General features: G+C 43.6%; 6 protein-coding genes and 1 long non-coding RNA gene across 14 annotated transcripts in view; 5 read left to right on the top strand and 2 right to left on the bottom strand.

Moving 5' to 3' along the window:
• The window catches only part of LOC120673730 (ATP-citrate synthase beta chain protein 1-like), a 6,247-nt gene extending 5,765 nt beyond the window's left edge, over nt 1-482 (top strand). The window contains exon 17 of the mRNA XM_039954714.1: nt 95-482. Within this exon, the coding sequence (XP_039810648.1) occupies nt 95-170 (76 nt within the window). The 3' untranslated portion in view covers nt 171-482. The remainder of the gene's footprint in view (nt 1-94) is intronic.
• Nucleotides 483-564: 82 nt separating this feature from the next.
• On the bottom strand, nt 565-1,958 carry LOC120674627 (probable pectinesterase 55). The gene is made up of 4 exons (XM_039955778.1): nt 1,753-1,958; nt 1,392-1,563; nt 866-1,302; nt 565-772 (listed from the first exon to the last, which is right to left on the bottom strand). Exons 1-4 carry the CDS (start codon nt 1,956-1,958, stop codon nt 613-615), a joined length of 975 nt encoding a protein of 324 aa, XP_039811712.1. The 3' UTR covers nt 565-612.
• Nucleotides 1,959-21,233: 19,275 nt separating this feature from the next.
• LOC120673729 (Werner Syndrome-like exonuclease) lies at nt 21,234-22,177 on the top strand. The gene has a single exon (XM_039954713.1). The coding sequence runs from the start codon at nt 21,435-21,437 to the stop codon at nt 22,080-22,082; it is 648 nt and encodes a 215-aa protein (XP_039810647.1). The 5' UTR covers nt 21,234-21,434; the 3' UTR covers nt 22,083-22,177.
• A 1,081-nt stretch (nt 22,178-23,258) lies between these two features.
• On the bottom strand, nt 23,259-23,912 carry LOC120674626. Its single transcript, XM_039955777.1, has one exon. It carries the CDS (start codon nt 23,910-23,912, stop codon nt 23,259-23,261), a length of 654 nt encoding a protein of 217 aa, XP_039811711.1.
• A 16,627-nt stretch (nt 23,913-40,539) lies between these two features.
• Nucleotides 40,540-46,538, top strand: LOC120673728. Of its 8 annotated transcripts, none has more exons than XR_005674775.1 (6): nt 40,540-40,869; nt 42,283-42,885; nt 45,577-45,606; nt 45,689-45,832; nt 46,015-46,068; nt 46,173-46,538. XR_005674775.1 is itself a non-coding variant. In XM_039954711.1 (5 exons), exons 2-4 carry the CDS (start codon nt 42,357-42,359, stop codon nt 45,829-45,831), a joined length of 702 nt encoding a protein of 233 aa, XP_039810645.1. In that variant the 5' UTR covers nt 40,540-40,869; nt 42,283-42,356; the 3' UTR covers nt 45,832; nt 46,173-46,538. The 8 variants fall into 8 exon arrangements, 3 of the variants coding, with proteins under 3 accessions (XP_039810645.1, XP_039810646.1, XP_039810644.1); XR_005674776.1 differs by having other exon boundaries at nt 46,015-46,079; XR_005674773.1 differs by lacking the exon at nt 46,015-46,068 and having other exon boundaries at nt 45,689-45,976.
• Nucleotides 46,539-53,819: 7,281 nt separating this feature from the next.
• Nucleotides 53,820-55,968, top strand: LOC120673726 (2-oxoglutarate-dependent dioxygenase 11-like). The gene is made up of 3 exons (XM_039954709.1): nt 53,820-54,072; nt 54,227-54,482; nt 54,613-55,968. Exons 1-3 carry the CDS (start codon nt 53,967-53,969, stop codon nt 54,977-54,979), a joined length of 729 nt encoding a protein of 242 aa, XP_039810643.1. The 5' UTR covers nt 53,820-53,966; the 3' UTR covers nt 54,980-55,968.
• A 10,249-nt stretch (nt 55,969-66,217) lies between these two features.
• On the top strand, nt 66,218-69,723 carry LOC120673727. Its single transcript, XR_005674769.1, has 4 exons — nt 66,218-66,897; nt 66,988-68,964; nt 69,054-69,364; nt 69,488-69,723. It is a non-coding gene; the product is annotated as an uncharacterized LOC120673727 (long non-coding RNA).
• The last annotated feature ends 982 nt before the right edge of the window (nt 69,724-70,705 follow it).

The raw sequence follows: 70,705 nt of genomic DNA, 5'->3' as shown, positions 1-70,705 counted from the left end.
ATGATTGTGCATGTTGCAGTTAATTTTTCTATTTTGAGTTTTTGGTTTTGTAACCACTCACTTTTCTGAGCAAATATGTTTCTTGGATTCACAGGCACACTTTTGACCAGAAGAGGCTCAAGCAGCCACTCTACCGTCACCCATGGGAGGATGTCCTCTACACTAAGTGAGATAGAATCATTCTTTGTGCACGGAATTAATACTGTCACCTAGGGCTTCCAGCTGTCTGTACACTTGATAAACTCGAGCACAGTTGCATAAAAGTTGGAAGTTGTGATTGATGGTGAAACTAGGAGAGAGAGAGAGAGAGGACGTCACTAGTCAGCACTAGCTTGTGTGTTTTATGTGTTGCAAATTCAAGTCTCTAGTCCTGATTTTTGTCCAGCAAAATGAACCGTTGGGCCATATGATATTTCCGTTGTTTCACGACAAGGACTCAGCAAAGAAGTTTTCCCGCAAAATGGAGTCTGGTGCTAGCCTTCTGAGTTGTTTTGTTTATAAAATTCATTTTCGGGCAATAGAATTTGGCAATTTGCAATTGTCAAGCTCTCTGCTGCACTAGCTGACACAACCCGACCAGTAAATTTGTCATCGTTATTGCTGGCTGACTGACTACCGTGGCTGCGCGTCGAGCCAGCCGTCGCCGGAGATGTAGGAGAGGTCGACGAACTTTGCGAGCTCGCCGTCGCTCAACGCCTTGGTCCACGGCGCCCGCTCCGTCCGGTTGGACCCCTGCCCCGTGCACCCTGCCTCCACCATCGTCAGCGTGTCCCTGTTGCAAATCAAACGGCCAGACCAATCAGATTTGCGGCACACCGACCGATCCATTGAACGACACGCCGCCGGCGGCCGGGCCACTACTCACTCCATGCCCTTGTAGCTCCAGGCGTCCCATCCCTGGCCGACGACGACGCCGGACATGTCGGTCCGGTAGAAGATGACCCTGGCGTAGCGCCGCCAGGCGCGGCCCAGGTACGCCGGCGTGTCGCCCCGCACGGTGCAGCCCCTGAACACGAAGCCGCTCGTGTCCGCCTCGCTCTGCCGGCCCTGCGCCGTGATGAACCCGGGCGACACCGGCGTCGGGGCCGTCCGGATGTCGCAGCCCTGGAAGATGGACTGGCCGTCGCCGAAGATGAAGTCCATGGCGCCCAATATGTAGCAGCCCTCGTAGTAGTGCCGCCCGCCCATGTCGCCCAGCGTGTCCTGGACGCCCACGAAGCCGCACCGGTAGAACGACGACCGGTCGCCGGACACCAGCGCCGCCACCGCCGGCGACAACCCGCCGTCCCCGCCGTACAAGTTCTGCAGCAATCCCATCGCGTGAGCAGCAGCTCCGGCGCGTGATCGGCGGGGATGAGAGGTTTGATTAGTTGGAGATGACGACGACGGACCTTGAAGGTGATGTCGCGGGCCATGAAGTCGGCGGAGTACGCGGCGAACGTCGGCGAGGCGGCGGTGCTCGAGTCCCCGCCGGCGTGGTCCGCCCACTCGATCGACGTCTGCTGCCTCCCCTCGCCTTCCAGCAGGATGAAGCTCTTGTTCTGAGGTATGGTCACCTTCTCGCTTCGTGCATGCGCCATCATCAAAAACAGAGGCAAAATTAGCTTCATTACTACTTATAGACGAACAAATTAACTGAAAATTTGATATGAAAATGAAGCAAATCTGGGTTGAAAATACAAAAAATACTCTGAACGAAAACTACTACATTATTCAAACTAGAGCAACACAAGGGATGCGTGAATCACTTACTTGTAGACGCCAGCGGCGACGTGAACTCGGATCCACTGGTCGTTGCCGAACGGGACAGAGTCGACGGCGTGCTGGACGGACTCGAAGTCGGCGCTCCCGTTCCGATTGACGAAGATGGTCCGCACCACGGTGGCCGCGGCGTCTCTGCGGCCCCGAGGCACGGCGGCCATGGAAGCCAGCACGGCGAGCGCCACGGCCAGCGCCATCGTTCTGGCAGATGGCCCTAGCCGCCGGCGCTTCATGCTGCTGCCCTGATGATGACGATGAGAAGACTAACTGGCCAGGAGCAGAAGGGAGAGCAGAAGCGAGTAAATCCGGGGGGTGAGTTTGGAAACGTATCGATTCTCGCCATGGCTGGGCTTCTGCGATTTGGCAACTATTCGTTTCGGTTCCCATGTTTGCGTCTGTAATCTGTGCGCGAATGCGTATCTCACGTGATTTTTGCTTTTGTGTAGGCAACAGACACTGCCGCGGCTCCTTCGCATCCTTGCCTTCCACAAACTTCATGAAGGTTCAAAAATGTGTATGACTGTACAAGTAGTTTAGTACTAGCGTGCAAATTAGCGATTCTTAGGTGCACTTTAAACCCTCTTTAGTTCAAATTTTTTACTAACTTTTCAAAATGAGATCTGATTTTAGAAAAATAATATAAAATTTTGAACTAAAAAGAGTTGGAGGTGTATTTAAGAGTCGCTAATTGACATCCCTATTTAGTACCACGGCCAGCCAGCTCTCCTTGGGTGTCGATTAAAAAAAACTAAGTAATCGATGGACTTAATAATTTTTTTTGTCAAGTTTTCCTTGGGAGACGGCGGCTAATCTCAATAGAAGTGTCCTGAATATTAAATTTGCTAATGCGACAGAGTTATTAGACCAGTCTCAGTGGAATTGTCATCGACACAGTTACAAAAACATAAAGTGTTATAGTGATGATACACCTCTCATATTTCATAACACTTTTCATCCTCTTTTTCTTCATAAAAACATTGCTATATCAGAAAATTTAATGCTTATGACACTGCTATGACATTTCCACTGAGACTGGTTTTATAGAAAGAGAAGGAGGAGTTTGATAAAATGTGAAATGAGTATCATCAACATAACACTTCTCTGACTCAGTTACTTAATTCGCAATGTTGGTAAATGTACGATGACACTCCCTGGTGAGACGAGACTGATCTAATTACTGACTCATTCGGTACATTCAAAAGAACGACCAGCTGTTCAATTCGGTATCTGAAAACCGTTCTGTAGAAGTAATAATGAGGCCACTAGGGAGTTGCAAGGTAACGTCTAATCGCGTAGCCTCTCACGCATGCATGCTTCTAATTTACATTTGGTCCACTATTTTTGCAGCAGTGGTAAAAAATTGTTAAATGTTTATTTTTATAGTAGCAGTAGTAAATTTACTGCTCCCTCCCCCTAGAATATAGCTATATTTAGTTTCCTTTTAAGTTAACTTTTTAAACTTTAACCAATTCTCTAAAAACAAATTATTTCAAATAAGAAATTACATGTTATAATAGTTGGTTCTGCTAACATACTTTTTATATTATTAACCTCTACAATTATTTTTATTGATTTTGCAAAAAAAAAAACAAAATCTAAATGTAGGAATGGAGGGAGTAAGTTACGTGCCCCCTCACTATAGAAGCGTGCCTTTCTGTATGACTTATTGGACCCTCATTATCTCAAAATCTATATTCAGCCGTTTTTGTCACGAATAATGCACACGCTAATTATACTCCACTAATCCCGTTTGCATAATGTAGGACTAAAGTTTAGTCTGGACCAAATTTTAGGTGACTAAAGCATTAGATAACTAAATTTTAATCCATACCTATTTGGATCAATGGACTAAACATTAGGTGGCAAACCATTCGAAACACATAAATGGATGAAATTAAGGATCCGGCTAACGTACGGCCGGCCTTAATTTAGGCCGGCCATGCGGCCTATCTGTTTTTGGCAACAAAGACAATCAGATTTCCCCCCCTTTCCTTATTTAGATAAAACTGCCACTGTAACTCAAAAGCATTGTCAGAGGATAATTCAAAAAATTAAAAAACTGCATGAAACGAAGCTTGCATTTTTTCCGGAATGTGCATATGATTACAAGACAAGATTCTGAACTACAAAGATCATAAATCTAGCAATTTGATTATATAATATGCTATTTACACATAGATTTGCCTCCCATCCTCCCCTAAAATCAAAAGCATCACAGGGAAGGCTAGCTATTCATAAATGTATACAATCAGAAATACACGTTTCTGTGCTTCACACTTGCATAACTGGTGAGTACCTTTCATGACCTGCCATGCGACAACAAAATAAAGAGAACGAACTCAGTTAGCACGCAACACATAACAAATTAAAAAGAAAAACAAACAAAAATAATTCAGATGAGATAAACAACTAGCTTGTTTATCCTAATTTTCAGTAGAGACACACCAGAAATAAAAAGCTCATCAGAAATTGCCTATAGGCAAATGTACTGTTTTGCCCATTCTATAGCAAAAAGTTGCCTAACCAAAAATATTATTTTGCCTAACTAATAACAATGATTTGCTTAGACTCAATTGCCTAGAGCTTGAATTATTTTACCTTACTAATAACACATTGTTGTCTAATGGTAAAAATAAACAAAGAAAACTCATACAACATTTCGTGATTTTAAGCACAAGCCATTCATTAATCAAGAAGACACGTCAATGGCTTGAAGCTAAAACAAATCTTCAATCATCTTTGGACTGAAAATTTATCTTCACTGGGACAGATAATTGATCAGAAGTACAACATAAGGTCACAGCAAAAACATGGGTGAAAAACGTTCATCGCCTGTACGACCACAAGCAACTTGCTTCCCAGCAACTCATTACACAGCTAGAGAACATCGGGTGGGACAAACTGACTTGCTACTGGCGGATCTAGGACTGAGGGGAAGGGAAGAGGGAGGGATTAGATGGGAGAGTTACCATCTTCTTATGAGACTGGGCCACTGGGGACTGGGGAGTCGCCGAGCTCTTGTTTTCTATCCACCAGTACTTCCTTCTTTCCTGCTGGATACCTGCAAAATATTTAGAATGAATATGATTTGATTAGAGAACTTGTAGTATAGTGGAAAATAGTGAGGCATAACAGATAATTATCTAAGAGCTTGAATTATTCTTCCTTGCTAATAACACATTGTTGCCCAATGGTAAAAATAAACAAGGAAAACTCATATAACATGTCCTGAGTTTGCTTTTGTTCTAAAGCCTGAATATATGTATTGAGTTGCATATATGAAAATCAGAAGAAATGCCTAAATATATGCACTGAGTTAGCCTTGTTCTTAACATATTATTGCTTAGATTGATGCTTGGCTAGTATGATTAATTTGTTTGTTGGTTGAGCATAAGTTGCATATATGAAATCCAAAAAATGACCAGTAGGAAGATCGGGAAATTATAAGCAAATGCCTAAGTAAAGAAAAACATTATTCTGGAGTAGACAAATGGAACATTTCTGTTAATTAAACTACTGCCTAACTGAGAATCATGCTTGTGCCTAATTCAAGAATGGTATATAGTTACGCCTAGTTCAAGAAGACAGATCACTAACATGGGCATGCACTTCTTGTGGTCTTGGGAGCCCTCTAAGTTCACACTTGTATTATTGCTAATTTAGAACTATATTATTGCCTACAAAGTATATTGGTTTGCCTAATTTAGCAGCAGTTATTGCCTAATTTCTATCGCTGAGAGAATCAACGGAACAAAACTAACAAAGCACACACAGAAGGGAGATCTCATGGTGATGCCATAGAATTACTGAAAAGGATCAAAAGGCAGTGAGAAAACAAAAGAATGGTATCAATCTAAGAAATTATTTTGGAGGAAAAGACCTAAAACAAGCAGTTCATAATGTTTGCCCTGTAAGTTTTAGTAAAGACTTCATAGATATTGGAATTTCCTTGGAGTTACAAATAGAGACTTAACAGAGCAAACTAAAAATTAGGCCTAACAAATTTACTCCTTTTAATGTAAGAAAGCTGACCCATTGCTTGGTTGTATACTTGTATGGTGCACTAGAGACAACAAGATGTAAAACATAGGGGATGCGTCTAATGGCAACAGAAGCCAAGCATTCAAGTAATTGAGAAGAAAACAAAAGCTAAAAACAAAAGTGAGCAACACTTAAGTACCACCATAACACTATTTGCAAGTACTCTTTTGTAAGATATAATAATGCATAAATACATGAGATATTATTGCCTATCTAGAACAACATTGTTGCCTGATCCCTACCTATGTTATTGTCTAAAGAGTACTCTTGTCTAAGTCAGGTCCATGATATTTGCCTAATGGCATGATCCTTTAAGCCGAACATATAAAAAAGGCAGCAAAACTAAAAGATGCAATAAGGTGTCAACTGTATGTTGAAAAATCATACTACAAAAACTGAAAATCCAGATCGATAATTCCCTAGCCCTTGTCTTTGCCAGATCGTCAAAACACTATCAATAACATAAACCAGATTCTTATGTCCATGTACTATCAGCACACATCTTATAAAATAAATGTAACTAACAATGATGAGCTCTCAAACCCTAACCGAGCAGATCAGACCATTTAACGCCTTCCACACATGTTTTAGAATCAGAGCAAAACAGTTGAGGCAATGAGGCCCCCATCCCTACCCCCTGTTATCTCCAATTTCAACTTCGCTCACTCGCCAATTCAAAAAACAAACAAAAAAAAATCAAGTGATTCAGAGACCAGGGAGCTAGTGTGAACGAGAAATAATTGTCCACATCGCCGAAAGGAGAACTCACTTTCATATTGGTATGCTCCTACCATCAATTATCGATTTGTGCTTCAGTGTCCACTAAAAAATCCATAGAAAAAAGCATCTTCAATCAGTTAAATCGCTGAAGTGATTGCACAAGAAACCACATAAAACACAGCTACGGGAATACCACTAACTTTCATCTGCCTTCGTGCTGCGCCCTGCCGTTGACATGCTCCCGGGGATCCACGCCTTCGCCCGCGGCCCCCGGCTCCACGCCGCGGCCCTCACCACAGCCGCCAGCTATGCGCCGCGGCCCTTCATCTGCACCTTCGTGTCGCGTCCTTCCGTCCCCGTGGTCTCCAAGGATCCGCACCGCCGCCCGCGGCCCCTTGCTCCGCGCCGCTCGCCACGGTCGCCGGCTCCCGCACCATGACCCTGCATCCGCTCCTTCGTGCCGCATCGCGGATCCGTGACCCTTGCCCTGCCGCTGCCCCTCCGTTGGGATTGGGGGAGGGTCCCTCCGCCGCCCGCGGCCCCTCGGCACCGTGGCCTCGCGCCGCTGCGACCCCTCTCACCGAGGGTGGGGCATGGAAAAGGAGGGGACCGGAGGCGAGGAGAAGGATGGCTCCGCAGGGGAAAGAAGTTCGCGTGGGGAAGGGAGGTGGGGGAAGGGAGGGAGGAGATGCCGAGGGGAGGAGGGAGAGGGCTGTCAAGTAGAGAGATGCGAGATGTGTGGAGAAGAATGAGTTAGGCCAAATCAAATGGATAGAGCCGGCCGTGCAGATGCATTAACGTATGGCCGGCCGGTTTGAAGTCATTACCATTAAACTTTAGTCGTTTTTTTACTAATGGACTAAATTTTAGTTGGGATAAAACTAAATTTTAGCCTGTTCCCATTTGGATCACATAATGGACTAAACTTTATACCTAAAGTTTATTCCATAGATCCAAACAATAAGGTTCTTCGACTGTTTGAATCCACCCAACTAAAGTTTAGTCCACATATAGTCCTTTTTTTTAGTTCCTACCTAGGGAACCAAACAAGTAAAGACTTTAGTCCATTATCCCCTAGGGCAGTTAAAGAGGACTAAGAGCATCTCCAGCAGTCTCCCAATAATGACTTCCCAATAACTAGTATTGGGAGATCTCCCAATACCAAATTCAGGGCTATTGGGAGAGATACTTTTGCAGTTTCCCAATAAACTTTTCCCAATACTCAATATTCTTCTATTTTCTATATGCACATGTACATAAACACAGTGAATACTTCATTTTGATATCCAAATAACTGAAACCATTATGTCAACATCCTGTATAGGTCATCAAAATTTGAAATCCATAAATTTCAAATTTAAGTTTAAATTTAATTCAAACATAACATAGAGTCCAAATAAAGTATGAATAAAGTAAAACATTGAGCATCAAACACTCCCATTTCCACTACCACTACCACCGACACTCATCCTTGATGATAGAATTTGCGCACGCATTGACTCCACATACGCTCTTTGTTTCTCATCAAGCCCAGTAGTGTCCATGAACATGATCTTGTATTCTTGCTTCATCTTCTTTGTTTGCGCCTCGTCTCCAAGGACTCTCAACTTTTCCTCTTCAATTGCCACCTAGCGCTCCTCCATTGCCCTGATTTCAATCCACCTTGATTCCTTCTCGGACTTCCTGTTGGCCTCCATCTCCTTCTTTGTTGCAATCATCTCTTGAACTGCAGACTAGAACACAACACCGTCTCCTCATTTCTTTAGCCTCTCCTTCTCTTGCTTCCTCCCAGGAGATCTCCTTTTGTTGGTCCTCACTGAGCTTGGAATGCCATTCAACTCATCGTCATCCTCACTGTCATCTCCCTCATTCTCAAACTCTGGAGAGGACTTGCTTGCTTTCTTCTTAAGTGGATGACCATCATTATCCCTATTGATCCACTTCTCATTGTGTTCAAGCAATGTCCCCCAGTGCAACATCACAAAGGGTATGTGTTATTTCTCCTTGTCCTTGTACAACTTGTGAATGAGGTTAGTCTACCACATTGAACAAATGATTACTCAAATAAGGATGGATCATCTCATAAGAAACTAATATTAAAATATTTGACCATATGTTACATACCCTATCTTGTAATATCATTCCACTTGGATGCAAACGATCAACATGCACAATACAACCAACCCAACGGTTGCAGCATTCTTGGATTGTACTCCAGCGATGACTGAGCGAAATGATTGATCAGTTAGAGGGTTTGCTCACATTTTGATGGAAGTGTTCAGCGATACGCATCCAATATGTTTTCATGCTTTGATCCCTTCCTATGACTGGATCAAGACTCACATTTTCCCATGCCAGGACCAAAGCCTCATCCTCGTCAATAGAGTAGTTGGACGATCTAGCCCATCTCTTCTTTGCAGTAGGAGTAGGGTTCACTTCAACAACATCCTCATTACTTGCCACTGGAAACTGATTGGACAAGGAGATATCATCAATGTTGAAGGAATCAGCCATCATATTTGTCGGTACCCCAGGACTGGGGTACCCCCTCTTGCTGTGTCTAGGCAAGAAGAGCTTTGTAGTTATCCTTAACTACGTCCAGCAGCCGGACCCCTGCGGTCCGGAAGCCCTGTTCACCCGACAACGGTCCCGGACCCGTTCTCTGGTTGGGAAAGGTCCGGGAGCACCACGTGTTCCGGAAGAAGCAGGCGCTCATTCCGAACAGCCGGGGGCTCCGGACCTCCCGTGGAGGTCCAGATCCCCGCGGAATCCCGAACCCCCCTTTTTGGGGACTCGGACCCCCTGTATAGTGACCGGACCCCTCTCCAAGAGAAGGAATCGACACCCCGCCTCGGGGTGGTCCGGGGCCGCCACGTGTCTGCAAGCGCAGAACTCGTATATAAAGCTGCTTGGTCTCCATATTAAAGTTCACCTACCGCTGTATTCATTGCGATAGGAGGACGTCCACATTGATGTAGCAGAAGCCGAGGCGATTCTTTGACCAGGGGGCACTATTGATCGCGTATTACCAAGATGCATAGTGGGGCTGCTGGCGCCGCCCACGCCGCGCCTGTCAGTCTGCCATAACAGATGGATACGACGACTCGGCTTCACCCATTATGACGCCTACATAATAGCCTCAACAGGTCACGCCGCAAGCTACGTTCCCCCAACGGGCACCTTGCTGACGGGACAAGAGAAGACCACCCTTCGTCAGAGGGCTAGCAGGGCATGAAAGCGTATCAGAGGAAAGATTCGTAACCACTGTAGCCATTTGACTACTCTGCGCAGTATGCTGCACAGTCATGTTGGGCCCACTTGTCGGGGCCCCGACGTCCTATGTATCCGCACCCCTTGGTCTATAAAAGGGGGCGCCCGCTAGAAGAAAAACTCAGGCTGGGAGAAAGCCAAGACCCGGCAGAGGATAGGTTCATACACAACCAAGATCAAAACCTCTTCCAGTGGACGTAGGGTATTACGCTCCGGCGGCCCGAACCACTCTAGATCGTGTGTTCTTGTGTGCCTATCTCAGAGCAAGATCAGCCAATCGCCTAGTACCTTCCCGAGCACTCCCTCTTTGGGAATAGGCGGGTGCGTTCCGCCACCCGGCTGTGGGTACCCAAGAAATCCCGCGACAATATTGCTGTAGAAAGGGTCACTATATAAAAAAGTTTTTCATTAGTATGAATCTTATACCAGATTGTCAGCAGCTACCAAAAGCATCAGGTATTCAGGTTTATTTTACAACCAGTTCTCACAAGGTAAAATTCAAGTAGGAAACAATGCATTGGCCTATCCTTGCGTATTAAATTAAACTGTACAGTTTCATGCAGGTTAGATAAGGCAAGCAACCATCACTAGCTTGAATCAAAAGTATCCTCACGTAGATAGGAGTAACTATATTTTACCTATCCTTTCTCTGCACAAGCTGCTCAAGTGCTTGAACAATGCATTGGCTTGGACATTTTTAAGTGACAATAATAACCAAACATCCTAACAACAAATTGTTTTCTCATTCAGTATAGAGAGAGCTTCCTAAAGTAAATAGTTTGGATCACAACCTAACCATAATGTGGACGTGCATAGGTTAGAACATAGCAGCTTTGGTGTACAACATACCTTGGGGGCATTTCATCGAACACATTGAGCCCGTCATCTCTGTCGACATCTTCAGAGCCTTGGAAGGCCACGGTGGATGGGAGCAGGACGGTAGGACGGGCAGGAGGTGCTGTGGGCGCCGTGGAGGCTGTTCCACTTGCGTGCGAAATCGCCGGAGGGGCCATCCGCGTCGTCCCTATGGACCTCGCCATAGGGGCCATTGTGGTCGACCTAGGCGACGTCCGGTTCTGCCGGCCCCCGCGATGTGGAAGCCCTAATCCCTGGCAGCGCTGCCTCGCCGCCGAGGATGCTGGGGGTGTCTTTGCCGCGGGCTCGCGTGCAGGTGCTTGCGGAGCCGCGGGTACGGCTGTTGCCGGTGGCCGTCCATCAATCCGCCGCTTGGGGATGGCACTCCAGACCTTGGCGCATCTATTTGGCCCGTGGGCACCATCGGGGAGTGGCCGAGCGGCGACCAGGGGCGGCAGCGGTGGCGCGGAAGGAAGCGCGGGAAGGGAGGTCACGGGAAAAAAGAGGCGCGAATAGAACCGGTTGTTTTCTCGAGGATGGAACTCTCCCTCTATTTGAGGAGTGGTGGGAGAAGATATTGGGATGAGCCAAAAAAAATATCGCAATGATGAATCTGCGGGTGACCGTAAACTCACCAACTTACAGTCGACGACCGACCCATGTGATGGACCCCACTCGCTCTCTCTCCGCTGATCCGCTGAGCTCTCTCTCCTCCCCGCTCTCTTCTCTCTCTTCCTTTTTTCTCCTGGATCTCGGAGCTCCCCATGGCGACCGCGCCTCTCCCATCCCCTTCCCCTTCCCCCGCCCCCTTCCTTCCCCTTCCTCTCCTCCATGGCCGGCCGTCCTCCTCCCCATCCCTTTCCTCTGCCTCCCCCTTCCTCTCTCTCCCTCCCTTTCTCTGCTCCATGGCCGGCTGGCCTCCTCCCCCTCCCTTTTTTCTATGCTCCATGGCCGGCGGCGGGGGAGGGGAGGCGCGGCGGGCCTCTCTCTGCTCCATGGCCGGCGGCGGGGGAGGGGAGGCGCGGCGGGCCCCCTCTGCTCCATGGCCGGCGGTGGGGAGGGGGAGGCATAGCGGGCCTCTCTCTGCTCCATGGCCGGCGGCGGGGAGGGGAGGCGCGGCGGTCCGGCGGCAAGGAGGTGAGGGGTGGCGTGGCGTGGCGGCGGCAGGGACGGGTGGCGCGGCGCCGGGCCAGCGGCGTGGAGGGGAGGCGGCGGGGTGGGGAGGAGGCGCCGCCGCCCGCCGCCACGCCAGATCCAGTTTTTTTTTTCAAAAATTTTTCAACAATTGTTTTTGAATTCCTTTGATTTTTTTTCGGATGAATATTTTTTTAATGATACAAAAAAAATTTCTTGAATTTTTTCTGCTCTCCAATTTTTTTTCTTGAAATTTTTTTCTGCTCTCCTTTTTTTGCTTGAAATTTTTTTTGGTCTCCAAAATTTTTCGTCAAAAAATTTTCTCTCTCCAAAATTTCTCTTAATTTTTTTTTAAATCGGAAAACGACAAAAAAATTACTAAAAATAGAAAAAAACGGTCGGGAGATCGACCGTAGGGAGCCCCTCCCTACCGTCAACCGTAAATTAGCGAGACCCCAAAAATATTGGGGAAGGGGACATGTATTGGGAGACTGGTAGAGCAATTCCACTTCTAATATTAGTAGTTTGACATGTATTGGGAGCCTAGTAGAGCAATTCCACTTCCAATATTGGTAGTTTTTTTTGGAGAAAAGGAGACTGCTGGAGATGCTTTAAAAGCTCCACTTTTCCATCCTACTCCTTTGGACCAACCCTATCCACTCGAGGGAGGGGGTGGGGTGGGGGGGGGGGGCTGGGGCTAACATGGTCTTTGTGCGGCTGCATTAATGACTTTTAGTTTCTCCATTCAAACAGGGTCAACTAAAGTTTAGCTTGCTAAAGTTTGGAGATTTTTTTAGCAAACTAAAGCTTAGATTGCTAAACTTTTAGTAGCGTTGTGTGAATCTCCTTGCTAAACTCTTCTAAGTGATCATTTAATCCTCTGCACCAACCCCCACCTATGCTTTGTTTCCCAAGCCTGCCAGGTGGAGTTATTGCGGGGGTATTTTGAACTTTGCTCACTTTTAGCAAGTTTTAACAACTCTAGGCTGGCTAATGACTAAAACTCTTTCTGGGGTCCAACTAAAATTTAAGAGCATCTCCAGCAGTTTGGCAAATCGAGTTGTCATCTTTGATTTTTGGCAAAAACGTTAAAAATACTCCTCCAACAGTTTGGCAAAAGACTTGGCAATTTTTGGCAACTTGGAAAAACCAGCCTCCAGCGCGTAAATATACGCGCGCGGCGCACGGTTGGCATCGTGGTTTCTAGTCAGGTGGGAGGGTGAAAAAAGAAATAAATAACATAGAAGGGTTCCTGATTTATGTTTTCAAGAGGTGGAAGGACATAAATAAAATTTTGTTTCTCTCTCAGGGTTCCTGATGTAAGTTAGATCTGGATTTGGCAAGTGAATTATGCCAAACTGTTGGAGATAAGCTCTTTTTTTACTTGGCATATCTTTTTAGAAGTTGGCAAAACACAAGATATGCCAAGTAAAATATGGCAAACTCTTGGAGATGACAAGACTTATTTGGATCCAAAGTTGCTAAACTTTAGCAACTGAATTTTAGCAAGAGGATCCAAACTTGGTAGCCAAACAACTAATAAAAGTTTGAAACAAACATTCAATAAACATCAACTGTCTTCGTATTTCTTTTTGATAAACATATTCTGTAATCATTTTTTATATCCTTCGAATTGTAATAAGTTTGATGCTTCTGCTGGGAATTTTGGATATTAATTGGTTTTGGTTTGAATTTTCCGAAGGTATACTATCGTTTAATTTTTCAAGGGTATGCTATGGCATAATTTCAGCCAACAGATCAAGGCCCCCCTTTGGTTTGCCCACTGTCCATTTGCTCGGTCTTGTGTCCCTCTTCCAAAAAATAATTTGTAATCTAATAACAAGTATGATAATTGTCAAACAAAGAGGTCACCGAGTCTAACTCCTTCGTTAATAAGTTCATATCTTACAAATAACAGGTTCACATATGGATTTTGGTTGGCATGTAGATCCGCAAGCCCCATATCCATTGATGAAGTTTTAGGTCATTCAGACACTGTTTCACTACCCAAACTAATCATCTATCAAAATTACTTTGTGTTGAAGTGCACTCATCTGGACTGACAAAAACCCTCACAAATTTGATGCTTTTATGAAACCAACTGACCAAATTGAATTGCACTAATAATTGTATGACGTGTTCATCAGGTTTGGTGCTGATGAAGAACGTTGAGCCTTGGATCACTGACTTAGTGCGACCAATTCAGAGCCACTAAATCTAGACAAAAGTTACTTCTTATTATCCTTTCTCTTTTCTGTCATGTTGCAGTGGATGTTTGCTCCTGGCTGATGAAAAAGGAAGCTAGTGTTTTTACTTGCTACTCCCTCTCAAAAGCGATCCCAACCATTGTATCAAGCAACCAATCAGGGATGCACAAGCATGGGTTTATTGGGCTTGTGGGCTATTATATAGCTTTAAGTTTGTGAGCCACAAATTATCCTCCCTGTGGAGGAGAGAGACAGACAAACATATATGTTCAATATTGGGCTTGTCCTATTCAGTTCCTCCAGAAACAACAACAATGTTTTGTTGTTTTGAACTCATTTGCTAGCAGTCTCTATAGTGAAAGTGTAAAACAAAAAGTATTGTTTAGACTTTTCTCTTGATAAATCCAATCTGAAGCAAGATGAGTCTCCAAAACACCAAATGGCAATTCTCTTTCGCCTGAAAATAATGGCATTTTATTTTGTAGTTCTTAGTGACATTAGTCTTTTAGATACAAACAACACACTTTAATGAGTAGACGAGCATTATCGGATTCCGTTGCTTTGCCGAGTGCCCCAAACACTCGGCAAGGCCCATATTGCACTCGGCAAAGGCTTTGCCGAGTGCGGCACTCGGCAACGTTTACATGACGAAATATGTGACGGTGAAGAATGATTTGCCGAGTGTTATTTTTCGGGCACTCGGCAAAGCCTTTGCCAAGTGCCAAAAAAAAGCACTCGGCAAAATAAAGTAAGGGCATCGGTGAAACTGCCGTTAACGGCGATTTTGCGAAGTGCCAGACGGAAAGGCACTCGGCAAAGACCATTACTTTGTCGAGTGCCTTTTAGCTGACAATCGGCAAAGAATATTACTTTGCCGAGTGCCTTTCAGCTGGCACTCGGCAAACAACAATATTTTGCCGAGTGTATTTCAGCTGGGTATCGGCAAACCACAAATCTTTGCCGAGTGTTTTTGCCTAGGCACTCGGCAAAGTCCTTTCCCAGAAACCTTGCCGAGTGCCTAGGTAAATGCACTCGGCAAAGTTACATTTTCATTTTCTTTTTGATTGTTTTCTCGCGTTTATAAGCTCCACTCATTGGAACATCAAAAATAGCACTATATATATACACACACAAAAAGTTATTATATTATATACATATGACACATCCATCACAAACATCGCACGTATAGCACAAATATCACATAATGTTCAACTTTAGTCCACAATTGCGAGTCGAACATCCACAAGCACAAGTCTAACAGTCACAAGTCCAATATCGAGTCACAAGTCCAACATCCACAAGTCCAACATATAGTCCGTTGCCTAACAAGCACAAGTACGAAGTCGAACAATACCTATCACCTGTCAGATCCTCAAGTTCACCACTGTGTCGCCGGCGAGTGCTCGTCTGGAGGCTCATTCAATGCCGCCCCTCGATTGATTCTGCAAAAAGGAGAAGACACAAGATTACATTTCCGAGTCAATATTTATTGTATGCGCATGCAAACAAATTTCTTTTCAATTATTTCGAAATTTCGACCCACTTCCAATTCTAATTTGACTTCGACCGATAATTTTCCGTAAACAAAATAAAATAACAAAATATAGTAAATCAATTGATAAATGTATTATATATCACCAGGGAATAAGTTTTCAAGTTAGAGGAGGGAAGAAAAAAAAATTTGAAATTCAAAAAGGAAAAAAATATGTTTGCCGAGTGCTGGATTTCAGGCACTCGGCAAACAATGATTTGCTGAGTGCCACAGCCCGACACTCGGCAAAGCAAGTAGTTTGGCGAGTGCCATGGGTGCTGCACACGGAAATCTTAACGCCATCAGGCCTTCACGGCCGGCCGTGTGTGCACGGCCGGCGTGCATGGCGGCCACGTGAGCCGATTTTGCTGTGTGCCGACCCTAACGCACTCGGCAAAGATAGGCTACGACGTGTGCTTTGCCGAGTGCCGGCACTTGACAAACCGTGTATATATCGTGTACCCTGGTTTTGCTGAATACTTTAGATCTGTCTCTTTGCCGAGTGCCCGATATTTGACTCGTGGCAAAGGCCTTAGCATACGACATACTGCGGTTTTCCGGTAGTGGAGGGTATCTGATCTTCCATCAGGATAACCCGACCGGCTTTGATGGCCGGTAGCTATTTTGTGACCTTTTCCAAACATGCATTGGGTATCCAGCGGGCCGGCTACAAATGTGGTATTCGGTCAAATTTCGTCTCAGCAGAACCGATGAACGAATTAAACCAGTACAATCACACCACAATTTCCCGTAGTTCCTAATTAGTGCTTCAGTTCGCTCGGTAACTTAAAAGGAGAGGACGACTCTGTTATATTGTGATCCAAATTCTGATGGGAGAGTGTTGGAATTTGGGCTTGGCCCATTAAGGCCCATGTGGTGCAAACTTTTAATCCCACATTGCTAGTAGAAGTTGAGGAGACCACGTGACTCTCCTATATATCTAACCCATAGGCTTCACCGGAGAATATCAATCCTATTATTCCTCTTGTAAGCCGCCGCTAGGCGTTGTACACAAACACCCGATATAGTGAAGTTCTTGCTGGCTGGCGCCCGTGGTTTTTACCCTTCGCATTGGAGGGGTTTTCCACGTTAAATCTTCGTGTCTTTCTGCGGTTTGATCTTTCTATTTTTCATCGTTTTATTCGCCGTCGCTTCTAACAAGTGGTACCAGAGCCGTGGTTTCAAGTTTGGGTTTCGTGATGGCGTCGATGAAGTATGATCTACCGATGTTGGACTACAAGACAAGGTTCTCGCTGTGGCAAGTCAAGATGAGAGCTATTCTGGCGCAAACCAATGATCTTGATGAGGCGCTGAAAAAATTCGGGAAGAAAAAGAAGGATGAGTGGACCGATGAGGAGAAGTGCAAGGACCGTAAGGCTCTTTCTCTTATTCAGCTTCATCTATCTAATGATATTCTACAAGAAGTGCTGCAGGAAAAGACTGCTGCAGAATTGTGGCTAAAACTGGAATCGATCTGCATGTCGAAGGATCTTACCAGTAAATTGCATATGAAGTTGAAGCTGTACACGCTTAAGATGCAGGAGGGTGATTCGGTGATGGGTCACCTATCTGTCTTCAAGGAGATCGTTGCTGACCTAGGGTCGATGGAGGTTAAGTATGAAGATGAGGACTTAGGTCTTCTTTTATTATGCTCTTTGCCAAGTTCTTATGCAAGTTTCCGTGACACCATACTATTAAGCCGTGATGAACTAACCCTTGCGGAAGTTTGTGAGGCACTCCAGTCTAAGGAGAAGATGAAAGGCATGGTGCAGACAGATGGCTCGTCCTCTAGGGGCGACGCTTTGCATGTCAGAGGCAGATCAGAGCAAAGATCCTCAAGTGATAACAACGATCGTGGCAAGAGCAATGACGGTAGAGGCCGCTCCCAGTCCAAAGGTCCCAAGAAGAAATTCTGTAAGTATTGCAAGAAGAAATCTCATATGATTGAGGATTGCTGGAAATTGCAGAATAAGGAGAAGAAGAAAAATAAATCTGATGGTAAGGCTAGTGTTGCTTCTGCTGGTGAAAACTCTGAGTCAGATTGTTTGGTTGTCTTTGCTGGTTGTGTTGCTGGTCATGATGAGTGGATTCTTGATTCTGCATGTTCTTTTCATATCTGCACTAATAGAGATTGGTTCAGTTCCTATGAGTCTTTGCAGAACGGTGATTTTGTGCGCATGGGAGATGATAACCCGTGTGAGATTATTGGCATTGGCTCTGTTCAGATCAAGACCCATGATGGCATGATTCGCATACTGAAGAATGTAAGGCACATACCAGGGATGAAAAGAAATCTGATCTCGTTGAGCACACTTGATAAAGAAGGACTCAAATACACCGGTTCAGGTGGAGTTGTGAAGGTATCTAAAGGTTCCCTTGTATGTTTGCTGGGTGATCTCAATCCTTCAAATTTATATGTTCTCAGAGGTTGTACTTTGCATGGTTCTGTTTCTGCTGCTAATGTTGCTAATGCTGAACCTAGTAAGACTGACCTTTGGCATATGCGTCTTGGACACATGAGTGAACTCGGTATGGCAGAATTGATGAAGAGAAACCTGCTGGATGGCTGCATTCTGAGTGGCAAGAAGTTCTGTGAGCATTGTGTATTTGGTAAGCATAAGAGGGTCAAATTCAATACCTCTGTTCATACCACAAAAGGTACACTTGATTATGTTCATGCTGATTTGTGGGGTCCTTCACGTAAGCCTTCATATGGTGGTGCTCGTTATATGCTTACCATTATTGATGATTACTCTAGAAGAGTCTGGCCTTATTTTCTGAAAAGCAAAGATGATACTTTTGCTGCTTTTATAGAATGGAAAGTTATGATAGAAAGGCAAACTGAGAAGAAGGTCAAGGTGCTTCGAACTGATAATGGTGGAGAGTTCTGTTCGGATGCTTTTGATGATTATTGCAGAAAAGAAGGCATTGTTAGGCATCACACCATACCATACACTCCTCAGCAGAATGGTGTGGCCGAGCGTATGAACAGGACTATCATCTCGAAGGCTCGTTGCATGCTGTCCAATGCCCATATGAACAAGCGTTTTTGGGCTGAGGCTGCTAATACAGCATGTTATTTGATCAACAGATCGCCTTCTATTCCACTCAACAAGAAGACTCCTATTGAGGTATGGTCTGGTACACCTGCAGATTATTCACACTTGAGAGTTTTTGGCTGCACTGCTTATGCTCATGTTGATAATGGAAAATTAGAGCCTAGAGCTATTAAATGTCTGTTTCTTGGTTATGGTTCGGGAGTCAAAGGATATAAATTGTGGAATCCTGAAACTAGAAAGACTTTTATGAGCAGAAGTGTTGTTTTCAATGAATCTGTGATGTTTACTGACAGTTTGTCCACAGATGATGCTTTAGTTGAGAAATTGCAGTCACAAGTTAGTGTGCAGGTGGAGCTTATGGATGACCAGGAAAATGAAGTTGTTGGTAATGATGTTTCAGATAGTGTTCCTGATACTGTTCAGCACTCACCTCCAGTTTCACAGTCTGATTTGCAGCATGAGGAGGATGTAGATTTACCTATTGCTCTTCGCAGATCAAAGAGGAGTTGTGGACCTCCAAACCGTTTAATTGAGGAGTGTAATCTGACTTATTATGCTTTGAGTTGTGCTGAACAGGTGGAGGATGCTAGTGAGCCAGCAACATATTCTGAAGCCATTGATTCAGTTGATAAGGAGAAGTGGATCTCAGCTATGCATGAGGAGATGCAGTCTCTTGAGAAGAATGGCACATGAGAGATTGTAAGCTTGCCTGAGAAAAAGAAGACTGTTCGCTGCAAATGGGTCTTCAAGAGAAAGGAGGGTTTGTCTTCTAGTGAGCCTCCAAGATTTAAGGCAAGGTTAGTTGCAAAAGGTTTCAGTCAGATTCCTGGTGTTAACTATAATGATGTGTTCTCTCCAGTTGTGAAGCATAGCTCAATTCGGACTTTCTTTAGTATTGTTGCTATGCATGATCTTGAGCTTGAGCAGTTAGATGTGAAGACTGCATTTTTACATGGAGAGCTTGAGGAGGAAATTTACATGGATCAGCCAGAAGGATTCATAGTGCCAAGCAAAGAGAATTATGTTTGCAAATTAAAGAAATCCTTGTATGGTTTGAAACAGTCTCCTCGTCAGTGGTATAAGAGGTTTGATTCATTTATGTTGTTACATGGTTTTAAAAGATCTGAATATGATAGCTGTGTTTACATTAAGATTGTTGAGGAATCACCTATATACTTGCTGTTATATGTTGATGACATGCTTATTGCTGCCAAGAGCAGAAAAGAAATCACTACAGTAAAGAAATTGTTGAGTAGTGAATTTGATATGAAGGATCTTGGTGTTGCTAAGAAAATTCTAGGTATGGAGATTACTAGAGACAGAAAATCTGGTTTATTATTTCTTAGTCAGCATAATTACATTAACAAGGTTCTTCAGCGTTTCAATATGCATGATTCAAAGCCAGTTAGTACTCCTATTGCACCTCACTTTAAATTGTCAGCTGCTCAGTGCCCTAGTTCTGAGGAGGATGTTGAATACATGTCAAAAGTCCCATATTCTAGTGCTGTTGGTTCTTTGATGTATGCCATGGTTTGCTCTCGCCCAGATTTATCATATGCTATGAGTTTGGTTAGCAGATACATGTCTAATCCTGGTAAAGAACACTGGAAGGCAGTTCAGTGGATTTTCAGGTACCTCAGAGGAACAGCAGATTCTTGTTTGAAGTTTGGGAGAACTGATCAGGGACTCATTGGTTATGTGGATTCAGATTATGCTGCTGATTTGGATAGGCGCAGGTCACTCACAGGTTATGTGTTCACTGTTAGCAGTTGTGCTGTGAGTTGGAAGGCTACTTTGCAGCCTGTTGTTGCTATGTCTACCACAGAAGCAGAATATATGGCTATTGCTGAAGCGTGCAAGGAGGCAGTTTGGCTGAAAGGTTTGTTTACTGAGCTGTGTGGAGTTGGTTCTTGCATTGATCTATTCTGTGACAGTCAAAGTGCTAGTTGCCTCACTAAAGATCAGATGTTTCATGAAAGGACAAAGCATATTGATGTCAAGTACCATTATGTTCGTGATGTTATTTCACAAGGTAAATTGAAGGTATGCAAGATCAGTACTCATGATAATCCAGCTGATATGATGACTAAACCAATTCCTGTAGCTAAGTTTGAGCTTTGTTCAAGCTTAGTTGGTTTGATAGTTTAGCCCAAGAGGCTATTTGGCGCCAGAAGTTCTGTTCTTTGTTGTGTTCAGGTGATGATTTTTGATATGCTACAAGAAGGAATTTGTCTCAAGGTGGAGTATGTTATATTGTGATCCAAATTCTGATGGGAGAGTGTTGGAATTTGGGCTTGGCCCATTAAGGCCCATGTGGTGCAAACTTTTAATCCCACATTGCTAGTAGAAGTTGAGGAGACCACGTGACTCTCCTATATATCTAACCCATAGGCTTCACCGGAGAATATCAATCCTATTATTCCTCTTGTAAGCCGCCGCTGGGCGTTGTACACAAACACCCGATATAGTAAAGTTCTTGCTGGCTGGCGCCCGTGGTTTTTACCCTTCGCATTGGAGGGGTTTTCCACGTTAAATCTTCGTGTCTTTCTACGGTTTGATCTTTCTATTTTTCATCGTTTTGTTCGCCGTCGCTTCTAACAGACTCTTCGGGATTACGCTTTAATTTGACGCTACGAGTTACGAAATGGATCGGAGTGCTATGCAAATACATACCGTATGCCATTCAGCAGCAGTATAAATACGTACAAGACCTCTATATATAATCTATCTCATCAACGGGTCATATCATACTCCCTCCTCCCTCGATCACAAGCCGGTCAGTAGAGCAGGGAGCGCAGAGCGGCTAGATCGCTCTCCCTCCGTAGTCCGTAGCAGGCTAGCAGCTAGCCACCCACGATGTCGATGCGCTTCGCCATGGCAACAAGTAGCCAAGCTTCCTCCGGGCCGACCACTCGCCTCGCCGTCCGCTTCGGCTCCGCCACGATCGACACCACGGTCACCCGCGACGCCGCGGCCGCCGACGAGTGGGTCCGCGCCGTGCGCGCCGCCCACCCGCGCGGCGGCGGCCCCCTCATCGTCGGCCTGGACTGCGAGTGGAAGCCCAACTACCGCAGCTGGACGACCTCCAAGGTGGCCATCCTCCAGCTCTGCGCCGGCGCGCGCTGCCTCGTCCTCCAGCTCTTCTACGTCGACCGCGTCCCGGCGTCCGTCAGGAGCCTCCTCGCCGACCCCGGCGTGTGGCTCGTCGGCATCGGCGTCGGCGAGGACGCCGCGAAGCTGGCCGCCGACTACGGCCTCGCGTGCGCCGCGCCGGTCGACCTCGAGTCCCGCTGCAACGACCGCCTCGGCCGCTGCGCCGGCGGGAGGAGGCTGGGGCTCAAGGGCTTCGCCAGGGAGGTGCTGGGCCTCGCCATGGAGAAGCCCCGCAGCGTGACCATGAGCAACTGGGAGAAGCATGACCTCGACGAGGCCCAGATCCGGTACGCGTGCATCGACGCGTACGTGTCCTACAAGCTGGGCGAGAGGGTCCTCACCGCCAACTAATAACTGAATGGATCAGAGGATCAACGGTGTGGCTATCGTCGGATCACTTGCATTGTCGTGTTATCTGCTTCGGTCGTGTTATTTGTTTGCCCTATCTATCTATCTATCTATCTATCTATCTATCTATCTATCTATCTATCTATCTATCTATCAATCTATCTATCTATCTACCGACCGACCGACCTACCTACCTACCTATCTATCTATCTATCCATCTATCTATCTATCTATCCATCCATCTATCTAAATTTAGGTCGCTATATGTATTGGCCTACTACTTTGATTATTGGAGTTTGCGCAAGGTCGTGCAGTGTGTTCTGTTTTATTTGCTAATAATTGATCGATCTGCAACTTGGTACCCAAAATGCTAATTAGTCCCTGTGTTTATCACATGATGGAACCCCTAAATGTTGGAGTTATGTAGCATTGGATTAGAACATGCAGGGTGGAAATAATTTATCTTTTTTAGAAGAAGATGGAAGAAAACATGATCGACCAACATAAACACTAATAGAGCCATCTTATTTAGTCAAAATGTTGTGTTCCTTGTGTCATCCATCCATATTTTGGCCAGTAATTCAATTGCTGTTGATTTCAGCATATGCAGCAGCAAGGCGAACACACAACTCCTCTGTATCCTCCTTGCCCAACAATGCCCAAAAGGAGCCTAGAACTCTACAGTAGTCTCTAGATACCACATTGATTTAAGTGTATTATCCACACCATTTAACGAGAGCAAAACGTATGCGATGCATTCCTAGCTGGATGGTGCTAAACCGAAAGCAGTTTGAACGATTCTCCAAAGAAATCTAGCATGGTGACATTGGAAAATCATTGGTTCCATTAAGATCAGAACGATGATCGAAGTCACCAAAGACCCCAAAGAAAATGTCCATCCGTCAGCTTCGAATCTTTGATAAAAAAAACACATCGCAGTTAAACTCAATTTGTTAACTGATTTACCAGAGACTCGAGTCTTGTATATATATGTTCCCTGAGCCTGCTCATACAATCTTCCAATTTGGAGCCAAACTCAAAAGCAGGGCATCTGACTAATGATGACGAATAGCTCATCATTTAGCAGGAACAAGATCACGACCGGATTAACGAAGTGTGACCAGAGGTCAGCAGGTAGAACGAACGACGACGGGCCGCGAGGAGAGGCCCAGCATTGCGTCAGCGGCCCAACAAGACCCTCTCGCCCAGCCTGTAGGACACGTAGGCATCGACGACGGCGCACCCGATCTGGCCGCGCTCCAGGTCACGCCGCTCCCAGTCGCTCGAGGCGACGGCGTCGGGCTTCTCCACGTTGAGGTCCAGCACCTCCTTGGCGTACTCCTTGAGGCCCAGCCTGCCGCCCCCGCCCGCGAGGCCCAGGTAGTCGTCGCAGGGGCCCGCCAGCTCCACGGTCGCGGCGCACACGAGCCCGTGGTCGGCGCCCAGCCTCGCGGCGGCGCCCACGACGCCGACGCCGACGAACCGCACCCGCGGGTCGCGGAGGAACGCCCGGAGCACCTCCGGGACGCGGCCGAGGTAGAGCAGCTGCAGGACGAGGCAGCCTGCGCCGCCGCCCGCGCAGAGCTGGAGGACGGCCGCCCGGGGGGCCATCCACGCGGGGCCCCGGCCGGGCCGCTGCTGCTTGTTCCACTTGCAGTCGAGGCCGACCACGAGGGGCGCGCCGCACGGGTGGGAGGCGCGGAGGCCCCGCACCCAGGCGTCCGCCACCGCGGCGTCGCGGGTCACGGTGGCCGCGATCTCGACGGACCCGAAGCGGAAGGTGGAGACGGAGAGGTAGGCGTGGCCGGACGGGATCGCCGGCGCCCTCGGCATCTGTTTTTTTGGTAGCTGATGATCGGGGGCGCATGCATGAGCTGATCGCATCTACTACTTGATTTGATTGGCACTTCCTTTTTTGAGAAGGATCCCCGGCAATGGATTAGTAGACGCTAGTAATCCCAAAAGAGTCCCCATTGGATAAACCCTATTGGCCTATTCAACTCGTTACGGGGAGTCGTGTGGCGGTTTATTTACTGCTGGCTCCCGTTGAAAATGTATTGATCAAAGACGACTATGCACAAACAGAAAGGTTAGAATGGTGATATTTGTGGTAAAAATGATTGCACATGCTAAATATGGGCGAAATAGTGATCCTATATATATCACCACGAAAACTGGTTGAAAAATGATTCAACCTTGAGCTGCTGGCCCATTTATTATTAAGCTAGCTGTCATTTGGCCGCCTGTCTTGGTTAATATTTGCTATTTAACTTATTTATTATCATCAAATAACAAAAAGTACTGCTAAGTTAGCACCACAAAGGACAAAACAATAACTTCCCTTTTCAGTAATAGGAGAAGTTGTGAAATCCTTTCGTACACAAGTGCTCCTGCTTCTTATGTGGTTTGGTTGAAAAATCTAGTGCTATCGGTCGGCGATGATGGTATCTGTGATGTTGTTTTTCCTTCTTGGGGGCATCGTTGTGGAACCTCCTCCCTCATTGTTGTTGCTTTGGTGTGCTTGGGTGGGTTTGATAGTCTGAGAGTCGATGGTTTGCTATACGAAGGAATTGGGAATTAGTAATCAATTTTGTAGTTAAGTAGTTAATTAAATTAATGAGGTAGTTATAATTTATGAAGGAGTCGTCCCAAGAGAATATGTCCCTTCAACTCTTGTCTCTTGGTCTATATAAGCAACAATCAATCAAAGAACAGAGGCTGACAGGGCCTCGCATACTCGATTCTACTCTCGATTCTACACAGGGGCAATTCGCTGAGTTCGTCCTCGAGGGAAACTCGATGAGATTTCATGGTCGCAGAGGCGATGCCGACTCAGGACACCACCGAGTCCTCTATCGCTGAATACCAGTGCCGCTTCACGGCGCTCTGACCCCCAACGAACGGCTCCATCAGCACCATGGTCGTACGCAGGGGCGCTCCGCCCTTCTCCTGAACCGAGGAACCCTCGGCTCCGGCATCTTCGACAGCGGAGAGCACGGCCGCACCTCCAGCAGCCGCGACCCCGACAGGATTGTTTCACTGGCTGAATCTTCGGGCGTGTGGCGTCTATGGACGGCCGGCCGGGCATCCACCACGGCGCAAGGGCGGAGGCGCGGCGGGGGCGCTTCGCGGCGGCCGCAGGGGGCCGTGCTGCGGGGCACCGGAACAGGCGGCCGGCCTTGGCCGGCGCACGGGGGCCGGTTCGAGGTAGACGAGCAGGAGAGGGTGGTGCGCCGCTCGACTCCGGCGGCGGCTGCGCCAGCGGCGCTCGGCACCGGCGTGGGCGGCGCATGGGGCGGTGACCCCAGGAGCCAAACGCCGGCGACGCCAGCGGCGGCGCTCCACCAAGGAGCAGGCGGCGGCGGTTCCTGGGGAAGGCGCCCCTTCCCTACCATTTGGCCAAGCAAGGCCGCTCGGCAAATGGGCCGATTACTGGGCCGCTCCCAGATCGCGCCGGCAGGGCGTCTTTTTCTTTTTTTATATTTTTAAAAAATAAAAATTTCAAAAATATATGTCCGTTTTGAAAATTTTCGAAAATACCCCTGGTCGCCCGGCCCAGGGTGACGGGGTCCTGTCGTCCGTTGCAAAGAGGTCCCTAGCCGGGGGAGGGGGTGGGGTCTGCCGCTCCCCCCCGGGGCGACAGCCCCCCCATGGGCGACGGGGGTCTCCTACCCTATATAAGTCCTGGCCTCCATTTCCTTCTCATTTGAGCCCAAAAATTGCACCAAAAATCTCTGTCGAATTCCGCACTTGTGATCTACCGGTAACTTTCGTATGAATCCGTTGATATTGTATAACAATTTAATTTAATTAGCGGATTAGCTGAATTAGATTTGGTGCTTCAGAACACTCGTTTAGTATTACAATTTTAGTACTATTACAGACTTGTTTTTAAATTAATTATGAATTAGAATAGAATTATGACAGTACCTTATTGATATTGCAGCATAAGGTAATAGAATTATGACATTACCTATATTTTCACGCATCGATTTGGTATACGATATGTGCATTATTGAAATCATTGTTCGTCATTTGGCGCACCACACTATAGCGCCAATGTCTTCGTCAGGATCAACCTACATTCCGTGGAGCAAGTGTGAAGCCACCGTTCCCGAAGGAATTGATGTGCCAATGTGCTTCTGCGGTTCGTTATGCAAGTTCATGCAATCTGAGGTTTTAGGAGATGACAACAGACACTATTTTTCTTTGTGACCTAACATTGAGTTATGATTCTAACTTTTGTTGGACAAATTCTCCTCCGCCTCTTTGTGATTTTATGTAGTGGTTTGACACCGTGCAGTCGCAGCAGACAAAGGACTTTGTGGAACAACAAGTAAGGTGGGCTGCAGAACGTTGGCGCCGAATGAAGCACGAGGAACAGCAAGAGGAGAAGCGCAAGAAAGAGCAAGAAGATATCCGCAAGAGGATGGAGGAGGTGGATCGTAAGGCGGCGGCGGAACGTGAAGCTGACAGGGAGAGAAAGCGAGAGAGGGCACGCCGTGTGAAGGAAGCCGGGCCCGAAGCAATTAGGAAGGGCAAATATCCTCGGTGCACTCTATAGAGTAGTACCATGTAATCCCGGTATTTTATATTCCATAAGGCATGGTAGGTTTAGATGCAACAAGAAATTATCTTGTCGCGTGCACATGCCACTGCAATTAGTTGTTTATGTTTTCAGTTGAGAGCTTGACTCTGTGTGTTGTAACTTTTACCATTAATTTGCAGTTGTAGCCGGAAATCTATGAAATCTTTGAACTTGTCCTTAATATTTTCGGAGCTTTTCATGTCACTAAAATACTAAAAAGCACACATTTAATTAATATAACGATAAGAAATAAGAACTAAGAAATGTATTACATAATGTGAACTATCAAGTTTACATCATAATACAATGATAATGAAACACACATCACACATACAGTGGCATGGCAGAACCCGTTGCAAACTACGGTAAACAGATTCTGGACTAACCTAACATGCCTTAGGTAATTTAAAAAAACACAACAAACACGACGATGCAGCATGTCACTAGCAGTAGGGTAGTTCTCGTAGCCGTACCCCCACACAGCAAACTGCGTTGAGCCTTCTCCGCAGTATCCACCCATTGCAGGTGGTGCAGGCGGTGGTGGCGGAGGCGTAGGGCCCTTTTTCCTATGACAAGGGCAGTTGCAGTAAGGAATAGTGCATGTGTTATCCTGTGAAGCGGCCGCATTGCTGTTATCATCATCTTCGTCGTCTTTGTTAGCCTCGCTCACTTCCTCGTAATGGTTCACCTTGCATTCTAGATCAAAGATCTTTATCTGGAGGTACTCGATGAACTCCTAAACTGAATCAATTGGTGCAGGATCGACCCACCTAGTAAAACCACCGTTTTCTGGAGCATCGGAAGACTGCAAAACAAATTTTATGTAAGGTGTCTCAATGAAGATAAAGAAATGAAACAACCGAGTATTACCCATCCCGTCGGTGCACATCTGCACTAAGCAATCCTCACCATGTCTGCATTTTGGCCACGGTTCTCTACGGTTATCGTATTGTCGAAAAGGAGTTTCATTAGTAAATTCACTCTTGTTCCGGAAAGGAATCATGTCCAAGAGGCCCCTCCCATATTATGGGGTCTCCCTTTCTTCCCCCTTTTTCTTTCCCAAAACCGTAGTAATTCTTCCCGCTAGACCCACCTCCAGACATTGGGTATACAATGAGCTTTGGTGTTTGAGTGCTGCTGGGAGTTCACAAACTTCGGAGTATTTATAGGCGCACAAAGGTCTGATACCCGGAGTGTGGAGTGTAAATGCACCTGAAAAGCCTACATGACAACACAGTGAAGAGGCTAGCTGACATAACACTGAAAAGGCTAGGTTCGATTCTCGAACTGACTACTCGATGCATCTCTGTTCATGTAGAGCATCTAAGTGCATGCAGACTCACAGCACTGCATTGCTGCCGCTCGGTCGATCGCGCCTAGATGCCGCCTTCCCTACTACACGCCACAGACCTTCGCTGTAGAATGACAGGTCCGTCGTCCTCGCCAAAGTGACTGCTTCGAAGGTGAGCCGGTGTGGTTGCCGTGTTGTCACATCTTTTTGAAATGGTGAAAGAGCACTGCTATTGGGTTGTCGTCTTTTGTCACGTATGTCTGGGCAAACAATGCGACATGTGGGAAACCCGTGATCGCCGTGCTGAGCAGTGGTAACTTGTGATCTCGTACTCGCAGCTAGATACACTATGGTCCCTATTTTGAGCTATACGAGCGTGTCACAAAGTTTACACTGTATGCGGTAGTCGTCATCATCGTCGGCGGGATCTCGGCCGCTAACTCCTACCGCACCTAACTTGTCCTTCATTAAATCACGGAAAAAATTCGCAAGAACTTCCCTTATTTCACGAGCATTATGGAATCCACAAACATAACAAGTTCACATCAATAGTATCTATAGAAACAAATGACAAGTAAACTACCACAATCATAAACATCGGATACAAATAAGCGGTCCACAGCTATCTTATTACAAATAAACATCAGAGATACAAACATCGGATATATCTAACCACCCCTAGGGCGTCGGACCCTCTTAGCCCTCTGCTGGGCGCGGACATGGCCCTCGGAGTAGGTGTGACGATCCCGAGACCTCACCTGTTGCTCAGGACGCAAAAGGGGCTGCAGTGTCTGCTGCTGAGAGATCCCAAGTGGAACTCCATGCACGATTAGTATATAGGTACAAACTGCACACTGGTGGATCATGACACAGAGTGCCTTCCACGAGCAATTCTCGCCGATGGTCGTTTGAACGTAGGAGGTGCTCCATCTCTGGGATTTCCGGAAGGACCGACGTCAGCAGCATCGTGAAGTTCATTCTGAGGACACTTCTTGTAGTTGTGACCCAATGCTCCACATTGGCTGCAACGCTTTTGTGCCTTACTTGCTTCGGACTCATCCATACCATTCCGAATACGACGTGTCCGACGGCGGCCTTTGCCTTTCTTAGTGGCTGGATCAGGAATAAACATCTTATCATCATTATCCTGAATGAAAGGTCCCACTATTCCAATCCCGTATACCTCATGTACCCAGGTGGATACAACTGCTTCCTTGTTGAAGTAAGGTGAAACAAAAACTCCTGGCTGCAACCCAGACTCTGCACATGCCGCAATGAGATGCGAGCATGGCAAATGCAATAACTTAGGCTTCATGCAGGAGCAGAAGGTTTTGCCATCTACTGTAATTAAACTCTCCTGTACCACCCTATCTCTACGGATACCACGACCAGTTCTATCCTTGCATAGAACCTCAAATCTATGCTCCATTGTACCTGTCGATATGACGCGGTGCAGTTAGGCCTTTTCAATCTTCTGTTGCATATATTGTATCACTCTTGTGCAAAACTGAATTTGGGGGTTGCTGATGTTTATGCTTGCAGCCATGTAACGCTCTCTGAAATACTTCATGCACCCATACATGATGAACTCAACAATTCCCACAAGAGGAAAGGCACGACAAAAACGCATAACCATATTGAAACACTCTGCATGGTTCATTTTCTGAATACCATACCATATTCCGTTGGTATCATAAAGGAATGACCATTTCTCCTTAGGTGCACCTCGAATCCAGTGTGAAAATGGCTTCTCAATTGAATCCCTAGCCTCTGCAGCCTGACTCGTGCTTGTTCCTGATGCCCTTACCTTCACTAGCTCTGTAGTCAACTGATCACGCATCTGCCATAATGCATTGAATTTTCTCAGTATATTTTGGGTGCACAACCTCTTAAACATGTTCTTAAGATCCTTGTTCTTGAAGTGGTCATAGAAGTTTGCACCCATATGCCTAATGCACCACCTGTTTTGGACATCGGGCCACAATGGAGGCGTTGTCGCAGTTCCACGTTGCAATTTCAGTATTGATTGTAGCAGACCTGCATGCCTATCACTAATAAGGCACACATCTGGACGTGCAGCAACAACGTGAACCTTCACTCATTCAAGGAACCAATACCAACTGTCTAAGTTCTCATTCTCAACAAATGCAAATGCGAGCGGAACTATTTGGTTGTTGCAATCTACCCCGATTGCGGTGAGTATCTGACCTTTATACCTTCCAGTCAGAAATATGCCATCAATGCAGATCACCGGAAGACAACACTGAAATGCCCTAACATAGGCACCTAGGAAAAAGAAGGCTCGTTGCAGAATGCTTTGCCCCCTAGTCATGGCTGGTACGAGGTATGTGTCATAAAAGCTTCTAGGATTTTTAGCAGCAACCTGGGATAACATACGAGGTAGGTTATCATATGATGCCCAGTATGTGCCGAACCGCATCTCGAATACCCTTAGTTTAGCCTGCCATGCCTTCAAATAACTAATGGTGTACTGGTAAGTCTGCTCAATGTGTCGAACAATCAGTTTTGGCTCATAATTTAGGTTGTCCATAATCAACCCATATATTTGCTTTGCAACAAAGTCGCATGATATATTGCGATGCGAGGGAAGAACTTTTGACAGCAAATAAGTGTGCTCTGTCACAATGGAACATTTCCAGTTCGACTTCCATTTTCCCTTGAATGCATGTACTCGCCATGGACATCCATCATTCACACACTTCACCTCATATTCTTTACTGCCAGACTTTACGACTCTAAATTCTCGTTTCAATGATATTGCCCATAGTCTCACAACATCTTTTACGGCTTCAATGTTTGGATATGTTGCACCTTGCACTACCCCATTCCCTCTGTACTCCCACTCCTGATTTCGTTCGTCTTCTGCGACATGATTGCTAAAACCATGCTCCTTCCACTCTTTTGGCAATGAGTACTGCTCGTCATCAGACGAGCCCTCATATTCTTCTATCTCTATTGCGGTTTAATCTTCTGCCTCCATCTCGTCCACAATGCTATGTATCCTCTCTCCCTCATCAGCAAGGCCCTGTGGTCCGATGTTTTGGTTCTCTATCTCTTCTGACTCATCTTGGTCAACATAGTTGGCCTCTCTTCGAATACTCGGAGTTGCTTGATCTGCACCATGTTGGATTTCATTTTGTGTCTTCTCCTGGATTTGAACAAGAATGGCCAGAGGCCACCCACGCTCTAGAGCTGCTTGCATGTACTTCTGCCAGTCATCAGTGCTGTGTATCATCATCAATTCTCATAAATCACTTTCTACCTCCCAATTAACAAGAGACTGAACGGTCATCACATGTGTCTCCGGATAAACACGGAACCCACGCTGCAGCCACTTACATATGGAACAAAAACTCCTCTCCATAGGTTTATCTATGACGCTAGATGTGCACTTAAAGGCATAAAGGTCTACTCCATTTGGCCCATACAAAATATTGTAGTCACCAAAAAATACTTGAAACTGCATCTTGCTCGATATATCTGTATATCACAGAAAACTTATCGAGTTATACTCTTTACTTCACTACCTTATTCAATAATTCGTAAAAACTAAGTATGGATTTCAACTACAACATATAAGTATTCATAACTATGTGATGACACTCAAATTCTATACTGCATATGCGAAATTCTATTCTAAATCGTAATTAATTTATAAACACGTCTCTAGTAGTACTGCAATTGTAATAATTTGCAATTGTAATAATAAACGCGTAGTACTAATTTTCTAAACTAATTTACTACTACGTAACTAAAGTATCATTAAACTCCTACTTAAATGGTTCTACTATAGCACTAATTAAATTAAATTACTCTACAATACCAATGGAAAAATACATAAGCTAAATGTACTAACCTGTAGATCATAAGTGCGCAATCCGGCAGGGCTTCGCCGCTTACCTTCTCCTCACCCATCTCTTTTTTTCTGGATTTTTGGTGGAATTTTTGGGCTCAAATGAGGAGGAAATGATGGTAGAATGCTTATATAGGAGGGGAAGGGCCAGTCGCCGGGGGGGGGGGGGGGGCGACAGGCCCCCCTGTCGCCCGATGGGGGGGCGACAGGCCCCCCTCTCGCGCCTGTGTGTGGGGCCCCCGGTCGCCCGTGGGGGGGGGGGTGACAGGCCCCCCTTCCACCCGCGCCCCCCCCGGCCAGGGACCTCGTTGCAAATTTGAAGAAAAAAATACATTTAGGGCCTGTCGCCCCCCATAGGGCGACCGGGGTATATTTTTGAAATTTTCCGAAACGGACATATATTTTTGAAATTTTGATTTTTTTAAATATAGAAAAGAAAAAAAGCGCCGGCAGGCCGCCCGCGGCGGGCTGGGCCGAGCCGACCCCACTCCCTTCCACGCATTTTTAGAAAAAAGACCCCAGATTTGCCTCCATTTACATGTTTTTAGTATATTCAATACTACATATTAATATTGAAGGTCTAGATTATTCTGTTTTAGCCCCTAGGCTAGATACAACACTACAATAAATTACATTTATAATTGAATAATTTCTTGTTTTAGACCTTGTGTTTAAATTTCTTATGATGCAATTTATTTACCTAGAGTAAATAGATAGTTTTTGACACCTATGAGTCTTTAAAAATTGCATCATAATATTATATTGCAGTTAATTTACTATGTTAATATTTAGACATATTTTCCATATCTATGATTTTCTGATTTAGCCACTCTAACATTGTTAGTATGGTAGAGTTTTTACTCCTATATTTTGTTTGTTTTTAAGACCAGAAAATTATTCGTGTCTAAATATACATAGTTTGTCAATTTATTGTTTAGCAATTAATTTTAAATTGCAACAAAACTGGATCCTCTAAATTGATTAAGAGTTAATTAAGCATGAATTGTTTTAGATTCATATGAGCCTAATCAGAAAAGGCAAAATGGTAGGCAAACCATTTTTGCTAGTGAGGCTAATATAGGAAGTGGATTGTTGCTTTAATCCTACGAGATTTTGCATAAACTATGCCACTACCCAACTATAGCACTTGGTGCTTTGTTGTTGCACTATATCTGCTAGATATTGTCATTTTAATATATTTTGTGGTTTGATTAATTATATTACAATACCATTTTGGTTCTATTTTTTTTTTTGGAGTATGTGGTGCACCCAAACCCCTTATTTTTGCACCAACACATAAGTTACATTAGTAATTATATAATAGAATTGAGTATGTAGGTGCCCCTAAACCACACTTTTGCACCACATACAAGTTAAATTTGCTAGTGACTTAGTTGAAATTTAACTAAGATATGATTATCATTAAAGATCATTAATCTTTGATGGATTAAAATGTGCAATATAAATACCTTGATTATTTTGATTAATTAACACACGGTAATGGAGTCTATGGCATTAGCTGCGTTTAATTTCTTGTGAATTATTCTGCCCTGAGACCGTGCCATAGCAATGATCTAATCACCTGTTACTGAGAGGTCTACATCTTGTTTCTCTGAAACATGATGATTACCTACATTGTGTTTTTAATCAAAATAAAGGTTTTGGATTGCTCTTTGTCAACATATTGTTTTGCTATTACACAAGGTAGTAGAGTCTTAAGCAAAGGCTGCGTTTAGTTACTTGTGAATTATTCTGCCCAGCGACCGTGTTTAGGCAGCAATTTACATTGCCTACTATAAAGAACTACTCTATGTTTCTGACTTAGAGATTATTTGTCTTGTGTATAACAAAATTTATGATGATTCATTGTATGGTCTACACATTTATGTGGTTACCTACAATGATCCAAAAGTGATATACAATTGTAAAATATTGCATTTGATATTACAACACCATAGTGATTTGAGTTTACCTTAGTTGTAAACTCATTACATCAATGGTTTGTCACTAGTTGTGGATATTGACTTCAGAGGAGTTTGTTGAACTCGCTCTCGTTGGCATCAATATCCCACATAGACAATGGACATTAATATCGGTTTTATCCCATAAACTAATAAAAGAGTTTAATGACTCTTGATAGGGGTCATTTATTATAGATCAAAGAAAATTGTGCATTACTGTTATTAATACACAATATTCATAAAGATTATTGATAAGAATATCTTATGGAAGGAAAACTTGATCTATATAAAGCATCAATAAGGGATAAAACAGGAGCTACGACATACAGGGTTTTCAATCCTACACTTGAAGCTCTCTAGGAAATTGGTTGTTTTTACTGGATCTTATAAGATCGCATAACAAACAATTCTATTTTTCTCATAAGAGAACCTAAAATTCATGGACAACAAGATCGTTGATTATAATTTGAATGACTTGATTCGAGATTTAGAATAATCTCATGGTCCATCGATATTATTTAATAATGTCCATCGAAATATGTTGTAACACTTGTTGTCAATGCATAACTATCGTGAGTATCATATTTGATACTCGACAATATTTATGGATTTCTATATATTAGACGAGAATTTTATTGAATTCTTGTGATATATAGATTGTATGGGAATTATCCCAATGGGGAATGATATATGCCTAGTGGACATTTGTACCACAAACTCTATACTTATGGAAGCAAAATATTCCTGGTTCTTATGACAAGAAGAGGGAATAATTTTGGTCATTATTGATGCGATGCATTGATAGTTTGTTCAATTCTTCCACTATCATTCTTCCTAAGAATATGGCATATAAGAAATGAGATAAGACTCATTTTTTTGTTATATTATTTATACAACCATTCTCGTACAATATGTTGCGTATAAATTTTTTTCACATTGTTGATCTATTGAAGATTTGGAATGATCAACTTAGCCATCCAAAGGACGCGTGAAAAATTAATAGCAATTCTTTTGGTCATGATTTTCCACAGTATGGATATAGTAAGTACCATAGGGAAACAGATTTTAAGACCCTCTTATCTTAAAATCAGATTGACTATTTTAGATTCCTTGATCATATTCAAAAGAATATGTATGGATCTGATACAAAGATTGTATGGACAGTTCTGGCATTTTATGGTTGTAAAGATACAACTGTTAGATGAGCTAAAGTGTGGAAGATCCACACTTAGCCATACATTTAGTAGATAATGCCTCTTTGTTATGAGCATTATCGCGAACACTACTGAGTTTTTGTACCTACAATGATGATTGTTTGGTATAACAAAAGTTTAGTTACATATTCAAAAGGATAAATTGGAATCTATAAGTATGACATTAAGTCATAGCAGGACCATTATTAGTAAATTGCTATTGCCAATTTCGTGTTGGAGTTAGGTGAACTTACACACTCCTGACTTATGATTAACTACATATCCCCCATATGCATATAGTACGTGGAAATACATGAAGATTTTCTATTTGCGTAAGATTGAGTTACGTTGTATATGTACCACTCTCACCACCGCACCATATATTGATGGGTTCACACAGGAAACTGGGGATCAATCTGAGATTTCAAATCTCCGTCTATTGTTTAGTATCTAGATCTCTTAGAGAGGATCTATTTACAACATGTATGCTGGATTTTAGTATAAATGAGTTTTTCAGGCATTTGGGGGAGATTAGAAGTACCATATATAATGTCTGGAAAATATTTGAATGCATGAAGCATTTCAAGCTCAGGATCACGTACTAAAATAAGTGAACTTTGAGTTCAAAGAATTGTTGATTTGTATAGTATTGCAAATAAACTGCCACATGTATTTACTAATTATTAATCTGATACAAGTATGTGCCAGAAAGAGTAGTGGTACTAAGTAAAACCACTCAACTCCCAATTGTAAATAAGAGGGGGAGAAGTATGGCCATAAAACAGGATTATTTATGCTAGCAATAGAAGACTTTTCTTCTAAAATAGTAAATGAAACTCAACTTTTGGTTGAGAGATACCTAGAGGACATCTTATGTTCTGTGGATATTTATAATCCACAACCCAGCTCAAAGGTGCACCAAAATACTGATACTGGGATATCGGAAAGCCCTGACTCTCGTTTAAGGAAGTCACGATGAGTCATTCAGGGTTTATTTTTAAGTTTTGATAACCGGAGAATTATTTCATATAAAGACTACATGTATCGATACAAACTTCTCTGAATAAATTGTATACATTATTCAAAGTTACCTAGTTAATAAGACCATGGCGGAGTGCTTTGTCACTCTTACTGGAGCTTGTTGAGTAATGTTATACATACAGAGATAGTCTTGCTCACCAGAAGAGAGGTGTTTTGGTAGTAAAGTCAACACCTAGATGTACCTTTACTATGGGTACAAAAGTGTTTTCATCCTAGAATGGATTGAGAACAATGAGGTGGTGAGATTAAAGCAAGACTAGTAGCACAAGAGGTTTACGCAAAAGCCCAGAGCATTGATTTTTAATGCAGGTTATTCTCCATAGTAAGTTATAAATTTCCGATACTAACTTTTGACTGGCAGTACAAAAGCATCTATATTTGCAGTTGATAGTTGATAGATGTAGTGATTACATATAATCACTTGATTTGGTATATTATGAAACTTCCGGGAAGGAGTTTACATATCCAATACTTACTCATATATAAAATCGCAATATATACCGTGTATTGCTTAAGTCAATATATGGCTTAAGACAGTTAAGTTGATTTTGGTACAATCAACTTTGTACATATTCTTTATATTGAAGGATGCAAAATTGATTACACGTGGTGTTCATTTCAGAATCCTTAATTGGATTTTCTAGTATTATATGATTGTCAATAATCTTGACATCATTGGTAATGAACACTTGTTAAGAGCACATTGTAATCTAAAGATGGAGTTTAGAGATGGGTGATACGGTCTAAACCAAAATTTTATTTTGTGTTTAGGATCCAAGTATTTTCTCCCAGATTTTTATAGTAAAGCTATCTATATCCATATCATATTGAATGACTCAATATGAAAAGAAATCCTATGGTGGTTCTACCTCATGATAGAGAAAGGCATGAGGAAGATTGTTTTTTATGCCATAGTGATTGAATTGAGATATTAGGACATATGATCCATTATCCCAGTGCTATTTATGCGCTAATACATATATTGCAAAAGTTTCCGGCCGGATATTATCTTTGCAATAAATTCACTATCTAATAGCAGTGCTATTCCTACCTAAGGTTGGTAGATTGAAGCTAAGAGTATGTTTAATATCTTAAAAATAGCAAATACGGACTTGGTATAATCCATGATACGTGGATATTATGATTCTGGTTATCTATAAAATCTCCAAAATTCCAAATTATTAAAATAAGCTTTACAGGAATATGGAAAGACCATTCTGTAATAGTCTTTAAGTAGGCATTTAATGGTTAATTCCACTAATCATTTTGATATTGCATTGTACAAGGCTACACATGAATGTGTATAGCTTGATAGAATGATATGTCCCATGCTGAAGTTATGTGGATCTGATTCTATTGAATCAAATGTCATTATCTGTAAATGTAATGCAACTTGTATTGTTTAGATGGAGACAAGTTATACTTAATGCAATATTTTGCATTAAGATGGTTCTGTTTCATAGGTCATATGGGCATATGAACATTGCAAACTAAATACTTGTGATAATCTCGAAGAGATTTCACAAGGTCTACTATACTCCACATTTCCTATGTGTAGAGTACATTGGTATGAAAGGTTTGCAAGTTTTAGGGGGAGAGTATCTCGTCTCTAATTAATAACTTATTGAAAACATCACATTGTACTCTTTTCTTTGTATGAGTTTTTCCCCTTTGGGTTTCTCATATAAAGTTTTTAATAAGACAATATCAACACAAGACTATGTCATATCATCCATTTTTCCTGAAGAAGTTTTTGGTGGATGATATTGGAACATACGATACATTGTACTCTTTTCTTTATGTGAGTTTTTCCTTTTGAGGTTTCTCATATAAATTTTTTGATGAGGTAATGTCAACAAAGATATATGCTATATCATCTAGTTTTTCCCCACCGGGATTTTTGGAAGATGATATTTGAAGCATATTGACCATAGGGTCAAGGTGTTTATAGACTAAAACTTTGGGTTTAAACTCAAGAGTCTACTAACATTGATAATTGTATATTATGGTGTTTCTTCTTATTTTTCCCACTGGGTTTCAAGGAGTTTTGCCTGGTATACCGTTATTACTTTAGTTTTTCCCACAGGATTTTCCAAAGATTCTCCTCACATTTTTCCTGAAAGGTTTTTGGGGGAGTTATATATTGTATCGCATCTCCTGATTTTTCCCATAGGATTTTCAAAGAGTTATTCGATTGATTACAAGACCATAAAAAGATCAAATTGATTACAAGACCACAAGAAGGACAAATTGATAAGGGGGAGTGTTATGAAGAAATTGAAAATTAGTGATAAATTCTGTAATTAAGTAGTTAATTAGATTAATGACATCATTATGATGTCATTAGGTAGTTACAATTCATGAAGGAGTCATCCGAAGAGGACATGTCCCTTGGACCCTTATCTCTTGGTCTTGTATATAAGCAATAATCAATCAATGGAAACACATCTGTTCACTTTCATTTCTAACAGCTAGTTGTCCTGCGAGTTTGCTTGGTGTTTTTTTTAAGTCACTTCTTCTCTATCAATATATGCACGGCAATTCTGTTGCCGGGTGCTTTTAAAAAAAATCACTTCACAAAAATTAATTCCTACATGTCTACAGTTTACAACTAAATAAATTTATGAGTAAATTGCACCCATCATACAACAATTTGGCAGATGGGTGCAAATTGGTCCAACAACTTGTAAAGTGCTCAATTTAATACAATAACTTAATAGCTGGGTGCAGATTGATCCAACAACTTAGAAAATGGTCAATTTGGTGTAAAAACTTGGTAAATTGGTGCATTCACAGTCCAAACATTACACGACAATATATTTGCTAACGTCAAGTCACAATAAAGAGTATATTCACGTCGGAACATATTATTTGATAGTAGATTTTTGTGTTGCAATGGACACCAATAATTTTATTCTCATAATAAATTAATTATAGTTTTAATAAAAATAATATATTATCTAACCACCATTACAACAGCAACATATTATGCAAAGTAGACGAACGTCAATAATTTTAAATTTTATAAATGAAAATTATTGATGGTGATCTGGTTGTCGCTTTTCAACTATGTATAATTTTTTATTAGTTCAAATGCAAATAAATTTTAGAATTACACCATTAGCATCACTCAAACACTGAAATCGATAAGAGAGACCCTGGAACCTTAGGTTTCTTCTATGTTTATGTTCATGTATTCAACAATGCTCATGTTTGTTTTTGTTTATTTAGCTCATTTTTCCTGTCTAATGAATATATGAGGCTTTAAAAATATATATACCAAGCTCCTAAAAGGTATCAATAGTTTGTATCAATGTATTGGCTTTTTTAGTTTAACAGTGCATATAATCGAACATATCAGAAACAGTGAGGGTGAATTTTTCAATATTGAATATGAAATTAAATAGTTTTAATTAAAATTAAATTACTGTGTAATAATAATTAATATAAAGACATAACATTAATTTCTAAACAGTGATGGTCTTTATCCTGGCCAAATACATTGCCACGAGGCGCAACACAAAAATCAATGGTCAAATAATACTTAGTAATTTATCCTAACATGAATATACTCTTTATTGAGACTTTGCGTTAGTTACGTTGCCGTGTAATGTTTGGACTGTGAATTCACCTATTAGCCAAGTTATTGCATTAAGATGGGCATTTTACAAGTTGTTGGACCGATCTGCACCCACCTGTCAAATTGTTGCACTAAATTGAGCGTTTTACAAGTTGTTGGACCAATTTGCACCCACCTGACAAGTTGTTGTATGGTGGGTGCAATTTACTCTAAATTTATACTAACTTGGCATGGACTAAGATGCCCTTGGTTGGGGTATTTGCAAAATGGGTTTCTAATTGCACATATAGTTATTCTTCCGGGTAGCAATCTCCATTGCTCGTCGTGAAAGCAAGTTGCCCACCAATTGAAAAAGTCCTAGATCCCGCACGAATCATATATAGAAGTTTTCTCTTTGAACAAACAACATGTACAAAAAATTTTAAGCTACCTAACTAGTGTAGTTAATGAAAGTAATTAATGTTGAAGTATTCAATTATTTTTATTTATAACCATACATTTTGTTATATATGGATATCGTAACACTGCATTGTTCACACGTACTAGTGAAGATGCACGTAACTAGTGTAATACTATGTAGATTGCACAGATGTGCTAAAACACGTGGTCATTTGTGTACCTATGAAGGAAAATATGTAAACGCTTATTATTTATTTAAGATTATTTATTTATTTTATCATTTTTATAGATGCTCGATCACATTTTGCATGAAAAAATTTAAATATTTCAAACTTGAGTGAAAAAATTTCTCGAAGAAGAAGCATATTATAAAACTCCCACGTGTCCTAGATTTTTTTTGTTTTCAAACTTCCTGAATCAATATTTCAAAGCAAATCCGCCCCATTAAATTTTCAGATGAATCTAGACGTTTTGCATATTCATTATTGAAAAGTTTTGAAAATAAACCACCGTGGCCCATCCCGTTTGCATCACCAGTTCCCCGCACTCCAGCCCAACCCACCTGCCCCTGCTGTCCTGCTCCAGTTCTCCTCAGGGCTCGGCCGCTGCCGGCGACTCCCCGCCCCCGCTCGCCCTCCGCGTCCTCCCCGCGCGTGTTGCCTCCGCCTCGCTTCCCGTGCTCGACCAACTCTGGCAACGCCACTCAGTCGCTCGATCTCCGCCGTGACTCCGCGCCTTTGCTCGGCGCCGGCGCCCTCCCGTCGCGGCGGTCCAGATCCGGTTGGGAGGGAAGGCGCAGCCGCGCGCCGTCTCCCCCAAGAGCGGCGAGGACGAGCATGAGCACAAGGTGCTGCCCGATGAAGGTGCGACCCGCTTTCTCTAGGACCACTTACTTTTCCTCTCTTCCCCGTCTTCCCAAAACAACCGCAGATTCTGCAAAGACAAACTGACGTCCTGCAAGCACTCGCCTAGCTCGCGTCCGAGCATAGCTGTTTCTACGGTGGCGATTGGTTGGGGGCACGGCGTTGAAGATGACCTAATTCTCATCACTCATGCATAGAGACTGAACCTGGGGGTTGGGGGGTGGGTGCGCAATGGAAACTGGATAACAGGCGAGTTTGAGGTCCCGGGAAGGTTAGCTGAGTAATTGAATCAGGATTCAACAACTTTTAGGGGTGTGAACTAGTGCTCCTAAGGGTCACCAATGACTCTCTTTAGTTCAATTAGTAGTTTTACTTCTTTAAACTGTGTCACAATTTGAAAAACTAGTAATATTGTAATTGAACAAAAGCAGATTAGTGTTAGTGACCCTTAGGGGCACCAATACGCACCTGTAACAACTTAGCGGGTTCAAGTTGGCTTCGCGTTTAGCCGTCTCTCTCTGACTGTCGCTCTGATATGTTTCCCATTGGATTTGTAGTTGTGCTTTTATAGGCAATGAGCATTTCTGATACCAGTGATATGATGACAGAAAATTTTGATCCTAACTTGGCATGGTTTCCAGCAACACTTTGATTAGTAATATCTGTAGGAACATATTACTTCAAATGTTATTAATCTAGAAATACCAATCTTATGTTGTTAATCTATTAACTATGTGCACTTTTGGATATTTATATGGTCAAAGCCAAAACCGTTTGATCATCAACAGTGTTGGATCGACTTCCACTTGGCACCAGTGGTAGTAGTTTTGAGAATTTGATTACTTGGGGTTCTCATTAGATTAGAATATTGCAATTTCTTTTTGTTTATTTTAGTAGATCAAGTTAACTTTTCCAGTGGTCCTTTTTGTGTTGATAACTCTTGGTGTAATGTTTATAAGCCGTGTGAGTCTAAGAGAAAGAGGATTTGTTGAAGCTTGTGTATTAGAGATATGTATAGCTGTAGGCTTTTATTGCCTTTATTGCATTTATTGGCCATTCATGTATACAGATTCTCTACCATGTATACTCAAGCCCATTGGCTATATATATCAGTGACACCCCCCCTGATTGGGCGTGTGGTGCTCCCCATTCTTTGCCTCTCTACATTGTGGACAAACAGGACTACCTGTATGATTTATTCTTGAGGTTGGTTCTGTCTTAATTTATGGTGGAAGCATGTAAACAATTGGCCTTTTCGGATTAAGACATCTGCAATGGCATGAGGAGAATCTATCCTACTTGATTTTGTAATTTGTGAGAAGTTGGATTGTTACCCCTTCTGATGCTTGCACACATTTTTATAGCTGGCTGGCATTTGATATGGATTGCCTTATATCTAACATTTTGCTGCAGGCAGTTGATTGCTAGTTGGGAAGGAGGTCTATTTTCTTATATCTTGATTATTTAGAAATTTTCCTGCCATCCTAATGGAGGTAAATGAAGTACATGACCAAGATATATTGGTTGACTTGGAGAAAGGCAACTGCTTGCCACCCAGAGAGGACAATAATGGGATGAAGATTAATACGATAGCTGGACATGCAAAGAGAAAGCTGCATGGCTCATGGGATGACCTTGTAGCACTGAAGGAGGATAAGGGTCACCACATATCTTGCTGCTCTTCACACTGTCAAGATTCCATTGTTAAAGGTGGAGAGTCTATGAAGTCTGAAGGGGAGATTAAGGTTGGGCTTTTGGATAAAGCAGCTGGTGATAAAAAGAAAAAATGGTCTAAGAAGCCACCACGACCTCCAAGACCACCGACTTCTTCACCATTAGACCCTGCTGATCAGAAGCTCATTAGTGAACTATCTGAGCTTGCAGTGTTAAAAAGGGCTAGGATTGAGCGTATGAAGGCGCTGAAGAAGATGAAGAATTCCAAACCAGCATCTTCCATTGGAAACCTGGTAGCATTGATTATTACTGTTATCTTCTGCTTCTTCATACTTTGGCAAGGTATACCGACTGGTAACCTATGAGAAATGTTAACATTTGTTATGTTGTATTCACAAATGAATTCTTGTTCACCAGCGCTGGCAGCGCTTAGCAATAAATCTTCTTTGTTGCTCCTGACCTCCTTTATGAGCTAGAAATTTCTTAGTTAATCGCCATTACATTATGACAGCTGTTCGCTGAAGTTATACTTACACTTCGCAACAATACCAAATATAATGGTGCTTGACTAATTCCTTAAGTTTACAACTGTGCCTTTGTTGTCAAATAGCTTCAGTCATTAATTGACTTTGGCCAGAGACAATAGCCTTTTGTTACTGGCAATTGCTATGTGAGAACTGTAGGATATATGTAAAAGCATTATTGAGTTTAGTGGTAAAATAATACTGCCTACTCTTTGTCTTAGGGCATGTAGTTTTATTCAAGGGATCCTTTTATTCAATGTTAATGTCGTTCATTTGCTACCTTCATTTCATTCCTTTCTCTACGAGCAATTAGGGCAGCGACATTGTGTCCAGTAATTGTCTTTGACTTGCTATGTGATGGAACTTACCAAAAATGTAATGATATCAAAGTACGTTTGATGAGAAACCTACTAGTATAATTTCATGTAACAAGTCTAAATACTTGCTATGGTATTTAGCGTTACTGTTTACATGTGTGATGCAGAGTGGACAGTTGCATGAGCTATAGTGACAGCTCACCACAATGATAGTTATTTGCATTCATCCTCCACAACAGGAATATCTATTTTGAATATTTTTTAAAAATTTCAATAAAAATTAGTTATTTGGTATCTCATCTATTTTCTTATAAGGGCATTATCCAGTCTGATCTTATTTTTATTTTGTTAAGGGGGCCTCTAGAGTCTAGATAAGTAAGCCTATTGCGATCCTGTAGACTGTAGTTAAAGAAGATAAGGCCCTGATGAGGACATCCTCCACTATTACCCGCTGGCAAAGACGCAACAAAAATGGGCCAAAAGTGGCCCAGTTGTAGTCGGGCGGCGACCGTGTGAGCCTCTGAATAATCCCACCTTTCTTAGCTTGGGAGGAGGAAGCCACCTTAAAAGGGAGAGCCACCATTCCCCTATCGGATTAGTCTTTTGGGGTGATTGGGCCTTTCCCCGAGGGGTGCGCCGGAGTACGGTGCTAAGATTGCCGAGGTTCAGGTCGTTGGGCCCTAGTGGGCTCCTGAGGCCGGATCGGTGCGTCGTATTTTCGGCTGCCGGTGCTAAGATTGCGGGATTCGCGGAATCCGGATCGGTGTGTCGGGATTTTCATCCAATCCCACCTGGGCCGGACTCATCATTTGGTATCAGAGCTGGGCCCTTGTTAAGGGGGTGGGAATGATGAGGACATCCTCCACTATTACCCGCTGGCAAAGGCGCAACAAAAATGGGCCAAAAGTGGCCCAGTTGTAGTCGGGCGGCGACCGTGTGAGCCTCTGAATAATCCCACCTTGCTTAGCTTGGGAGGAGGAAGCTATCTTAAAAGGGAGAGCCACCCTTCTCCTATCAGACTAGTCTTTTGGGGTGATTGGGCCTTTCCCCGAGGGGTGCGCCGGAGTACGGTGCTAAGATTGCCGAGGTTCAGGTCGTTGGGCCCTAGTGGCTCCTGAGGCCGGATCGGTGCGTCGTATTTTCGGCTGTCGGTGCTAAGATTGTGGGATTCGGGGAATCCGGATCGGTGTGTCGGACTTTTCATCCAATCCCACCTGGGCCGGACTCATCAGGCCCTTACTGCTATGCCAAGGGCTTGGTCTTGGGCTGCCATTCTCCCAATGTAGCTCATAATGGTACTGTGTAAATGTGCTGTCAAAATTATATAAAAAAAGCTGTCTGCATGCAAGCTAGGCACCTCCTTTTCATCATTTGATTTTGGAATTTTTACTTGTGAACACTTAAATGCACAAACTGGCCATCTACCCCAAAATTAGTTTCTGCTGCTGCTGCACTAAATTTTTCTTGTCTCCTGTGCTACCCCCTCTTTCAATCTTAGGGTCAACAAAGAGATTGAGCCTTGCATAACACTAAATGATGTAGGGATTCTTTAGAAGATGTAGCCATTTCACCTTTTTTTTATTAAAGAGTATTATGATGGTGATGCACCCAGATGTCTTGCTCGCAATTTTGATATATAATTGAACCTGATGATTAGTTGCGTTTGTTGTTCCTTGTTTGTACGTCGATATCTATTCTAGGATCTGGTTCTGCTTCCTCTGTCCATCACAAGATCTCATTTCTTCTCTTCTTTCAGAATTCTTCATTATCATTTTGTCATACACATCTGATTTATTTTTGTAGTGCATGAAGCACTGTCCTATTGAAAATACACCTAGTTCCTTAATCAAATGTCCAACCAAGTACTCCATCCGTCCCAAATTATTAGTCGTTTTGGTTTTTCTGCATAGATTTTGCTATGCACCTAAATATATATTATGTCTAGATGCATAGCAAAATCTATGTATCTAGAAAAGCTAAAATGATCAATAATTTGGGACGGAGAGAGTACATAATAATAGGTGCAATGTGTTATTCAGATACCATGCTACTTCCATGCTTGTTTCACCACATATTCACATGTACCCAGTTGTACCAACTGCATCCATGGTTATCCAGTTAGTGCTGTGTGTGATTTACTGATGTCTGTGTCTGACTTGACGATTTGCTGTGCGATATCTGATATTTTTCAGTGAACAGGATTGCTGATGAAATAAAACACTGTAAGTCGTTGCACTTCTTGAACCCTGAGCGGTGATGTTACGTGCAACACTGCCTAAAAACTCATTGCCTTTGATGATACAGGGGTTTTCAAAGCATGGGACCAGCATAAGCTTTCCATAGGTCATCTATATCATCAGTCAGACCACATGGTGGTCTTATCTCCATCCTGTTCTACAAGAAGAATGTTACAGCTGTCAGCACCTGCAGTTCCTCTGCTGTTCTAAAGTGCGACACCCCTTTCTTTGTGATATTGCATGATATATTGCTCCTCACAGTAATTTTAAAACTAGTTGCTGCTTCTCAATTATTCCCTGATATGATATGCCCATGAAATGGAAAGTATATCCCACATATTTATTACCTTCTAAGGTACTACGGAGTTGATTTGAAGTTACTGTATCATATAGGTTGTTATATTTGTTTTTCTTCTCCAGTTTATCTTGGATTCGTCGTGCATATTGGTATGTCTGAAGTATGTCATCGCATACTTGTTGATTTATTTATTTATCGCACCAGTGTATATATTAGACTTGACTAGCATGACCTTTCCGTGCTTGGTATGCAGAAACACTGGAATGGCTACGAGGCTGGAAACCCATGGTGAAATCACGAGTTTTACTGAATGAGTATGATGGCTGGGCTTAGCTGTCGCCGTAGCCACGTTGTGCCCCATTTGATCTGCATATGCTCCACCGAATAAGCTTTTTGGCCCTCTTGCTCCCCTGGCCCTGTAAACTGTGGAAACCCTTTGCAGAGCACCCATGTCGTAAATTATTACGAGTAGATTGGTGATATGATGGTTTAAGCTTTATTTTTGTGAGGTGGCTTTCAAAAGGTGTGATTCCAGTGAAGGCATTTAGGAAGAGAGATATTGCTTCTTTAGTGAAATGGTTTACTTGGATGAATTTAAAGAAACTAGTTCATCAGTCTTCATCGTCTTCGACGTTGCGTGAACCTAGCTGTCCATCACTCTGTCAGTGTCATACAATTGTCTATTGTAACCCCTTGTTTAGATGCCTTTAAAATTTCAAAACTTTACAAGATTTTCTATCACATCGAATCTTTGAACGCATGTATGAAGTATTAAATGTAGCTAAACAAAATAACTAATTATACAGTTTGTCTATAATTTGCGAGACGAATTTTTTGAGTCTAGTTAACTCATGGCGGGACAATAATTATCAAATACAAACGAAAGTGCTACAATGTTTTACAGTCAAAACTTTATGCATCTAAACAAGAGCTAAGACCATCAATCAGAACTGGAGTCTGAACTTTTAATCGGTAATATACCATCGGCTAGCTATTGCTATTATGCCACACCAATTTTGTGAATAAACAATTGAAGTTGTTCTGAAATGGCCGAAAGCAATCTCCCACGGTCACACCTGCCTGGATGGTAGTACAGTCTACACGTACCGCAATAAGGGTGCAAGGGGAATATCGAAAGAGCCATCAATCAGATTCGAAGGCCTGAACTTTGACCAACAGTGCACAAAATAGCTATTGCTATCACGAAACACCAACTGAAGTGGATACACATGCATGTTATGTTTAGTGTACAATAGTTGCTTAACAGATTCACATTTCAAACTGTTTTAATATAGTGTTTGATTTTATAGCAAGTGGCATCATGTATAGAAATCGAAGATTACAATCTTCCACTTTGAAAAGCACTTGCTTTCTAAAATATGCCCACAATAATGGAAGGGAGGAATACATGTCAGCATCACCGCTCATCAGTACTTCAGGGCCTCGGTATTCAGCACGAGAAGACCAAGTGAAGTATCATCACCATCATCTCCTTCCCCGGAAGGAGATGCTAGAAATCTAGACAATTTCATGTTTAATTTATTCCATAAATATGACGCAAACAAGAAATGCATGATCATGATATCATATATGTGCTTATCAAAGAAATTCATCATCAAAGTCATCATGAACATGAAACTAGGGCAAACCAGCAAAGCATGACATGTGAAAACTCTCAAATAAAGCATGTCAATCACAGTGTTTATGCTAATCACAAAGATTGCAATTTTGAGAATAAGATTAGCATACCCAGCGGCAGAGCCGGAAGCACCCGAAAGCGACATGGTGCTTTGTTGTTGTAGTCGTCCCGCTCGATGCAGTGCAGAGATGTTGCAGTGACGATCACGCTCGTTTGCCTAGCGCCGGGAAGAAGTCGTACCGCGCCGTCGCCCGAACAGGAAGGAGTTGACGTCGCCGCCGGGAACAGGAATAGAAGCGAGTAGTCGTGCCGCCGCCGACACTCCCCAAAAACGTGATTGCCGTCCTCACCCGAGCAGGCGAACTCACGAACAGCAGCGTTTTGGAGGCCTACTCTTCCGGTGCTCGTGAGCGCAAGAACCGGAATGGGGCAGCAGGAACGCAGCACAACGGTGGAGCTTTGTGTGTTGTACGTCTGGAAGACAGAGAAAGGATGCCTCTCTATAGGCCCCAAGCGTGACCTTTGGCTGCTCAAGTTAATGCCATCAAAAGGCACCGTAAAAGGCCTTTGGCTGCCCAGCTTAATGCCATGAAAGGCACCATGAAAGGCACTGTGAAGGACCTTTGGCTGCCTAGCTTAATGCCATGAAAACTAGTAACTCCCAGCCATTGAAATGTTCGTTACTAGTCACTAACCACGGGTTAGTTAATAGTCATCAAATTGTGATCCAAAATGACAACACCCTTCTCAACTTCCAATGCGGTACTGTTACAATTGTAACTACCCCAAAATCATGTGCCTTGGGATTTATTGATCATTTTTAATAGGCATTTGGCCCATTAATTCTAACAATCCCCACCAAATTCCAAGACACATGTTCAGTTCCACCGTTGTTTAGATATACCGGTGTTTCGATGGAGACCTGGTTAGGGTTGAACATCCACCTAGAGCATGAGCTATACTTGATCACAACTGAATAGTGGACTATGCCTTGAATTGACAGTTTTGTGCGAACAAGTTTCACTCAAGCCCTTAACCGATACTAGGCTGCAAACTGCATCCCCTCTATTTGGAGCATATAAGTCGTACTCCCGTGCCTTTCATGAGTCTCTAGAGATTACCCGATCTCATAGACTGTGACTAGCAGTCGAACTCATATAGGTGTGTTCCTTTTAGGATGTCCTGTAGGACAACATCCCTGCTTTACCAAGCCACTCAGATCACATTAAGAGTTTAATCAACCTCCCTAATAGTATTGGAGAGACGGTGCATCTCAAATGAGCTAGACTTTATTCTAAGGAGTCTCTCCCTCAGCCATCCACTAGTTTGTTTCGCCATCTTAATTCACGGGATCTCGATGCACCTTCTATCACATTGCGTGATAGACCCTTAGTAAACTGATCTGCCAGATTATTAGATGTATGGACATAGTCCAATGATATTACTCCGGAGTTTCTCAACTTTCTGACAGTCTTCATGCGCCTTTTCACATGCCTTGTAGACTTCATATTGTCCTTAGAACTGTTCACCTTTGTTATTACAGTTTGATTGTCACAGTTCATGGATATAGCCGGTATATGTTTCTCTACAATCAACAAATCCATAAGGAGCTCACGTAGCCACTCGGCTTCAGCGCCCGCATTATCCAATGTCGTCAGTTCTGCTTCCATTGTAGACTTCGTTACGATAGTCTGCTTGCAAGACTTCCAGAAAACAGCACCACCTCCAAGCAGAAACTCATATTCGCTTGTGGCATACAGCTCATCAGCATCAGAAATCAAATTAGCATCACAATAACCTTATAGTACCCATGGATACCCAATAAAGTGAATTCCATAACTCATTGTGCCTTTTAGATAGCATAGTACTCTCTCAAGAGCAACCCAGTGAATATCTCCCGGATTTGACACAAACCGGCTTAGTTTGCTCACAGCAAACGAGATATCAGGTCTGGTTGCACTAGCCAAATACATGAGAGAACCAATTATTTGTGAATATCTCAATTGGTCTCTTGCAATTTTCCGATTTTTCCTCAAAATCACGCTTGGGTCATAAGGAGTTGGAGTTGGTGCACAGTCATCGTACCCAAAACGATTTAACACCTTTTCCACATAGTGGGACTGCACAAGAGTAACCCCACCATTTCCTTCTTCTCTCAATAGCTTAATGTTAAAAATAACATCAGCCTCACCCAAGTCTTTCATCTCAAAGTTGTTAGAAAATTTTTCACTTCTTTGATGACTTCAATATTATTCCCGAATATTAAAATATCATCCACATATAAGCACAAAATGACACCATTACCTCCACCGAACCGATAATACACACATTTATCAGCTTCATTCACCACAAAGCCGGCTGATGTTAAAGTTTAATCAAATTTCTCATGCCACTGCTTAGGAGCTTGCTTTAGGCCATACAAGGATTTTAGCAGCTTACAAACCTTACCCTCTTGACGTTTTGCCACAAATCCATCAGGCCGATCCATATAAATCTCTTTCTCAAGCTCTCCATTTAAGAAAGATGTCTTAACATCCATCTGACGAATGAGAAGACCATGTGAGGTAGACAAGGATATGAGCACACGTATGGTCGTCAGTCGGACAACTGGTGAGTAAGTATCAAAGTAATCTTCTCCTTCCTTTTGTGTATAGCCCTTAGCCACCAGCCTTGCCTTGTACTTCTCAACAGTATCATCAGATCTCATTTTCTTTTTGAACACCCATTTACACCCCACAGATTTACATCCATAAGGAAGATCAACCACTTCCCAAGTCTCATTAGACATAATAGAATCCATCTCACTTTGCACTGATTCCTTCCATAAGTCAGCATCAATGGATGAATATGCCTAAGCAATGGTTGTAGGAGTGTCTTCCGCGAGGTATATAATAAAGTCCTCACCAAAGGATTTTGCAACTCTTTGTCTCTTGCTCTTTCGAGTGACTGTATTATTATCCTCCACAGGAGTTTAAACATGAGTTTCAAAATCATAATTATTTATCGGTTCATGGACATCCTCAAAAGAAATAGAATCATGACTAGAAGTGATAGGTGTATTTTTCATGGGAATTTCATTTTCAAAAAATGTTACGTCTCTCGATTCCATGATAGTACCTTCAATCATATCCGGTATTTTGGAACTTATTATTAAAAATCTATAACCCACGCTGTGTATAGCATAACTAAGAAAAACACAATCAACGGTTTTGGGTCCAAACTTTCGCTTCTTGTTAATTGGCACATTCAACTTTGCCAAACAACCTCATGTTCGCAAATAAGAGAGATTTAATCTCTTTTTCTCCTATTCCTCGAATAGTGTAATTTCTTTGTTCTTTGTGGGCACCCTATTCAGGACATGACACGCTGTCAAAATCGCCTCACCCCACCATTCCTTAGGTAGTCCCGCAGTTTCTAACATGGCGTTAACCAAATCAGTTAGAGTACGGTTCTTTCTCTCAGCAATCCCATTGGATTGTGGTGAGTATGGCAGTGTCCTCTCATGAATAATTCCATGCTCCACGCAAAACTCAGAAAATTCATTTGAAAAATACTCTTCTCCGCGATCAGAACACACCTGTTTAATTTTCTTTTCAAGTTAGTTTTCTACTTCAGCCTTATAGATTTTAAAATAATACAACGCTTCATCCTTTGTTTTCAATAGATACACGTAGCAAAATCTAGTGCAATCATCTATAAGCGTCATGAAAAATTTCTTGCCACCTTTGGTCAATATTTCATTCATCTCACAAATACCTGAATAAATTAATTCAAGCGGTGCCAACTCTCTCGCCGCAGCAGCCTTGTGAGGCTTGCGAGGTTGTTTTGCTTCAACACACACATGGCACTTTGAATTTTTGACAACATCAAATTTAGGAATTAAATTCAAACTAGCTAAGCGGGACATGCAGCCAATGTTAACATGACATAATCTCGAATGCCAAATATTAGTCTCAACATTATTAACCACATTGTTCACAGACTTAAAGCAAGTATCAACCAAAGACAAGCGGAATAAGCCTCCGCTCTCATAGCCTTTTCCAACAAAAGTTCCATACTTAGAAATAACACATTTATTAGATTCAAATACTATCTTATAACCATCACGACAGAGTAAGGAGCCACTAATCAAGTTCTTCTTTATTGAGGGGACATGATTCACGTTCTTGAGCTGCACGGTCTTTCCCGAAGTAAGTTTCAGATCGACCGTACCAACACCATGAACAGCTGCACGCGCTCCATTCCCCATCAGCAAGGAGGCAGCCCGCCCGGCCTGGTAAAAAGAAAACAAGAAAAAGTCAGCACATACATGAATATTTACACCGGTATCAACCCACCAATCAGTTGAATAACAAACTAAAAATACAGAAGGTAAAAATTTACCATACCCAGAAGTAGCTGCTTCAGTCTCAACGATGTTAACTGATTTCTGTGCAGGAGGCTTCCACTTAGCCTCCAGACACTCTCTCGCAAAGTGCCCAGTCTTGCCACAGGTGCAACAATTCATCTTTTCCTAGGTCATCTTTTTCCCTTTTTTGAAAGAAGTGGAGGGCTTCTGCTTAAGCTCTTGCTGAAATTTCTTTTTATGTGGTTTGGGACGACTCTTTTGCACCACATGTGCGCTAGAACTCCCCTCAACGACTTTCTTGCCTTTAACATCTTTTGCTCTAGCCTTGTCCTCAACATCAAGAGTCCCAACAAGCTCAGCAGTACTAAACTCTTGCCTCTTATGTTTGAGAGACGTTGCAAAGTCAGTCCATGATTGTGGCAGCTTTGCAATCATGCAACCTGCCACAAACTTATCAGGGAGCGCACACCCAAACAGCTCAAGTTCCTTCACCAGTACCTGTATCTCATGAGCCTGTTCGACCACCGGATGGTTCTCAACCATCCGATAGTCATGGAACTGCTCCATGACGTACAACTCAGAACCGGCGTCAGAAACGTCATAACGGGCCTCAAGTGCATCCCAAATAGCCTTACCAGTCGGAAGCTGTATATATGCATCAATGAGAGAATCTCCAATGACACTCAGCAAGCCAGCCTTACAATTGGTGTCATCATGATCGAACTAACATTGCTCATCAACGGCTCGAACAGTAGCAGGCATCTCAGTCACCACATAAAAGCAACGCAAAGAGGTCAACCACATAATAGTTTTCTGGCGCCATCTCTTGTAGTGAGTGCCCTCAAACGGCGGTGGTTTCAACAAACCCGCAAAGCCAACAGATGAAAATTGTCTAAAATCATGTTTTTGGATTGTTAGAAATCTAGACAATTTCATGTTTAATTTATTCCATAAATATGACGCAAACAAGAAATGCATGATCATGATATCATATATGTGCTTATCAAAGAAATTCATCATCAAAGTCATCATGAACATGAAACTAGTGCTAACCAGCAAAGCATGACATGTGAAAACTCTCAAATAAAGCATGTCAATCACAGTGTTTATGCTAATCACAAAGATTGCAATTTTGAGAATACGATTAGCATACCCAGCGGCAGAGCCGGAAGCACCCGAAAGCGACATGGTGCTTTGTTGTTGTAGTCGTCCCGCTCGATGCAATGCAGAGATGTTGCAGTGACGATCACGCTCGTTCGCCTAGCGCCGGGAAGAAGTCGTACCGCGCCATCGCCCGAACAAGAAGGAGTTGACGTCGCCGCCGAGAACAGGAATAGAAGCGAGTAGTCGTGCCGCCGCCGACACTCCCCAAAAATGTGATTGCCGTCCTCACCCGAGCAGGCGAACTCACGGACAGCAGCGTTTTGGAGGCCTACTCTTCCGGTGCTCGTGCACGCAAGAACCGGAACGGGACAGCACGAATGCAGCACAACGGTGGAGCTTTGTGTGTTGTACGTTTGGAAGATAGAGAAATGATGCCTCTCTATAGGCCTCAGGCGTGACCATTGGCTGCTCAAGTTAATGCCATCAAAAGGCTACGTGAAAGGCCTTTGGCTGCCTAGCTTAATGCCATGAAAGGCACCATGAAAGGCACCGTGAAGGACCTTTGGCTGCCTAGCTTAATGCCATGAAAACTAGTAACTCCCAGCCATTGAAATATCCGTTACTAGTCACTAACCACGGGTCAGTTAATAGTCAGCAAATTGTGATCCAAAATGACAACACCCTTCTCAACTTCCAATGCGGTACTGTTACAATTGTAACTACCCCAAAATCATGTGCCTTGGGATTTAGTAATCATTTTTAATAGGCATTTGGCCCATTAATTCTAACAGGAGAGAACCAGATCAACCAATGGCGCACCCGAAAACAGGTGGGTTTCTGCCGGTGCCTAACGTGCAGGCACTCGCGCAGACTTGGAACGGCTCCGGCGAGCTGGTGCCTGACAGGTACGTCAGGACAGAGGAGGCCGTCGCCGAGGAGATCGCCGCCGCCGCCGGATGCGCGCTTCCAGTCGTGGACCTCGGCAGGCTCCTCGATCCCCGGTCGTCGGAAGAGGAGCTCGCGAACCTCGGCTCTGCCTGTCAGCACTGGGGTTACTTCCAGGTACGTGAAGGCGTCGATGATCAAGATCAACATCAGAAATCTTTAATTTCTGCGATCGAGAATGGGATTGTTAATCTCCTGTGAAATACGAACGGGGAATTCTCGTTGGTCAGCAGAGCACACCCACAACCGGCATGCATGTTTAATTTTGTAGCTCATCAACCATGGCGTGCCGGTCTGCCGGAAGAGGTGATCCGGGACGTGAGGAGAGACATAGCCGAGTTCTTCAAGCTCCCGCTCGAAGCCAAGAAGGCGTGCGCGCAGCTGCCGGACGACATCCAGGGCTACGGCCAGGGCTTCGTCTTCTCCGAGACGCAGAAGCTGGACTGGGCGGACATGATCTACCTCAAGCTTCGCCCCATGGAGTCGCGGAGCATGAGGTTCTGGCCCGCCCAGCCTCCGTCCTTCAGGTCATCAAGATGTGCGCCGGCCGGCCGGCCGGCCGCCAGATCAGACGGCCGGCCGCTGTTTTTTCCTCCATCTCCAGATCAGTTGAATTGAAGTTATCCTGACTCCGGCCGATTCCTTACGCATGTGCAGGAACTCCGTGGATAGGTTCTCGACGGAGGTGGCGAAGGTGACGTCGTCCTTGCTGCGGTCGATGGCCGTGGACATGGGCGTTGAGCCGGAGCGCCTCCTGGAGAAGTTCGGGGGCCAGCCGCAGACCATGAAGGTGACGTACTACCCGCCGTGCAGGCGGGCCAGCGATGTGCTCGGCCTGTCGCCGCACACGGACGCCTGCGCCGTGACGCTGCTGCTCCACGTCAACGATGTGCAGGGCCTGCAAATTAGAAGGGACGATGGCAAGTGGCACGCCGTTGAACCTCTCGAGGGTGCATTCATCTTCATCGTCAACGTCGGTGACACACTCGAGGCAAGTACTGTTACATTAGGTCCAAATATATGATCTCCCGTATTTCAGTAAAATGTTCCGATTAATAATAAAATAAAATATTCTAGGTAGAGAAATAAAATGTTTCATAAAATCAGACTAACATTTTGTACTATTCTGCTAATAATTGTTCCATATACAAAAAAATGTTCAAAAATACAAGGTGCAATTTTGGTACACGTATTCTACAATGAAAGGATGGATTTGTTGTTGCAAAAAGCGACCGATTTTATGGGTGGCAATCTGTCAATGGATAGATAGATTCCCTCCTCTAATTGTCACTTCAAACTGCAAGAACTGCCCTATATATGAAAAAAAGGCAAAAGACTAATCATAGTTTCAAATTCCCTTGCACGATTTTACCTGCTGTTATATCCATTTATTTTGTGGCCTTCAATACCACTACAAGAAACCATTTAATCTGTGACGAATTCTGACGAAATTTTTGTAACATTTTCAGAGATCGTCATGAATATGCAATATGGATATCAGGCCCATAACATAGTGACGTTTTGTTGATTTCTTCATGAAGCAGTCCATAACCTTTGACGATTTCTTCATGAAGCAGCCCATAACCTTTGACATTTTAGCAAATTCGTCGCAAATAATTAATTTAGAATTCTTGTCATATATAGCACAAGGGGAGGAAACAAAAATAGAAAAAGAAAATGAAGCACAAAAGGTGCTCATCTCGGTGTCAGACCCGGGGCGGACTGCTTATAGACATAGAATGTTCTAGAGTAAGGGATAGCTCATGGATGTACCTTACCTCTTTTGTAACTACTCGAATAGGTGTAGAACTAGCTGCAGTACAAAAGAAACTACCCGATTGTGTTGTAGTAGGACTCCAACTGTACTCGGCTAGAACTTTCCATGTAACCCTGTCCCCCCGGATATATAAGGGCGAGCAGGGATCCCCTCCAAACAATCATCAACACCTAAGGCAATACAAACCACACAGAAAGTAGGGTATTACGCAAACTCGCGGCCCGAACCTGTCTAAATCTTTGTGTTTCTTGTACCATCGAGTTCTAGAGCAGTCGATCCCTATCTACAAACCCTACTGCTAAGGGTATCCCTGAGCAGGCTTGGCGGTAAACACCGACAGCTGGCGCGCCAGGTAGGGGGTTTCAGCGAGTTCACCAACGAATTCGATGGCTGGATCAAGCAACGCCAACAGCGTGCCAGAAGGCACGACTTTCGTTTTTGGTTCCTGGGCTTGCACGGCTGATGGGACGGGAGGCTTTTCCAGCCACCTTGTCACGCCTAACTCGCCTAAATCGAAAACCCGCTCCCAACTCGCCGGCATCCGCGAGTCCACGGATCTCGACGAGAAAAGAGCTCCACCTGAACTCGACTCGGACAACCCAGGAAACGTGACAACTCAAAACCAAACTCTTGGTTTGGTCAAGTTCGACACAAATTCTGATTCCGAAAAGCCTTACTTTTCCAAAACTCTTGGAAAATACCTGGCTCATCTAAAGACAATCAAACGCCCTAAGATCAAAAACTCAAAACTACTCGCCGGAGTGGATCAAGTTTCACGATCGATAGAGGGCTGCATCAAACTTGCAGAAACCGCTCTCAGCCCATCTGTGCTACAGCAGAACCCTAACGCACTAAACCCGCCGCAGAAGAGGTCGGGCGACATGCTCTCAGGGATCGATCAGATAAATTCAAAGCTTGCTAACTGCATTAAGGTGGCTGAAAGCACTCTGCAAGACAAAGAGCAAAAATCGGGAGGAGGAATCTGCGGGGGAGCTGGTGAGACAAACCCCTGGCTTGTTCGGATGGGACCGTCTATCTCCAGGATACCTCAGAGCCCTTCACCGAAACCTGCTCACACTCGGACTCTGAAACCAGTCGAGTCCAAGTTTGATCAGGACTTTGATTGCTTCATGAACGGTCTCGAGAACTTTGAACCATTTGACGATCTTGAAGAGTGGTCAGACAATGTCGAGCTGTTCATGGACACCATGGCCAAACCAACCGAGCATGCTGACACTCTTTCGGAACTGGCCAAGCTTAAAAAAGGAAAAGCCAAGGCCCCAGAACAATCCAGCGACTCAATCTATGATAAACCCTGGATTAAGGAGCCTGAGGGGCTAACTCCTACTCAATCATGGTTACACTGGATGAATGAGAACGCCCTCCGTGTAGAGATGGGCATACCGCTTCTCGCTCAGCCAAAGCATACATACTCAAAAATCGGTGGGCTAACCGACTCCGAATCCGAGTACTCCTCCGACCTGGAGGAACAATTGGATGACCTAATCCAGTATAGTAAACAAGTTGAGTCCAACTCGGCTAAGAACCTCAAGTCCGATTAGGACTCCCTCCCTAACCTGATTATATATGCAACGCCGCAAGGACGGACAGTGCATCTCAGGAAAGCACAAGATCCCAACGCCTCCGGCTCACAGCCAGCGGATCTGCCCTACCAACAGAGCACTCCTCTAGACCCGTCCTCAGGCAAACAAGACCAAGAAATTCAAGACCTTTGCCGTGAAATCCTCATGGTTCATATCGCCGAAGAACCTGGGGGTGACCCCACGGAGCATCTTAACCTTGACGACTACAATTCTAATGATTTCGACGAGTACCTTTCCGACAATATGGAAACTACTCCTCCTACAATCACAGAAGCCCAAGCTACCACCAATAAGGACCCACCTGCTCCTCCTCTTCCTCCAGCGGTGACCGTCACCGTCCAAATGGATGAGCAGAATCCAGCAGAAGACCTCTACGAGCGTCGTCGCCAGCTCAACCAGAAGAGGGCGTTCAGGCGTCAGCGCCTCGCTAACACCCTACAAGAACAGTAAGGCAACAACTACGACTACTCCAACTGCGACCTCCGCAGTGTGATCAATGTTGGGCATGATGCGCGCAACATCATCATCTCAAGGAGAAAAGAACAGGAGGAAGTCGAGGCATACATCCCTTCTTCCAACTACCGCATTCCGCCAAGGGCTTCCGCTCCCTTCAAGAAGCACAAGTCGGCAACCATTAGTACCCGCCCTCAGGGTAAACCACGCACCCAGCATCAAGGTGAATTGTCTCAGAGCGGAAACAGGATCAACAAAGTACTGCTACGCAAGTACTTTATCCACCCAAAGAGCTCTCACACAATCTTCCAGTGTGACTCACTTCGCAAGGCCCTTGGGGCACCTCTCCTGAAGGAGACACCACCGATAAATCTAGTCGACCTCTGCATCGACTAGTTCTACCTCTAATTTAGTCGACCATCATATCAACTAAGTTCCTTCTTCGAATAAATTTTATCCAGTCACGTAAACAATTGCTCACGTCTAACGAGAAAGGGGTAGGTCTAAGAGTCTGAGTCTGTCACTTTACAGCCATCGTAATTTCGACAAATCCAAACAAAGTCGATTTTTCATATATCGACTACTTGGCTCTCGCTCACACGACCAGTACCCCATCTCGAAAGCCTTGCTCGGCTCGAGCAGCTATTGAGCGGTTCTTATGGTTCATACTTGAGTGCTTTTTGGGCATTTACGTCTTGGGCAACCCGACGGGGTTCCTACCTAACAGTTCTGTCCTAAAAGGCACTCTAGTCCTCTGGTAGGACACCCTATTCACCCCGCCCGAGTAGGTTTTGGATACTCTTTTGGCACCTTCATCTTGGGCAACCCGACGGGGTTAGTACCTAACAGACTTGCCCTAAGAGTTAATCCAGTCCTTAGTTAAAAGGACACCTTACTCGCCTCGCTCGAGTAAGCTTTGGATATCTTTCTGACATTTACGTCTTGGGCAACCCGACGGGGTTCGTACCTAACAGTTCTGTCTTAAAGATTACTCCAGTTCCTAGTTAAAAGGACACCTTACTCGCCTCGTTCGAGTAAGCTTTGGATATCCTTTTGACATTTACGTCTTGGGCAACCCGACGGGGTTCGTACCTAACAGTTCTATCTTAAGGATTACTCCAGTCCTTGGTTAAAGGACACTCTACTCGCTGGCTCGAGTAGGTCTTGGATACTCTTTTGGCACCTTCGTCTTGGACAACTCGACGGGTTTAGTACCTAACAGACTTGCCTAAGAGTTACTCCAGTCCTCAGGTAGGACACCTTACTCGCTCTGCTCGAGTAAGTTTGGGATGTTTCTAGAATATTTACGTCTTGGTTAACTCAACAGAGTTCAATCCTAACAGTCCTATTCCAGAAACCAATCCAGTCCATTAAAGGACATACTACTCGATACGATCGAGTAGTTTGGGCCATTTTCGTGAACAGCTGCATACTATCTGGGTAACCAAACAAGGTCTATCCTAAATGGTCAACTACAAAAATCCCTTAAGGAGCACAGGTAAGTTCATGATACTCTAAAATAAGGTGACACAATTTTCCCGCTTGCTTAGCTTCCTATGGGAATCTCCGCTACAGAGTCTTTTTGCCTCGAGTACTTGACGGGTACTACTTGCTTGCTTGAGATACAAAAAGAACTCCTGTTTTCCCTTAGTACTCTGAGTAGTTGTCGAGAACTGACTGTCCTCTTATCTATCAAGAAACCCCTTATACCTCCTAGATACTCTAAATGAGATCTCCCCCCGATTTGGACAACAAAGTCCACAATAGCTACGCGCTAATAAAACATTTCCTTTGAAAAGGAAACCCATACTAAGCTACGGCTTTGAACACCCCCATAGTGCTATTCCCACTTGGTTAATCCTGAGGGATTCAATCCTAACCGGTTAGCACCATGGTTTCGGAACCATACAGATTCGATTCTATTCGAGAATGCCTCCTGAGACACTTACGGATACAATGCATCGTATATATTGTTATAGCTGAGTGGGCGCGATGCCGCCTACACTCAGGACCCTCGAGTGCAGCTACTCGACACAACAAAGGATTCCATAATCCTACCTCCAAGTACTTAACATTACACAAATATCCAACATTTGTTCAAAGTACTTCTGGCTCACACGCCAATTCAATTATAAGACATGCTTAAGGAGACTCTGCGCTACTCAAGGCTTCTACAATCTGATCAGCCACCCCGGAGGTTTCCGCCAAATACTCACGGAACTGATCTTCCGTATAGTCAGCCTTGGCACCTTGTCCAAGGGCGTCCAGACGAGTGGTTGGCCAATAAGACTTCACCAGCCCAAGCACGCGACCTACGTACTGATGGGTGATGTCGGAGACTCTGCGAAGCCTCCCAGCCAGCGTGAGCGATTTGTCTCCATCTTCTTGCGGGATATCCATGGCCTCCGCCACCTCCAGGGCAGCATCTCTGGCTTCTCTCAGCTCCACGAGTTCTCGCTGCATCGAGTCTCGAGACTTTGACAAAGTCTTGAGTTGTTGCAGCACCGTCGCTGCATCACGGTCAGAGTCCTCCTTGATCTTCTTAAGCCTCTCTATTTCATCTACGTTGCGGTATATAAGAATCTTTAAATCTAGTACCAAGCTCTCCTGAATCTCTAAAGATTTGGCACAAGCTGTGTACTCGATAGAAAGAAAATCTTATAAACACTAAGCAGATCTACTAGTCGAGTGCATATTAAATGCCAAAGACTAACATTTTTTAGATTGGGAAAGCTTCTTCAGCTTCCCCTCAAGAGCATTCTTCTCAGATGAGAGTGTTTTAACCCTCTATTTGAGAGCATTTAGCTCTATCTCATCTAGAGACTGGACACTCATTCGTCCCGGTGCTTTCTGCAAAACAAAAAGATCAGAATACTACTCGATCTACTCCAAAAATACTCGAAGTATTCGACTACTTACTTCTAGCAGCTTGACAGCTAGCTCCACATTCTCTCTTGGCAAATTGCTTCCCAATGTGACCTGGGAAGCACTTGCCACCACCTCTGTAACAACCCTCTTGGGCACTTCTTCAATTTTTCCTACAGTATTCCCTGTGACTTGGGAATCTAAAGGAAGAACATGCTACTTAAATTACAATAAGAGCAAATAAAAGGATACTTTTCCTACAAGGCACTACAAGCTTACCTGCAGGGGTCTTCGCAGGCTGTTTATTATCGCCTCCCTTAGGAAGCTTCTTGTCTTCTCCTTCTTCCGGAAGCTTGCCGCTTCCACCACCTTCCGGGGTCTCCTCGTTGGCCCTCTCAGAATGGGGTAAAGGAGAATCCAGAAGCATGGAGTCAACCATAGCCTCCGCATCAGGAGCACTCATATCGGGAGTACTCGGGGGCTTCCCCAGCTTCAGCTGAGAAGCCGAGTGGCTCTTAGCCCCCACGTCCTCTCCCAGGACCGCATCTCTGCAAAGACAAAGTAGTTACAAACTACTAGATTCAAAAGAGATCCTACATATACAAGCTCTAAAGAACTTACGCATGAGCTCTTATGAGGGCAAACCCCTTGACGCCTGTAGCGAAAATGGCCTCTCATGTCATATTTCAATATAATGTTTTGGTGATTGATATAGACAACACAATACTTGTACTAATATGAATGTTAAGATGATCATTCTCAGGCTTTTAGGTTCAAGTGATGACAAAGAGAAGATAGGCGTAGCTAGGCCCGAAGGGCCGCACCGGATTAACCAGCGTTGGGTGTTTTACACTCACCGGTGTAATGGACTTGGAGGCCGAAGAAGCAGCAGGAGTTTTACAGGCACCGGTTAAATCGGCGATCAAGGCAAAGTGAACGTCGGTGTAGTTGTCCAGAGAGTTGGTTTTCGGGAACTCTGGGACAGTTACATTCACCGGTTGATTACGTCGGTAGATTAAGGTAGCCGTTGAAGTATAACGGCTAGTTGGAAAAAGGTGCTCACCGGTTAAACCGGTGATGACACAAAGTGGATCATCGGTTTAACCGGTGATAGCGCTTTTTGTCAGCCACTTTTCCAACGGCTCTTTTGGGGTGTGTGGGCTATATATACCCCCCAAGGCCGGTTGCTGCATATGGTTGGACGCCAAAAAAGTTGAAGGAAGTGTTGCCCAAGCAAACTAACATCTCCAACCATCCTAGCAAAGCTTAGTGTCATATCTAGCTTGTGAGAAGCTTTGAGAGAGTGCTTTGTGCACTTGTATAGGGATTAGTTCTTGCGAGAGCTCCCTTGAGCAAAGTATTGCTGTGGCAAGCAATCGTGTACTCGTCGTGTGACCCTCCGACTTGGTGTGGAGCGGCAACAACACTTTGTGTGGGGAAGGAGACCCCTCTTGGTGAGAAGCTCCGATAGTGAAGACGGTGCTGTTGGTGACGCTTCAAGAGAGACGGTGGCGGTGGCCTTGTCTTGGTGACTTGGTGCCACTTATCCTTTGCTTGCCGGAAGCCTTGGTGGCGAACGCAAGACGGTGATCAAGCGAAGAGACTCGGCATCACACTTGTTCTTGTTGGACAAGTGGCCGTGGACGTAGGGAGGGACTTTGTGCCCTAACCGAACCACGTTAAATCGTGTGTCTTGGTGTCTTCACAGGAGTTTGCATATTCTCTCCCTTACCTCTTTACTTACCGTATTACGTTTCCGCATTTACTCTATCTTGCGTGCCTTTACTTTCCTAGTTAGTTTGATTAGGATTGGTTATAGGTTGCAAGTCTTTTAGGGGTAAGTAGAGAGTAGCATAGATAAACTTTAGTCATAACTAGCATGTGTAGGATGTGTTAGTTTTATCTCATGCAAATAGATTGAGCCCTAGGATAGAAAGCGATTAGCGACCCTATTCACCCCCTCCCTCTCTAGGGTCGGACACCCCGGTGATCCTTACAACGCCAAATTTGCGGGCAGGCTTCATGATCACGGCCAGCTTACCCGCATCGACGGTCTTATTTATATCAGAACTACTCGCTGAAGGAGTAGCCCCGATCCCACTTGACGGGTCCACTGTGGTGGAGGGGACAATTTGTACCACCGCAGTATCATCCCCAGATGATAAGGTTCATGGCATCTTAGCCGCCGGACTTAGAAAAGCAAAAACACAAATCAAAACTTGCAAATCGACAACTAGAAAGTACTCGATTGCAAATATAACTAGCTATTCACCTGTCGCTAGTAGTTTTGGAGGAGTTGCTACGCTTCCTCGCCACTGACCGAGTACTCCTCAGGCGCTCGGTCTGGGCATCAGCGCTTGGAGTGGGGCTGTGCTCCCCATCACTCCTTTCTTCAGACACTGCCTCATCTGCACAATCAAGTCTGGACATCAGTACTGCTTATATGAAATCTCATATGAGCATACTAAGATTTGATTAATAGATCGAGGAAATTGGAAGAACAAAAGGGCGAATAAATGCCTGGTAGCGAAGGACTACTCTTAAAGCGATCCATGTCCTCCTACAGAAAGCAAATCCTATCAGATTTACACTATAATAAAGTACTCGATTTCTACGTATCGACTACTCTTATCAAGTACCTGCTTCGGTGGATTCGCAGCAGAAAATGTACTAGGAACAACTGGGATTTTCTTTACATTCTTCAGAAGTTGTTTTACTCGACTAAAAACTACATCATCCGAGATCTCTTCCTCCGAGAATCTTGACGGATCAGTTGTTTCCTGATACTGGAATCCGAACGATTCTCGAGCTTGCAATGGCTGGATTCTTCGCTTCATCCAATCAAACATGACTGCCTCCCTAGTCAACATATTTTGTCTCAAAATGGCAATCCGATCGAGTAGTTCAGAGATTTGACTCTCATTGACTGGTTTTTTATTTCACTCGGGCCATTGGATTGGAGGTCCGGGAGTAATGGATGGAAAACTTCTCGACTGGTTCTTGACATAGAACCACTTGGGCTTCCATTCGATTACTTTATTACTAAGGTCATAAGGGATATATACTCTATCTCTTCTTTACCTAAGTTGGAGACCCGAGCCTCCTACTACATCTAAGACGAATCTGCTGGGCTGCGGCTTCAAATGGAAAAGGTAGCGGAAGAGTTCAAAATGGGGCTCGATGCCCAGAAAAGCTTCGCATAAATGCACGAAGATGGACATATGAACAAAGGAATTTGGGGTCAGATGATGCAACTGGATCATGTAGTAGCGCAGGAGCCCAGAAAAGAAAGAAGAACAAGGAAACCCTAATCGTCGTTCCAAGTATGAGGTGAAAGCAACAACTTCCCCCGTATTCTCATACGGATGATCCGAACCCAAGGCAGGATGCCATTGGATAACAGATCTGGGAGCTAAAAGACCTTGCGACACTAGAGATTCCAAATCAGATTGGGAACACTTACTGGTGTTCCACTCCTCATCGCGGGTTGGCTCCGCAGCCGCACCCTTCCCCTTGGTCGTCTTCTTAGGTGCCATCCGGAAGTCTACAGATCGCTTCATGCGCATAAACTGGTGGAAACCCTAAGAGGAGGACGGAGAACGACAAGGAGCAAGAACTTTGGATCTGGGAGCTTGAGAGCGAAAGACAGATCTAAAGCAGTAAAAACTAGTGGCGGCCGGTGGGGTAAAACCTAAGTCACCATTTCATTTTATAATGACGGTGGCAAACATGGTAAAAACACCCAACAGGCCAACAGTCCGTTGTAAATCGTGGAAAAAAACGGGATTTAAAAGAGATATTCCTTTTTCGGAGACTACATCCTGGAAAAGAAAACACTCACATCCCTAGTCGCCTACTCGACATCCTTTTCCCTTAACTAGGATTACATTCCAAAACAAGGATAAGTACTCGACACAGTACAACTACTCGACATTACAACTCAAGTACTTTTTATTACATAACTTTACAAAATGACTCGAGTCTGCACGCACACTTCTTGGCTTCCTAAGAAACATGCTGCAGTTAGATCGGCCCGAGGCCGTGTCAAAGTACAAACTTATTATTCCCATTTCTGGAATAAAGTTATTCGTATTCAGGGAGATAAGCTACAAGAGTATGGAGGCAGATTACAATAATCACCTCGCAAGTCCTCTTGTAGCATATTGCAGAGAAATTTCTCTTTCTCCCTAAACACTTTGTGGCAAGATTAAGCTTCCCCGCCAGAGATGTCAGTTCTTGGGCACCTAGAAACAGGCAACCCTAAGGATGTGACACAACAAGATTCAACCCAGCGACCCCAAAACTGCCTCATTGGAAGATGCAAGGACATGATATCCAGCATGGATCCGACAAGGGCATTAGGGATGCAGGAGGAGGCAGCTGAGACTTCTCTTGTCACTCGCAATTTCTCTTCTAGTATCTTTTGTTGGAAGGAACTACACAAATCTCAGGAGGGCGAGAGTAAGAACACCAAGGAAAAGTCATAGTCGCTACATTTTGGTGCTTCTGGCAAAGGCCTCTCCCCTTACTTTTATAGCCACAAAGGGGCTTACTGAGGAGAACCCGTGAACCAACAGTGCACGTTTCACGGATGCATTCATGGCAGCATTCACGGACGCAGTCAAAGTTGCAATAATGCAGATCCTCCAAATAGTAACATCCAACGTGAGTATGGAATAAAGAGCCGTACATCCCGGGTTTTATTTCTGAGGTTATTTTGGGTGCAATCAGTGTGGCGGATCCAATTGTATCATTTTTCTGGGATTTTACCCGAAAAAGAGGTCTTTTCGGATTCCGGATCTGATGAATCCTGCAAATAATCTAAAGGATAAAATCTGATGCCACGACTTAAATCCTTAATTCCAAATCTACGCTCGGGGGCTACTCGCAGCAAAAGGGATTTTGATTTAAGGCTCGGGGGCTGCTGGATATAGGCATCAGAGATTTATTTTTCAAATTTTTTGGAAAATAGATTGAAGTGACCCGCAGTCTGATTCTACGATTCAACTTAAGGCTCGGGGGCTACTCCATATGGAGCGCGAGTACTTCGCGCACCATATATGATCAAGATTTCGGGGCTTGAGCACCTCACAGCCTCGAAGCAAACGGAAGTACTTGAAGGACTACTCGACATATCTGAAGGAAGGACCAAAAGTAACCAGGAGGAGGTTCTGATTACTTGAAGAACTCGAAGACGCCCTGCCAAGTACTCGACGCCTGCAAAACTCGGCTATGAAGAGCTCGGGGGCTTGTCAGACCCGAGGCAGCGGGACTTCTTATAGACATAGAATGTTCTAGAGTAAGGGATAGCTCATGGATATACCTTACCTCTTTTGTAACTACTCAAATAGGTGTAGAACTAGCTGCAGTACAAAAGAAACTACCCGATTGTGTTGTAGTAGGACTCCAACTGTACTCGGCTAGAACTTTCCATGTAACCCTGTCTCCCCGGATATATAAGGGCGGGCAGGGACCCCATCCAAACAATCATCAACACCTAAGGCAATACAAACCACACAGGACGTAGGGTATTACGCAAACTCGCGGCCGAACCTGTCTAAATCTTTGTGTTCCTTGTACCATCTAGTTCTAGAGCAGTCGATCCCTACCTATAAACCCTACTGCTAAGGGTATCCCTGAGCAGGCTTGGCGGTAAACACCAACACTCGGGTTTGAACGGCAGAGCTCAAACTAGAGATGTTTGAGACATAGCACCACACCACAAAACCTTTTGTGCTCAAAACTGGTTTTAGTTCTTTTTATTATATAGTTTTTGCTCAAAACTGATTTTAGATCATTTTATATTTTTAAGGGGACGAAGGGGTTCGAACCGCGACCTCAGGGAAGGGGAACGCACGCCTTACCACTATACTACTCGGACCCTTTTGTTTTCTGTAGGAAGATGAAGATTTATAAAAATAAGGGAAGCTCGTTGTTATACAAAGTTGAATATCCAATCGACTGGATCCGCATCGAGTTTCCCTTCCTAACGGCGCCTCCACCCCCACCGTCCCATCCTGTACCGCTCTCGCCCACCAGTACCATGTCACCGGCCCCAGCTCGCCACTACCTCATCCCGGACGGCCGGTGCTCGCCATTGCCGGCATCCCGCACATCCCCACCATTGCCGACTCGACCCGACCGCGGTAGCACAACATCGACGGCATCACAGTCTTGCGACCATAACTCCGGCAGTGAGGCAAACCTTGTCCCCCACCTCGACAACGGCCACCAGTCAGCAAGGTATTTATCTGTAATCTTCTTTCTTTACCGTGATTTTTTTTGAATTGGTGCATACTTGTTCATTTTTGTTATTCTGCTATGCTTGAATAGATGGATCGAACTTGGGTGCATAGCAAATTGTTTTCCCCCGAGCACATTGGTGGTGTGAAAGAATTTATGAGCTTCATTCGTGAAAAATTCAGTGATAAAGGTTGAGATTCTCTACCCATGTGGTAGATGCCTTAATCAGAAGTATCAATGTCAGGCTGTAGTGAACAAGCACATATTGATTAATGGAATGGACAATAGTTATAATCGATGGATTCATCATGGAGAGAACTTGGATGTAGATGTTATTAATGATCCTGTTGATGTTCGTGACATAGATATGATAGATGATGACAACTATGGTGTTGATCCTTTAGAAGCGGTTTTGGGAGATCTAAACACTGCAGAAGAACAAACAAGACATGATGGAGAAAATCTGGAAGCTGATGCCTGATGAACAAGATTCATTTTTCAAAATAGCCATGAGAGAGGCAAAGCGTCAACTTTATCCTGGTTGTACAAAATTCTCAAGGTTCTCCTCTGTGGTAAAGATGCTTCATATGAAGTCATTATATAGAATAAGCAATTCTGCTTTTTCTGTAGTAACGAAGCTATTGGCTGAAGCATTCCCGGAATGGAATACACTCCCAAAATCATATAAAGAAGCAAAGAGCCTTCTAAAGGAATTAGGTCTTTGATATGAATCAATACATGTGTGCTACAATAATTGTGCGCTATTCAGAAAGAAATATGCCAAGCTTGACAATTGCATTGTTTGTGGTCTGTCAAGATGAATGGACCCAGAAAGGAAGAAGATACCACAGAAAGTGTTGCGGCATTTTCCACTAGCACCTAGGCTAAAAAGGATGTTTGCAACCAAAGAAGCATCAGAGGAAGCACAATGGCACAAGTTAAAGAGGTAGCCTAGTGAGAAGGAAATGTGCTACCCAGCTGACGGCGAGGCATGGAAACATTTCGATGAAGTATATCCAGATTTTGCAGAAGATGCAAGAAATCTTAGACTTGGACTTGCAACTGATGGTTCAATCCTTTTTCAGAACAGAACTCAAGATACAGCATGTGGCCTGTATTTGTTGTGCCATACAACCTTCCACCCTGGGCATGCATGCAGGAGTCAAACTTCATGATGGCTTTACTTATTCCAGGATCTAAATCACCTGGGAAGGACTTTGATATATTTTTAGAGCCTCTTATAGAAGATTTACTTGATCTTTGGAAGGGTGTGCAAACTTTTGATGCTAGTACTCACAAGACATTTAGCCTTCATGTTGCAGTTTTGTGGTGCATCCATGACTATCCAGCTTTGAGTACTCTTTAAGGGCGTAGAACAAAAGGTTATTTTGCATGTACTCATTGTGACAAGCACCCTCTTTCATACAACCTAAGGAGCAAAATTGGGTATATTAGGCATTTTCGATTCCTCCCAAAAGGTCTTCGTTTGCGAAGAAACAATTAGTTTGCTGGACTTCATCGAAGCAATGAGCAACCAAGTCAATTCACTATAGAAGAGCTGCTTGCTGAACTGGAGACATGTCAAAAGAACAAAGATAACCGAGGCAATGTTTTGTTACATCAAACAACCGGCTCCCGTAGCTACCCGATTTTTGCAGAAAATTTTGTATGTTAGCCATGTCGCTGTGCCTTTCATTTCGTATCCATACATCTTCTATATAGATTTCAATTTCTTGGTCGTAACTAGATATTCATTCTCTTCAACTGAACTTGTTGTTCTATCATGTTTTAGCAAATGATGTTCTAGTTCCATAAGTTGCCAAGATCAGTTTGTAAAACAATAAAATATTACTTCTTGCTGCAACAGTATAAATGTCCAATGTCCATGGTGTTTCTTAAATTTTGTCCTACTATCAACTGTTCTGACCAAATAAGTAACTTGCTCCATATAAATATTTTTTTCAGATACATCAGGATGAGGATAAAGAACACGATGCATTTGAATTGTTCCAAATGTGCCACTTCAGCAAGAAAAAGGGCTACACACATGCTGTACAATCAGTTATTGTAAGTCTGCTCTCTAATGGTGCTGTTATTACTTGGATATTTTAGACTGCCCCATGATCCTGAATCTTGTTTGCTGCTGGCTTAGCTAGACTAAAATGAAAACCCAACTGGCTGCACAACCAACAGAAGGTGAACAACCCAAGTCTGTGCTTCAGGTTGTAGCTAATGTGCTTGAGCGCAACAACAAGAAGAGTGTGTTCCTTCAGAATGTGGGGATGCAGACTAAGCGACCAAGGTTGAGTGCACAACTGGAAGCGGAGAAGAGAGAAAATGCTGAGCTTTGATTGATTGTCAACAACCAGCGCGAACAAATGGAAGGCTTGAGCAAGAAGCAAGCTGAGTTGGAGGCTAAACTTGACCTTGCTCTGGGTCAAAATCGACCATGATGATAGGCATGATGGTATGTTAGATTTTGCTAGAACCAATCTTTTGATGTTGCAACATAACTGTTTTTTTTTGCTGCAGGAGTGCCTCACTAATAGTGGCTTAATTTGTTTCCGATACTTGTTTTTTGGTGTTGTAGGTGCTGTTATGGAACTTTTGCTGCCTTTGCTTCTGGAATCAAACTGCTACCTATATGTGCTACAGGTCCTGCTGGTGTGGAGGAACCTGAACGTACAAGCTGGTTGGTGCTCGGTGCTCAGACTTTTCTTGTTTTTGGGTTTGTGTCTGTAGCAGACCGTGGACAACGTGAAACCAAACCTTTTGTTGTTTGTGCTTATTGAACCTCAACTATATTTGTGGAACTGTTGTTTGATTCTGGAAGCAGAGATGAAAAATGAATGTGACTGTTGTTATATCTATTTTGCATGTAAACTTGAGGTTGAATATGTTATTTTGGGCTGGTATATTTGATGTGTATTTTGGGCTGTAATGACCATTTTAGTGTTACAATCTTTGAGAAATTGGGCTGTTATATCCCTGAGAAATTGAATTGAAATTTATGGGCTCAATTTTTAATGGGCCTCTTTAGTGGGCTTTGATTTGATAGTGGGTCAAAAAAATGGCCCAACTGACTGGCCCATTTTTAAAATGGGCTGCCATCATCGACATCATTAGTGACGTCACACGCCATGTCATCAATGACGTCGTGTACATAGACTATCACAAAAATAGAAAAGAAAGAATGGAGAAGTAGGCATAAGTCACACTAAACCATTGGATAAAAATAATTCAAAAATTAAATATTATTTCAAACTCTGCAGATTTCACCAAATGAAAAGTATGATAGAGCCTAATATGCAGTATGCTCTCTCGTCCTCCCCTGTGCTGGAAGTTTGTCAATTAAGATTTCGATAGTACGAAGATTATATGCGGGACATTTGCATCTTGAACAGACTTCTAAGTGGCCAATAAGTGAAATTTTCTTCTTTGTACCGCAACTGATTTCACGAATACTGAGATATAATTTGAAATACTACACCGTCCATATATAAGGTGTATTTTGATTTTGAAAGGTCAAACTTCACAATAATTTCATAAGTCAATTATATGCATTTTTAGTGTATGAAAGCCGAACCCACTAAATTTCATGTTCAATGGAATTTTAGGATGGGGTTGATTTTCTAACAAATGGTTATATATACAAAATTACAGAAATGAGGCTAAAATGTAATTTTAATTTTCTTATAAAAATATGCATTAAATGGACGGATGGATGTTATTTTGTACTCGCTCCCTTTTCAAAAGCCTGTCACATTTGACCATCTTTTGAATTGCTGTAACCTCATATAAATTTGAA

The sequence above is a fragment of the Panicum virgatum genome, chromosome 5N, assembly GCF_016808335.1.
Source record: "Panicum virgatum strain AP13 chromosome 5N, P.virgatum_v5, whole genome shotgun sequence".
NCBI classification, from domain to species: domain Eukaryota; kingdom Viridiplantae; phylum Streptophyta; class Magnoliopsida; order Poales; family Poaceae; genus Panicum; species Panicum virgatum.
The sequence above is the reverse complement of the archived record's forward strand: the minus strand, read 5'-3'. Positions and strand labels throughout refer to the sequence as shown.

What these genes read in the sequence shown, in the direction of transcription:
- LOC120674627 (XM_039955778.1), bottom strand. Translation starts at nt 1,958, where the DNA reads ATGGCGCTGGCCGTGGCGCTCGCCGTGCTGGCTTCCATGGCCGCCGTG. An exon ending in GTCGCCGCTGGCGTCTACAA is followed by an intron (nt 1,564 to 1,752) that starts GTAAGTGATTCA and finishes GCATGCACGAAG; the next exon opens with CGAGAAGGTGACCATACCTC. An exon ending in CCCGCGACATCACCTTCAAG is followed by an intron (nt 1,303 to 1,391) that starts GTCCGTCGTCGT and finishes GGATTGCTGCAG; the next exon opens with AACTTGTACGGCGGGGACGG.
- LOC120673729 (XM_039954713.1), top strand. Translation starts at nt 21,435, where the DNA reads ATGTCGATGCGCTTCGCCATGGCAACAAGTAGCCAAGCTTCCTCCGGG.
- LOC120674626 (XM_039955777.1), bottom strand. Translation starts at nt 23,912, where the DNA reads ATGCCGAGGGCGCCGGCGATCCCGTCCGGCCACGCCTACCTCTCCGTC.
- LOC120673728 (XM_039954711.1), top strand. Translation starts at nt 42,357, where the DNA reads ATGGAGGTAAATGAAGTACATGACCAAGATATATTGGTTGACTTGGAG. An exon ending in CTTCTTCATACTTTGGCAAG is followed by an intron (nt 42,886 to 45,576) that starts GTATACCGACTG and finishes GATATTTTTCAG; the next exon opens with TGAACAGGATTGCTGATGAA. An exon ending in TGCTGATGAAATAAAACACT is followed by an intron (nt 45,607 to 45,688) that starts GTAAGTCGTTGC and finishes TTGATGATACAG; the next exon opens with GGGTTTTCAAAGCATGGGAC.
- LOC120673726 (XM_039954709.1), top strand. Translation starts at nt 53,967, where the DNA reads ATGCGCGCTTCCAGTCGTGGACCTCGGCAGGCTCCTCGATCCCCGGTC. An exon ending in AGCACTGGGGTTACTTCCAG is followed by an intron (nt 54,073 to 54,226) that starts GTACGTGAAGGC and finishes TTAATTTTGTAG; the next exon opens with CTCATCAACCATGGCGTGCC. An exon ending in GCCCAGCCTCCGTCCTTCAG is followed by an intron (nt 54,483 to 54,612) that starts GTCATCAAGATG and finishes ACGCATGTGCAG; the next exon opens with GAACTCCGTGGATAGGTTCT.